At 35.9% G+C, this 70,481-nt stretch overlaps 3 protein-coding genes across 7 annotated transcripts; 1 reads left to right on the forward strand and 2 right to left on the reverse strand.

The window, feature by feature from the left end:
• Nucleotides 1-5,506: 5,506 nt before the first annotated feature.
• LOC129246978 (thrombospondin type-1 domain-containing protein 4-like) lies at nt 5,507-42,843 on the reverse strand. Of its 5 annotated transcripts, none has more exons than XM_054885768.1 (7): nt 42,768-42,843; nt 10,502-10,687; nt 10,166-10,364; nt 9,881-10,035; nt 8,717-9,817; nt 8,393-8,543; nt 5,507-7,559 (listed from the first exon to the last, which is right to left on the reverse strand). In XM_054885768.1, exons 2-7 carry the CDS (start codon nt 10,538-10,540, stop codon nt 7,393-7,395), a joined length of 1,812 nt encoding a protein of 603 aa, XP_054741743.1. In that variant the 5' UTR covers nt 10,541-10,687; nt 42,768-42,843; the 3' UTR covers nt 5,507-7,392. The 5 variants fall into 5 exon arrangements, with proteins under 5 accessions (XP_054741743.1, XP_054741740.1, XP_054741741.1 ...); XM_054885765.1 differs by having other exon boundaries at nt 42,761-42,843; XM_054885766.1 differs by having other exon boundaries at nt 42,750-42,839.
• Nucleotides 42,844-47,935: 5,092 nt separating this feature from the next.
• Nucleotides 47,936-56,287, reverse strand: LOC129247292 (A disintegrin and metalloproteinase with thrombospondin motifs 4-like). Its single transcript, XM_054886357.1, has 4 exons — nt 56,241-56,287; nt 51,569-51,952; nt 50,015-50,387; nt 47,936-47,950 (listed from the first exon to the last, which is right to left on the reverse strand). Exons 1-4 carry the CDS (start codon nt 56,285-56,287, stop codon nt 47,936-47,938), a joined length of 819 nt encoding a protein of 272 aa, XP_054742332.1.
• A 4,129-nt stretch (nt 56,288-60,416) lies between these two features.
• LOC129246979 (protein ref(2)P-like) lies at nt 60,417-63,953 on the forward strand. The gene is made up of 4 exons (XM_054885770.1): nt 60,417-61,077; nt 61,587-62,533; nt 62,599-63,412; nt 63,479-63,953. The coding sequence occupies exons 1-4, from the start codon at nt 60,894-60,896 to the stop codon at nt 63,628-63,630; spliced, it is 2,097 nt and encodes a 698-aa protein (XP_054741745.1). The 5' UTR covers nt 60,417-60,893; the 3' UTR covers nt 63,631-63,953.
• The last annotated feature ends 6,528 nt before the right edge of the window (nt 63,954-70,481 follow it).

Consider the following 70,481-nt stretch of genomic DNA (forward strand, 5'->3'; position numbering starts at 1 on the left):
AACGTAGCATTTTATAGCAGAGGACAATGCCAAAGGTTTGCCACTTAGACGCAAATGTTTATTAGAATCAGCTGTTTTAAATAAAACACAATACTAAGTTCGCGTTCTATCTCTATCTCTATTCTTTTCTATCTCTTTCTCTGATACTTTTCTCCTTACCTCCTTGATAATCTACCCTCTTCCCAGAGCTTTAAATACAATGGGCTTTTTAGCCTGAGTGTTTTATGAGCCACCAAATCTCCTGGTGCTCCTTGGCTCGACCTTTTCAAATTTCAAGTTCGACCTTTTCAAATTCAAGTTTCACAAGATTTTTTATAATTTTTTGTGCCAATATATATGCGTAATAATTTCTTTAAAAACACTTTTCTTACCCAAATTTGTTTATTGCTTCTCCGGCGATGCTGATAAATTTGTAGTTTCGTCTCATTTTACAATCAATGTTGCTGGCGAAATTTCACAGCTGTGATGTTAGTTCTAGCCTTTAGTGTTGAAATCGGTTTGAAAACCTTCCATGTTTTGTTAATCTTAGCCGAAAATAAGAATATATGTAGGTTAGGGGTTGGGGTAGTCGAGGCCCGAAAAAAGATGATTTTCAATAACTTTTTTTTGGTAGTCAGTTGCTTTATTTTACAAAAATAACAACATAGCATTAATACATCGTGTTTCGACTTGACTTTAGCAAAATTTCAAAAAAAGAATTTATAATTGCAAAAGTTATCGCTGTTTGTGTGGAGCCCATTTCTACAGAAGTCTCTTGCGGTGATCATCACAAGGCCTTGGAGATTCCTCTAAGATCAATCAGACAAGAGAAATCAGTTTTATTAACCTGTTAAGCGATTAGTTTTTCTTAGACAGCTCGATTTACTGAGCGAAGACTGTCAATGCGAAACCGGTCTTCAGCCAAATATTGGATTCACCGTGCGCGTTGGCTGAACGATTATGGTAACGATTATCAGGAAATTCAGTGTTCATGCTTACTTTATAATGTCAAAATAACAGAGATATTTTAGTTTTTTGCTTAACTTTAAATTTCATAGCAAATGCAATTTCCTTTTTCGGCATGACGCACATATACGACATTAACTAAAAAATGAACTTTTGAAATTGACGCATATATACGACATAATCACTTAACACGTTAATAGATAATCTTGTGCCTGATCGATTTTTGTTTTCAAAATTAACAATATGGCGGCCTCAGGAGATATTTTTCATATTAATTGTTAAAAAAATTAAATTTTTGAAAAACAAAAATCATTCGATCTGGCAGGAGTTTTTTATGTTTTTCAAAAGCAGTATAAATTTTATTGAAATCTACCAAGCGAATTTTAAGTTACAGTGATCACCAGTTCAAAAACATAGTTTGGAGAAAAACGCATTTGAAGTTTTGCTATCGATTTATGAAGATTTATACGAATTATTTAATTACTTACACTGCGTCATCTATTCCTGGGCCATATAACAGTTCTTTAGCCGCCATAGCAGCCTCCAAAATATAGATTAGCTGTTGCCTACGTAGCATTCTACCTTCTCGAATGTTATCGTTAGCGCGCTTAACTGCCACTTTCGTACGTGCAGCTGCTATGTAGCTACATACATAGTTGCTCTCGAACTCTCCGGAGCGCCCGAGCGCGCTTTGTTAATTGTTGAATAGCTCGAAAAGTATTTGTCGGATTCACTTGAAATTTTCACACAATATTTTTAAGATATTATACTTTAAGAAAATGAAATTTTTAAATTCTGACAACCCCTAACCTCTTAATTTTATGCAAATTTTTCAAACATATCTCAGTCATTTTCACTACTTCAAAAGTATGCTTGCTTTCTTTAAAAAGTATACTTTTAATGTTTCCGAATTAATTGTCTACGAATTTTTTCTTATATGTAAAATTGTATGATTGCACTTGACAAACCAAATAAAAGCAATTAATTTCAAAAAATTAATTACCCTAAAAGTATGCAATGATTTCGTGAGCAACATAAAATTTTCAATGCATACAGAGGATGTTAAGTGAAGTCGCAGCAAAATGTTAAATTGATTGCAAGGCGTAAAACCTAGAAGTTAAGCAGCATGAGAATCTATTATATTACATTAGTAATAATTAATAAATATAATATAGTAATTAATATGTAGCAGCGTAATAGTAAAATAGGAGTAATAGAAGATGAAGCCCAAACTAAACAAGACTGGCGGTATAAAAATGTTTTTTATGGCGTCATCTTTTTAATGAATTAGTGATTTGAAAGTAATATCCCTTGCTGGCTTCCAGTGAAAACTTGGTGACATTCGGTTTAGTGGAAGCGAAGTTATTGCGTCGAAAGTGTCAGTATGTTTGCGTCATCAGTGCAAAAATGAGTTTCGAATAAATAGCTAATATCAAATTTTATTTTAAAATCGGTAAAAAGTTTACCGAACATTTGAATTTATGAAAAAAGTTTATGGCGATGATTTTCTATCTCTCGCTACAGTTCATGAGTGGTTTACACGTTTCAGAGATGGTCGTGATGGATGTGTGTGGTCAGTAATCACCGAAAACTCCATCGAAATTGTTCGTAAATTTATCAAAAATTAACCGAAATTATCGTTGAAATTCAAGGAATCATTTTGAATATCTCCAAAACATCGATTTATCGTATTTTAACTAATAATTTGGGCTTACGAAAGGTCTGTGCACGTTTCATTCCACACAAGTTACCTGTGGACTAAAAATTTATCAGAATTCAACATTCGAAAGATTTAATTAAAGAGGTGAGAAAAGACGAGAACTTCCTTTACAGAATTGTAACTGGTGATGAAACGTTGTGTTTTCAACATGAACCTGAAACTAAGCGTCAAAGTGCCGAATGGTAGGTCCCATACGAGCCACCACCCAAAAAATCGCGTTTGGAGAAGTCAAAAATTAAGTCGATGCTCATTTTTTTTTACGATTCCAAGGGAATTGTTCACAAAGAGTTCGTGCCAACAGGCCAAACTGTCAATGCAATTTTCTATCTTGGAGTTCTTCGAATTCGCCATGAATACCGCGAAGGTAGAAGCTGACGCTTATTGCATGATAATGCACCTCTCATCGATCCACTCTTGTGACTGATTTTTTGACCAGAAATCGCATTTTGACCATTAATCACTCACCGTATTCGCCTGATATGGCTTCCTGTGACTTCTATCTATTCGGAAAATTGCATTTGGCCATGAAAAGAAAACGTTTTGTGCCCGTAGAGGAGATCCAAACATCCTGAAGGACATTCCGGTTAATGACCTGCAACACTCTTTCGAACTGATTTAGATCGCGCAAAACAGTGTATCGAGGCCAGAGGGGCCAATTTTGAAAAAATAAACTTGAAGCTGTCAGAACAAAGCTCCTGTCGTTTCTATTTTAGCTCAGTTTTGTTTATTTTGGACTTCATTTTGTATAATGATATCCTGGAATGGCGGCATCAGCGGCTCGTCAACCAAAAGCGACAATTTATGTAATTGGAAAACGACGGAATTAAAGTAGAGCTTAAAAAAGTAAGTAAAAATTACGAAGTTTTATTTATTTTTATTTAAAATCTCTCATCATTTTTCCAAAAATAAAACTTTATTTTTCTAAACCACGAGTAGCAGCTAAGATTTTCATCCACTCCAATAAATTATTATTTTATTCCATTAATAATTAAACACTTAACCCCTTCAAGCGACCTGAGCAGATAGCGCCGTAATGGTAACTAAAGTCAATTTCAGAGGTCACAGCTACTCAAAAGTGGCGTTTATTTCTTTTAGAAATGTCGTATTGCACTCAATGCGCAAAGAAAAAATAATTAATAACACGATGTAAGTGAGTATCTGTAGGCTTTGGTAAATCATTAATCTGGCATTGGCAGTTTTTGTTTTCTGTGCACTAATCCATCTTCCATAAAACAAAAATATCAATTTTTTAACTCTTGCCACTTACTCTACTAACACCAAACACCCGCGCAGACAAACGCTGACACGCGTAAGCAATTAAATAATTATTTAACGCTGCTCACCAAAGCAACAGTAGCAGAAATTGTTTATCAATAATTGCCCACAGCAAATTGCATATTAATGGCAAAAAGAATACAATTGAAAGAAATCCACACACGCGAAACGGTGCAAACGAAGCGTTGGAGTGACAACCATCGTCAGTCACTGCCACCCGCCATTGTTCAAGTAAAACAAAAAAAGAATTATTGCTTTGTGCTGCAATTTCGCGCGCCAATTTGGCAAAGTAACGGCACAATTCGAGACCACCTCGTTGCAATTGCGAATTGTTTCGTGGCTAATGGCTGGCGACTTATTACTCGCTTTGAATAGTTTATGGAAAGTGAAACGAAAATTTAAATTAACATTTTATTTTTATTATATTTTCTGTTATTTGATTTATTACAAATAAACGCGTAGAAATGCAATAAATATGTTTGGCATGGCTCTGTGCGGTTAGTAAATACAAGCATACATTGTAGTCATACATTGGCCTATATGATAGGTTAGTAGTAGTTATGCACTTAGTTTACATGACTTTGGAGGAGTTTTGATTTGTGTGCCTTATTTAAAAATAATTACTACCTTCTGATTTTAACTTTTTCGGGCAAGAGTTGTGATGTAAGATGTTGGTACAATTTTTTTTCGCTTCAAAATAATAATTTATAAATATTTTTGTTAGAATTCTTTTTTTTAATATTTAGAAATTATACTAAATTCAAAGGTCAAAATCTCCATATTGTGTTTATATATTTTTTGATCAGAAATAGTAGTACGTCTTTAATTTTGGAGTATTTGAAATGTAAAATTTTGATAATTTTTTTTGCGTAAAAATAAAATTTCTTAAATATTTCGAGTAAAACAAAAGTATGCAAAAAACAGTTTGATTAACAAGCAAATGTGTGCTACAAAAATTTTTTTATTAAACATTTAGATATTTTTTTAAATTTAAAGCAAAAATATCCATATTGTGTTTTTTTTCGGAACAGAACAGTAGTTCGTTTTCAATGAATAGGTATTTAAAAAACAAAATTTTCATAATTTTTTTTGCGAAAAAATAATATTTTTTAAGCATTTCTGGTAAAAAACTGATCCGAAAAAACAGTTTTTGTTATAAACGGTTTTTGTTAAAAAAACAAAAATGTATGCCAAAAAAAAATTTGTTGCCCAGAAATAATATTTCTTAAATAATTATCGAAAAAAATTATGAAAAAATCAGTTTATATTACAAAAAATGTGTGTTAAAAATTCTTTTTTATTGAATATGTAGATATATTATTTTTTATATGTAAAATTATCCGTGTTACAAATATTTTTGATTTTGGACTACTGTTCGTATTTCATTTTTGAGTATGTAAAAGGTAACATTTTACAAATTTGTTTTGAAATATTCCGTGAAAAAAATTATCCTGAGAAACATATTTTTTATTGAAAAATTTTTTTTTTTAATTGCTTAACATTCAAATGTAAAAATCATATCATGTTTATATATTTTATATATAAATATATATATTTTGCTTTTACTCAGAAACAGTAGCTCGTTTTTCATTTTTGGGCATTTGCAATGTAAGATTTTGATAGAAAAATGTACGTGAAAAAAAATTTCCAATTTTTTGATATTGCTAAAGGGGGAGCCTGCTTTAGAGGCTTCAAAAAATCGATTTTTTTGTTTTTGCCTAAATGTCTTCCCAAACTATCCAAGAATGTGTCCTCAAAATTTCAGAAGCAAATTCAAAATATTTTCGCAGTTACAGAAGAAATTGTGAGCAAGCGTCGAGCAGGTATACGAGCTGGTTTTTTATATACAAAAACTTTGACGCGCGATTTCTCGGTTTTTTATTTTTACGATTTTTCCTAATTGGCGGGAAAGATAGGGAAAAAGTTAAACGTCCTATCGAAATGAGATAACATTGACTGTATTCGGAATTAAATCCTCTTCTAGTTGAACCTAAAAAATCTTAAGAAAGTTATGATTAACCCACTTTTTAAACAATCTAAAGTGAATTTGTTTTTCCAGAAAAATTAATTTTTGTTTTAATTAGCGAAAAATTGTTGAATTTGTCACTTTTTGTTTAGTTTTCTTGGTTTAACTAGAAGCTATACTATACTAAAATAAAAAATTGTTTGGGTTTTTGGTTTCAGATGAAAATTGCGACCTACATCTTTCCCGCCGCACGACACAGGCACACTCGAGGCGCCTCGGCAAAATGCTTGTACCAGGCATAATATGGCATATATTTTAATGAAAAAATTTGAGAAGACTGCTGAAATATATAACAATAACATCTGAAAGTTTCGGTTTAATCGAATATTTCTTTCCTCCCCAAAAAAATCCACGAAAAAATCAATTTTTTGAAGCCTTTAAAGCAGGTTCCCCCCTTAAGTTGAAATGTAATAATATTTATTGTAGTTTTTATAACTTTTATTTTTTTTTATTTTTCTTACTCAAAAGGTTCGACTTATATTTTGGGGTGTTTTCATACAAACTTTATTCGCTCAAAACATAGTTTTGGTAAAAACAAATATTCTGAAGATTTCTAATATTTGTATTGTGTTTAAATTTTTTTTGTTTGCTTAGCAACAGTAGCTCAGTTTTAATTTTGGGGCAATATTCTTGAGCAAAAAACTACATAAGACTTATTATTTTATATATTACGAATACAATTCGAAATCAAGAGTATTAAATACAACAAGTGACATAATACAAATTTCGAAAAAAGTGTATTTCCGCCTGAATATTTATTAAAAAGTTCTGCGCTGATTTCGCTGTAGGTTACAGAAGCACCAAAAGTATCATAGTTCCCAAAGCCATTGGAAAAGCAGACTTTATTTTGGCTATTTAAATGATTCAAGGGCTTCAAGAAAAATTGCATCATCATAACTGTTTAAATTCGAATATAATAAATAATTTATGAATAAATTCTACATATTTGCCAAAACCCATAAGAAAAAAAATCCCCAATTGAGGGTTTTACAGTGATCTGAAACGGGAGCTACTCGTACTTAATGACTGCATCGCTTTCATATTATTTTTATTTTTTCCAAAAAATAAAAACTATGGTGGAAACGGCTTAACAAACCAAACGCAATTCGGTTAAATGTTTCTCTTTCATTTCGTGATGTGAATGCTGTGCTCGTATATACATAAATATGTACTGATGTTGAATAATAAAAAAAACATTCATACTTAATTATATTTCCTTTTCGGCTGCATCTTACCAACTAAACTGACTACATTAAATTCTATGCTAATGTTAGGATGTGGTTATTGCCGCAGTAGCTTCTGAATACAATTAAATGCGTAGCGCTGCTCAGTCGCAATGCCAACGCTGCTGCGGCAGCAAAACTTTCTGCAATTCTCTCCTGGCTTCTGCCACACATTTCATCGAAGTATTCCCGCTGCTGCTGGTCTAAGCGAAGCCCCTGCATGTTGCACAGCAATAGGTTTTGTAGTAGTGCAATTTGCACAATCGCTGCCGATTTATCCGCTGGCAATTACTCACATCATCTTTGCAATTCACTGATGGCTCAGCGGGCTTCAGAGTATCTCGTTCCACATCGAACAGTGTGTTGAGCTCTGTGAAAGTAAAGTAGGATGCGAGTAGATCAAAATATTAAAACAGGAATTTCAATATTTATTTGGGGAAAGAAATCCATTATTTTCTCGGCAGATGGCCGTATTGATCAATATCTCGGTCAAAGTATCGATCAAACAATTTAAAGTTTATGCTCGTTGTCAAGGTGACATTTCGCACTAAAAACATTCTAAAATGGCGAAAATGCAAGCCAAACTGAAATTGTGAATGGTGTCTATGGTGCCGATACTATAACAGCTAATTACGCCCAATTTTGCTTTCGTTCGTAATGTCGATAAAATCACAGAAAATCGCCTAAGAGCTAAAGATCGACCATAAAACCGTTTTTAACCATTTGCGCAAAAATGTTAAGCAAGAATAAGAGATTTATTTCTTTTTTTATTTTATTTTATTTTATTTTATTTTATTTTATTTTATTTTATTTTATTTTATTTTATTTTATTTTATTTTATTTTATTTTATTTTATTTTATTTTATTTTATTTTATTTTATTTTATTTTATTTTATTTTATTTTATTTTATTTTATTTTATTTTATTTTATTTTATTTTATTTTATTTTATTTTATTTTATTTTATTTTATTTTATTTTATTTTATTTTATTTTATTGGATTTTATTTTATTTTATATTATATTTTCCTTGTTTCTGTAATTTAAATACATTTTCCAAATATTATTTCATTAACTTCTTTTTTATTTTTTTACTTTTTGGTTTTGTTTTATTTTTTATTTTTAAATATTACTTCTTTTCATATTATTCTTTATATTCCCTTCAACCTTATAAATATTAGCGAGTTTAGTTATTCTAACAGTACCTTCACATTTCTGCACATTACACGTTCCATAAACCGGTTCACGTTCCAAATATTTACAATTCGTCGATTCGACCATCGCCTTTTGCTTCCAGTCAAATTCCAGGCATTTAGCATAACGTCGTTGAACACCTTCACCACAGGAACGGGAGCACTACAAAATTAAATATTTTACATAATTAAATAAATTAAAAATAACATTTCTTGGAACAAAAAAAAAGTATGTAAAAATGTCTTAAACTCAATCGCATTAATTTTAATTTTTTTCCGAACCCTCTTGCCGCTCGCCAATCGCATTCTTCTTCACCCCACTACACATGCACTCACCTCCGACCACTCCGAATAATGCCACTTGGGTCCGCAGAATGTCACCTCTTTGTGCGTGCAATTCATCACAGCACGCGGCCGCAATAGAAGATCACATTCTGCTTCATCGACCGCCACACCTTCCCTCAAACACAGCACTGCACGCCTACGTTGTAAGTTGAAACAATCTCCCGTGCAATTACTCCATTCTGAGGCAAACCACGTGCCATACTGACAAGCGGCTGCTTGTTGGCCACTGCTACAGATACGCTTCTGCTCTGGTGTAAAGCGCAAATCACACAGATCTGTGTAGGGCGGTGTACGATCGCAGTAGATCGAACGATACTCAAAGCCTGCACCGCAATCAGTGGAACATTCTTGATTCCAGTCGGACATCAACCACACACCCGCTTTGTCTAGGCGATCGTTACGTAGATGCCGGCGCAACGGTGTGGTCGAATTGTAAACGCTGCGCACCATCGTGGGTGCACCCACTAAACGCGCGAAGACACGTGGCGTCTTGTCAGGGCCACGTGCGTAAATTTTGCGTCGATTGAGCTTTGGGCAATTACAAGTCTCATTCAATTCAGGCAACTTTTCTTCTTCACACAAATATTCAGAGACTTCCTCAATCTTCCCATTGTTCTGCTCCTGCACACAATTGACAAAACGCGTGCGTATACCCTCTACCTCGCCCTCGGCACATTTGCATTCACCATAGTCGCCAGCGCGCCAATAGGCGGGGCATAGCCCGCGATTGCAATGATAGATATCCTCACTGAAAACTGGCTTCTCGACAAAAGCGCAGCGCTTAGGCGAATAATAGCGCGTCGGTGAGTCGCGTATGCAACGGAAAATGGGTGGCTGTATGCCGGGGCCGCACGAGCGATTACATTCGCCAAAGCCGAGCAGCTTCCATGAAAATTTGCGGCGTTTACGATCGCGCGCACGAGCAATTTGTGCCGAAACTGTGCCGTCGAGGTTGTTGTCGTCTACATCGTCAAGAGGTTGGCCGACCTCATTCCATTGCGACGGAAACTCCTCCTCCTCGTTTATAGAAGCTGAAGGTATCGGAAGTGTGTAGTCGTATTGGACACCTGTGTTGTGTCCACGCGCAAAGAGCTGCAGAGGAAATAACGAAATTCGATTTTATTACAGTTGTGCGAAAGGCGCAGGTTGTCTTACCAAAAGCACAACAGGTTTGCTTATCGGCCCTTTCGAGGTGATTACGCTCAATTCGCGATTGTAGTCGTAACTGTCGTCATTATACTCGAATAAACCACTCTCCGAAGCGCGATTATTGCCGTTAATGAGAAATATGTCATCCGTTGTTTTGAGTGCTGCAGGTACAAGCATAAAAAAAAATTATTAGGGGTAGATTTAAATGTATGTTGGGAACCTTTTTCAATGATAATTTTTAATTATTTTAATTTACTTCTTAATTAGTTTTTTCCACTTTCTTTCTCTTACCTAATAGATTATCACTTCGTGTCAACTGTTTGATGGTCAAATTCATCGCACCCGCTGGAATTGTATGCACGTAGTTGTAGCCATGACTCAGTTTGGCTTTGCTGAACACTTCGGAGACTATCTCACATAACACCGAACCGCATTTAGTTTGAGCATCTTTGGTGGTGGTCGGTCTTATGACGCCACTTTCGTGCACGGCCTGCAAAGAGGCAAAATAGTTCACACTCACAACAAAGTCAAGTAATAGATTTGTACATATGTATGGAATATATATACATGGAATAGACTTCAATTAAGTTTAAAAAACCTAGCAGTGAAAATAATTTTTTAACTTACCAAATTAAGTATTGAAAAAATTATCCAGAACTTCCACATTTTGTATTGTTAAACTTTCATCATACGAAGTTTTAATATTTTACTCTTCCTTGTGATCTTATGACTTGGATATTCATACATACATACATATATGTGCTTATATAATTTGCTTGTATTTGTGTTTTTCAGAATTTTTTATTTTAATCTCTGTTTTAAGTGGAATAATTATTACTCTTTTAAATAAAAAAAAAATAAAAATATTTCTAATTTTATATTTAAGTTATTTCTTTAAAGTTTGCTATTCATCAAACTTTAGCGACATTTGTCCATATCCATTTTTAATTACAAAGAGTTTATTTAATTTTAGTATAGTCGTAGTTGTGTAGGCCACAGTAATCAATTATACAGGACAAGTGCCAGTGGACCATATCGCAACCCTGTGCAATGGTCTGTGAAAATGCCCGTCAGCGTAACCCCATAACTTTGTGCCAGCTAACCTCCCTTAGCTCTTCACTCCTAAGCTTAACCTTGATTGTAAGTGTTGTCCCATAGCAAGGAAGGACTCGGATCCTATTAGTAACGAAGCCACAACGAAGCCTCTTTTGCCAATGCGTCCGCTACTTCGTTCCCAAGTATACCCCTGTGTCCTGGAACCCAAATTAGCCGAATGCGATTGTGTGTTCCTAAAAAATTCAGTTTCTCGATACACTCAAGAACTAGTGAGGAATCAACCTAGCAGGATGGCAATTCCTTGAACGCCACCTAACTCTCGCTCAGAATGGCAATTCGCTCATCCTTTATAAATTGATTCCTGGCCATAGACAGACGGCATACACCTCCTCTTGGAAGATGGTTGAAAAACTATCCTACGGCACAGAAAGCTTCGTGGTGAGGCAATATATTCCAGCGCCTCCGCCTTCTGTTGGTCTTCGAGCCCTTTTTATACCAGTGCAGGGTCAACTCTTGCAGCTTCCTTCAAATGCAGATGTACTCCGGTTAAACTTGTCCTCTAGTTCAATTTTGAACTAACTCTCAAATTTAACGACTTTAGTGATATCATCCTTGGGTAACTGGGCGTGGGAGCTGCAATCTCAGCAATTCCATGTGCTTAGATGACATCACTTTTCCTTTACCGAAACCTTCAACAGAATAAGCTTGGCTGATTGCTGAATAACTATGCGAAGCGGTGTCAACTCGAGCATCACCTCCTTCTGACTCTGAAGCCAACTTCCTTGGCACGGAGCCCGTTCTGCCACTCCCTTCTGCAGTCATCAAAGCCACGGTTAGCAAACGGGTTACTCTGACCCACAAGCGAGCTTGGCAGGCTGCAGATAAACAAAACTGATGTTACCGGTCATGTCCGATCGACTGTCGCAAACCCTTCTTTCATTAAACAGCGAGGACTGTAGCAGGCTGGTTGCACTGATGACAAGCCACTTTCTATGGGCAAGGACATAGAAAAGATAGGCTTCTCAGACAGTGCACTCCGCCCAGCATGTGGAGAGGAGGATGAGACGGTGGACCACTTTCTGTGCGTCTGCTAAGCCTTCGCTCGAATCAGGTTTGAGGCCTTTGGCACTGATGTGTTAAGAAGCGACCACCTTGGCTCCTTGGCACCACAAGATCTACTCAGATTTCTTCGGGGGTCGAGTAGACTTAAAGAAAATTAAAAAGGTAATTCAAATGCAGTACAATGGATTCAATTGTGTCTGAGTGCTGTACTTGCCAGTCTGTCCCGACAAAAAAAAAAAAACAAATACCGCCTCCATCGTAGCTGTGGGGCAGGTCCGCATCACCCTAAGCACTGAAGCTTGTTCAGTGCTGCCCGCACCGTCGAGAGAGCGGCTCTCCATACCCAAACAATCGCTCCATATGTTATCATTGGCCTTATTGTCATGACAATTGCTTATCATGGCAGAAATGCACTCGGAGGTCTACCATTGCCACCACCACCATTAGAAGAAACTTTTTCTATCATTTGGTGTTTCATACACGGATAAAGGGTGTAAACGCCAATTATATATATATGTTTATATATACATCCATCTCAAGATTTTTGGGCTACACCCACAGAGGATTTTCTTGCTAAACGTTTGCAGATCGTGAGAGCTTTTGCTGCTTTGGACATCATTTGTTGTTACTTGACTAGGCTAAAAAAATTATATAACATTTTTTTATTTATGCTCTTGATTTCAGCCATTGGATTATAACTCCACATTTTCAATATTCGTATACTCTTGTAGTAGTTCGAATTTTTTTTTTTTTTTTGTACTTATTTGTGCAGTTATTTATTTTCTAGGCGAATAAGTATTCAAATTCTATAAACAAGTGGGCGAAAGAATGCTTTAGAATTTCTTTCTTCCCCTAAGGCTGAAAAAATGACTAATGACAAAAATGACGAATTCTAAAACTACCAAATCCTTTATGCAGTGTTTATTGGAATATGTGATTCATTGGCTGAGGCTAGAAAGTATTAGTCAACGAATGCGACTGCAGCGATTTAAAGTCGCCATGATTGCATTATTCAATACTTCCGAGTTACATAGGTATTAGCTTATAAATACCAAAAAGCGCTTAACTAACCACCCAACTGGGGCTATCTTAAGGGGTTAGGTGGGTTACAGAGGTTCAAAAAAAGGGTATTTTTACTATTTTTTTTTTAATATATACAATCATATATTTTATTTAAACAATTCAGCATATCAAAGATACATATTTAAACAGTATTTTGTGAAATTTTTATTTAAAAATTCCGAAAACTCAGCCGTTGGTACCTCATCTCCCTTAACGTCTCACAAAAAATGCTCTTGCCGTGGACAGCATAACTCATTATTGGTTCATTTAAAATCAAAAAACCAAAAATATTTCGTTAGTACATAGATAAATCTCGTTACTGGACGAAGGAAAAAAAAAATTTAATTTGAATTTTTGACAGACTTTGAACAAAAAAACACATTTTTTGGACAAATTTTCGTCATGTGTTGGCTCGAAAAAATTAGTTGTAATAAAAATAAAAAAAAATCCTTCGTTCAATAACTTGATAATGTTATTCCAAAGATGTGTGTAAAATTTGAATAAAATCGCTTCATAACTTTTCGAGAAATCGTGTCCACCGACTTAAAAAATCGAGTTTTGAGATAAACGCGTATACCTGCGAAACGCTGCACTGACATGGCCTGATGGGCGGAAATTCTGAAGGGTCTATCTCGTAGAATTTTACTCGGATCAATGTGAAATTTTAGGAGAATATTTTAAACATATTATACTATTTAATAAGACAAAAAAAAAAATCGATTTTTTTAAATTTTCAAACCCACCTAACCCCTTAATCAGCTAAAATACGCTGAAGTACTGAAATTTAGTGGTAAAACCCTAAAGTGATTTCTTAATAAATTTACGTGCCACTGTCTCATATTTCAAACAGAATATTTTCATTAGTACTGGTTTCAGAATCAAATGAAAAATAATTGCGAAAGTACAAAAAACGCTAAGAATATGGTTTTTCTAAAAAAAAAATTTGCAATTAGTCAATTAGTAGAATCAAAAATAGATACCAATTTCTTTCCGCCAAGCGCAAAAGTTCAATTGACTTATCAAAACTAACCTAAATAGAATAATTATTCTTCTCGTGGAGGCATTGGCCTAGTAAATACGATTATTTACGCAAGTAAGCAAATGTATATGTGTGTGTGTGTGTGTGCATATGTTGGAAACTAATTACACTAACCAATTTATTGGAAATGAATTAACTATTCGCAAAAAACCATGCAAGAATTTACTTGCCTACCTAACAACAATTGGCAATGGCAATAGTGGTTGCCACGGCGGCGCAGCCACTTCCCCAATTCTTTGCCAAGTCCACAAAGACCGTGTGTGGTCCCGACACATGCATGCGCCAAACACCAAAGTACTTATGCTTTGTGGCTATGCTTTTAGGCTTTTCATCGATCACATCGGAATATATGAATATGTATTTGAATTGCTTTTGCTTATAAAAGAATGCCCGGCATATTGTCCAGTGACGTTGCTGAGCGCCAATGTACGCCAAATCGCATAAATCTTAATTGAAACATTTTCGCTTTTTAGCGCCGGTTAGCATTGCGAGGCGTACACAGCGGCGTGTCACTGCTGCCTGGTCGCAGACAACCGACAATTTATAAATTTCTACACATCCACCTAGAAAATGAAATTGAGTTTTCAACTTTTATAGATATGGCATACAGTTATTTATGTTAACAATTCAATTAAATTTTTCCCTACTGCCAATGCTTTTGGCCTTTTCAGCGCACACTTAAGTATGAGTAAGCAAAAACAAAGATGTAAAAAAAACATAGATATTAAAACAAAAAAGTAACAACAGCTTCCTAAGCCTATATTTGGTAGCATCTATAGCTGAATTTGGGCACTTGAGCCTGAAAGTTTTTCTTCCGCCAGTGCACATATTTGTGTTTGTATGTCGAGTTTTGTGTGTGTAATACAACAGTTTGTGTGCACTTGAATGGCGGCGCATCGACAAATCACCAACCAACCACTTGTGACCCCATTATACCCCACTCGACACCACTTCCCAAGCCGGCCTATCGTCTGACCCAATTATCACTTGCTAATTAGCCTAGAAATGAACTCAGCAACGAAAATTCACTCAGATCAATTGGGCAATTTTTGTGATTCTTTCTTTGTATCTTTGATATTGGCTCATGAGTGCGCAGTCAATGGAGACGAAAGGAATTTTAATTTATGGTGTTAGAATGCTTAAGTATCATTTAAGTATTGACGCTGAATATTGGCATTATTGGTCGTAAACTGTACAAATTTGTATGTCAAAGTAGATAGAATCTATTCATTGGATATTTAGCAGCAGCTGTTGGGGGAGTGCGTTGTGAAATTCATTGACATGCAGCGCCCAATGAGTGAATGGGGTTATTAAAAAGACATTAGCACAGAAAGTTTGAAGAGCGAATGTCGAATATGCTGCACAATTTAAGTTGAGAAATTTCAAAAATGTTTGCAATCACATGTTTTTTTTTTAATTTTTAGAAAAACTTTAAATAAATTTTAATTTTTCGCGTAAACCAAAAAAACTTCAAAATGATAAAATATTAGGAAAATTATGCACATTTAAACTCAAATTAAATTGCATAAGCCTGTCGATGGAAAAAAGTCAAGCACGGTAGAAAAGCTGAGTTATTTTTCAATGTTAGAAAATGCGCAGTAATGTGGCAGGACAGTTATTAACTACGGGAGTGCATCAAATATATATAATTGGCATGTACACCCTTTTTGGGTGTTTGGACGAGCTCCTCCTCCTATTTGTGGCGTGCGTCTTGATGTTGTTCCACAAATGGAGGGACCTACAGTTTCAAGCCGATGAACGGCAAATATTTTTTTTATGAGGAGTTTTTTTATGGCAGAAATACACTCGGAGATTTGCCATTGCTTGCCGAGGGGCGACCGCTATTAGAAACATGTTTTTCTTCATTTTGGCATTTCACGAAGACTCGAACCTACGTTCTCTCTGAATTCCGAATGGTATTCACGCACCAACCCATTCGGCTACGGCGGCCGCCAAGTGAGTGCGAGGGAGTGCATCAATGAGCCCATAAAAATTTAGAATAGATGATGTTACCAGCTCAAATCCAAGCTTTACAAGAAACTCTCTCAAAAGAGCGGACTTTTAACCTTCTAAGTGACCTGGTGTGACAGCCAATGTAACGGGTGGTTTTTAAGAGCTTGAGAGCTTAAGACGATAATACAAAACAGAACCTTTTTTTATTATAATAATAGATAATTTCATAGCAATGAGAGCAATCAGCAAAAATGCGTCGCAAACGATGATCATTTGACTTCCATTCTTGCACGAGTTGTATTTTATATGCACGTAAAATGTTTCTCGTGGTCGAAGGATAAAGCCAACAAGTTGAGAACTACGACGAATTGACATTTCAGCATCTTCTTCAACACTTCGATGTATGAACTTCGCGAACTGATTTTTTTTTTTTTTGCTAAGAAAATTACCAAAGTGCAGAAGATTCATGATGACTTGCCAAACCTTACTGAACGGAAATGTCAACACAGTTTGCCATTCTCAGTTGTCAAAACATAGTTATCGATACAGATAGTTCTGAGGGTTGCTCGGTTGGTTGGTAGAGGTGGTGTCTCAGTGTCACATCCCACACTCAATTAACACAAAAGGTGCCATTTTGGAACACCACTAGTAGAACCACTGCCGTTAGTTAGTCAAATCAAGATGTATTTATTGTATAAAAAAATTATGGCTGATTACTTTTGTTTCCGGTACCCTGTTGCAGCAACGTACTCAGCACTTAAACAGCAGACAGGCTAGCAAAACCAAGCACTTCAATTCCACTTACACTAACACGGAAGGGACTAAGTATGCCGCTCAATATCAAACACGTGATGATAATTACACATAAAGACCTCTACATTTTCAAGCCTAAATAAAACAATAAACAAACGTTTGACCACTGGACTACATATAAATGAATCCAAGTTTGTCCAGCTGTGTTATTACCTAATTATAGGATTAGATGTGTATAAGTGCTATGCAACCCAACTGGTTCCTGTCACTTAATTATTTAATGAGCTCTACTCACTCATATAATATCTGCCCATACTTGAAAACTGTCTTAACCCTTTCGCGATATTGTTGCCATATGGCAACAGTAAACTTTAAAAGGCTGTCAACACTCTCTTGTAAAAAATATCAACTTTTTTGTTACATATTTTTAAAAATTGAAGTTTAATGGTTAAGCAGAAATAAAATAAATAATAACCGCCCATTATATATCGGTAATACAACATTTTTAAAGAAAGCCTTCTGGCATATAGCACTTCACTCCGAAATTTGTATTTTGCATTTTTAGATTTTTGAGGCATTTTGGGCAAATGTTTTCAACAATTTTTGAATAAAGTATATAGAAAAATGTTCAATCTGTCATTTGGCATATAAATATTTTTTCGCTCGCAGCTTTAAAAGCTGTGCTAATTTTTAAAACTAGGCTTGTTGCCATATTGCAACAAATTTCTTTTTAGTTGGCAATGGTAATCTCTACTTTTGCGCCCACCTAAATATAGATGAAAGTGATCTTCTTGACAATCTCCGAAGGTGAATGCAAGTCGCTGATACGCTTTATCAAGATGATTTGACTATAAATTTGCCTATGCCATCTATTTTCTTTCCTGCAATTTCTACTAAGTTGTTCACTGAGAACTCCCCAGGCATTCTATGTCGTAGACCACCCAGATAGTGGAAGACTGTCTCTCTAGAATCCTCTTAATTGCAGCTTCTACATCTATCGCTATACAGTCACTCCATCCTCCTAGCATGGTCTCCGACAGGCCAATAGACGGCTATATTTGACATATGAAGATGACATTGAAGATGTCTGTTCTTGGCTTTCTTAACATCTCGCCAGTTCTAGACTTGTTGTACTCTGACCACGTTTCCTTCGCTATTTTGCAGGTATTGGTGTTGGTCCATGTGTCAGCAGCCTGCCTCTGGAATTGCAAGAAAATTTCCCTTTTGTAGACGCTCTCTAGGCGCACTCTAGAGGAAAGTTTTAAGCTGACTCCGAATGGCAAATATTTTTTATGAGGCGCTTTGTCATGGCAGAAATACACTCGGAGGTTTGCCATTACCTGCCGAAGAGCGACCGCTATTACAAAAAAATCTTTCTCATTATGGCGTTTCACGAAGATTCGACGCTATGTTCTCCGAATTGCGCATGGTACGGCAGCTGCAATATTCTTTTGCTAAATTTCGTCTAGACTGCCTTAAATAACGATAGCATAGGGACGTATTGACAATTTTTGTTTCTCCTTTAGTTTCAATAACTCCTTTATGAAGATATAATTAATTCTACTACAGAAATAAAATAAATCCAATCTAACTAAGCGTAAATTAAGAAATCAACAAAGTTTCATAAAAATGTCACACTTTTTATTCAGAATTTTTAAAATGTTTTATGATATGCAGTTTTAGGACCTATTTACAGTCTGTTACATAACAGCGTGATCATTGTTAAATAATAGCAACAATTGATTTTTCGAAAATTCGCAAGTTTATTGATAATTTGGTCGTCAATACTCAATGCAAATACCTCAGTAGCAAGTCCAATCTTCTGCATTGTCAATTATGGCCTGGCACCGTCGGGGCATACTTTCCACTAGTTTTTCTGCATATTCTACCGGAAAAGACCTCAAAATTATCTGATTTTGTTAATCTAAATTGCATGGCTGGCGTCTGCGAAGCGGCATTTTCATCAGAACCCACACATTTTCTATGGGATTTGCATCCGGTGACTGAGATGGCCAATCTAAAGTGACAACTCCGTTTTGCATCTTCCACTCGCTACACGCTCGACTCCGATGTTTCGGATCGTTGTCCTGGGTCCAGCATTCATTTTTCTTGATATACCGTTGCTTAGCAGATGGTAACAAAGCCTTTTGATATATTTTATTCATTTTTTCGGCATTTAAATTCTCGGTAAATAAGAACAAAGTCCCGAAACCTTTGTTTGAGAATCACCCCTAAACATGGACCTTGACAGTCCGTTGAAGCATCCTACTGGTGGAGGTTGTCCAGCCGTGTTTGATGTTCGAAAATGCCCAGAAGGAGGACTCATCAGAAAAAATTACGTTGCTCCAATCGCGGTCCAAGTTTTCCTTAGCCCATTCCACTCATTTTTCAATGGGTTTTGCACTCAACGGCGATATTTCAGTTTATTGGCAAGCAAGTGCCTGCGAATCATTCCGTAAGATATGTCAACACCTTTTGCTTTCAATTTCACAGCAGACTTTACGTGGAGTCAAAGTTAAATATTCCGAGAACGATGCGAGAATCTTTTTTTCGTCTTTTTTTGAGACTTTGCTTGCACTTCCGCGATCAGGAAAATCATCAACGTTACCGACCTTTTTATAGCGATTTATTCACTTGCTAACGAACTGCTTCGACTTGCCCATACATTTCGCAGCAGCAGTTTGCTTTAATTTAGGTCCTTTTTCATGCAAACATAGAAAAATTGCCTCAAAGCGAGAGGCGTAAACAGCAGTCATTTCGAAAAACCACTCAATTGAAGACTAAATTTGACAGACAGCTGACTTTTTACAAAAAGCATTAAGGACTGAGGTGCCCTCTATGTCATAGAAAAAGAAACAGGACGCTCTGCTTTTTTATCTACGTGTAACAGTGACCACGCTCTTATGTAACACCTGTAAGTATAGAATAAGTGCAAGTCTGAAGTGTCTCAAAAATTTAGTTGATTGTTGAGATTTTTTTTTCTAACCTTATCATTCTTGCCAAATTAACCGTATAGAAAAAATGCAAAAGTTCTCTATCCATTTGCTCTTCTCTAGTTGTACTTTAGTGGTTCGATCCCCCCATACCCTACATGGAGTATAACATAATTAATATAATAATAAAATGATTAAATCAAAATCTCTGAAATTATCTTTCGTTTTTGGAACTTTTTTTCAATCAGAAAAAATGACGTTTTGAATTTGTCGTTTTCTATGTTTTTATATATTCGTAGACTTAATTACACAAATAAATAAATAAATATAAGATGTGATACTCTGTGTTTGAGTGAACATCTCCTGCATTAGATATAATTTTATGATCTTCATAGCCGAAAACCCGTTAGAATTGGATTTTCTCATTTTTTTTTTTACTCCAAAGAACCCCTAACGGGTATTTTTATTAAAAATGAAATGTAAATTCAGATTCTCCGTACCCGAAAAGCTTTGGAGATACCTTTTGGTGGTAAAAATATTCGCATTCAAATCAAATTTAACGAATAAATCGCCTAAAATTACCAACCAACTTTGGAAAAATTTGGTTTCATCTATTCCACGGTAAAACCCCGCAAATAATCTCTAGCGTAAATAAATTTGATTATTTCAACAGCCAATTAAAACAAATGCAAGCGCATTTGGGCCGGAAAAAGTTGGCTGCTAAAAATCTGCAGCCTTCCTATTCTTCTTATTGATTGACGCGATAACCGCTTACGCGATTTTGGCCGTGGTTAACAAAGCGCGTTTTTCTTTCCTAACCAGTGCCACTTGAAATCTGCAAGCCCAATAGCAAAGTTTCATTCATATACAGATAACGTCGACGCCAACGGTGATGCATTCAGACCTCCCTTCGTTTGCTGCAAAGGGTGGCAAAAGGAACTAAAAACCAAACTAAAGCGTGAGCCCCTCTTTCATACAAATGTGGCCACACCCTGACAACTCTTTAAAGTGGCATGGTACTATCACTTACTAATTTAGTAACCATTTTCACTTGATCTGAAACTGATTTATCCCACCCTTTTCAAACAAATTTGTCCTCAAATAAATTTTATTTGTATGTTCGAATGCATCCATCAATGAGTGCATAAATTTCCAAGAAAAGCAAGCAATTACAAATTTCACGCTAAATTACTAGCAATTAAGAAACAAATTAATAGAATAGATGTCTCATAAAAAAATTCTCACATCGTAAAAAGCAGTTCGTCAATAAATTTCAACGCCCACACAATTAATCGAAAAAAAGCCACAAAAAATTAAACAAAACGAAATTTTTACAAAAAAGTAATGTTACAAAATATTTAAGAGGTTATAAAGTGATAAGTTGCAAATACGCATTATCATCACCAACAACAACAATAGCATAATTAGTCCAGCGGGCAATAGCAACAAAAGAATTTCAGCCGATGAAGACATCAAAAGCTTTACTGATGCTCCAAAGCACGAGCAACAACATCAGAAAGTGCAGGCCGCATGCCGTGTTGTTGCTGTCATCAGCTGTAATTCACGATCATCAATGACATCTTCTCGGTGATGGCTGTGGCTGTGTGTGCGCTTGTGCTTTTGTAATTGCTATTGAAATTATACAAATATCAACAACCCTGTGAGAAAGCGAAAAGCGACAGCACAGGCAGCGAAGAGCTTTCACCCTAATCTTCTACTCAAATTGCGCCTATTTCATGTTTCTTTGTCTTGCTTTAAGTTAATCCGATTAAGGAATGTATAGGGTTGATTGTTGAACATTTGGTAGCTAACTTTTTGGCGCTCTTCACTTTCGCATTTTCTTTATGTAAGCGCAAATTGGTACGGTGGCTTTTCTCCCTAGGTGGAAAGGCATGCGTGTCTAGGCTGCTGCCAAAATTTTTAGAGAAGTCAGCGGGGTACGCATGCACGCACGGTCAGCGAAATCGCGAATTATCCACTTGAACGTCAAAAACACGCAATGAAAGCCCTAAACAGAAAGTCATCGTGTAATGCACGAAGCTTTTCGAAGACTTCTTTAAAAGAGAATCACATTAGTGACCCAGAGTGAAAAGTTACCCTAAAAAATGCTTAACATTTTTTTATATTGAAGAAACACCAAAACGCTCCGCAAAAAAATTTTCAAAAGTCAATGCGATTTTTAAGTGACTTCAAACTTACACTTAATTATACTAAAATTTAATGGGATATTAAACTGCATACTCGAAATTTCTTTTAAAATTCTGATTAAAATATGTGAATTTTAAATGGAAATTTATTGTTTTTTTTTTTTAATTTGCACACAGTTTAAAGCTCAAATTTATATGGTTTTTGGACGAAAACGAATTACATTTTCACACTAAAATTATTATATAGGGTTTATAATAAGAGGTGTTATTTTGATATTCAAAGAAAAATTCTATTTTTTAATATAAATGAGCGGATGATAATTTCATTATAAAGAGGAAGGTATGCCGTTAATAGTGGAAAATAACATCAAGCAAATTACCACCACGCTTACAGGACAATATTCTTTTCATGAAATTTTCCATAACCGAATTGCAAAGTGGCTGCCCTATGCTCTCGATAGCCTCACGAATTCCATCTTTGAGGTCTTGAATCGGCCCTGGGCTGTTGGCGTAGACCTTCTCTTTCACGTGGCCCTAAAGAAAAAAGTCACAAGGTGTTAAATCACAAGATCTCGGTGGCCAATTGTGATCACCTCTTCGGAAACTTTTCCCGTAAAAGATCAATGGTTTTATTGCTTGTGTAAGCGCCGTAGCGCCGTCTTGCCGAAAATAAATGTTGTCCAGATCAATACCATCCAATTCCGGCCATAAAAAATTGTTAATCATCTCTCGATAGCGCAATCCATTCACCAATAACACCTATTATTGGAAAACTCTTTAGTTAAATGAGAAACAAATAATCCATTAAAATTTGTCAATAAGTCTCTGTGCTATCTTTATTTAACGCAGTGTAGTTAGAGTTGTGGACTCTATCTCTGTTCACATAATTTATGTTCACTGAACTTTCATTCAAACTTTTTTCAGAATAAATTGAATTTTTACGTGAAAAAATGTTCATCGCTTAAAGGAGTGTTATGTGAATAATCAAAAAATCAATTTCAGCATTCACCAGCACAAGTATCAATAAAGATATGAATGGCGCCTTTATAGTTACTTTTTTTATAGGCAAGCATTTAATCAGCCATTTGCGTCCACATGCGTGAAGGGGGGCTATGACATCCTTCCATTCGACTTCTGTTGGCGAAAAACTAAAGTATGCTGTATAGGCAGCATGGCCACTGTGACGCCGAAGGTAAAGAGGTGGCCGACATACTAGCAGCAGAAGTATTTCGCAAAGATCTTTCTGAAATCAGAGTCATTCCCTAATGGTCGTATTTAAGATTTATAATTAGTGCATTGGTACCTAAACTCAGAGCAAAATAAATACTGGAAAACAATAGGCACTCTCAAACTGGCAAAGCCATTTGGTTTTCCAAGTAGTTAGGGTTTTTCATTCGGACAAATCGCTTCATTTGCCTTGAGAGTGATGGGATGTCCAAGCACATTTTAGGCAAATGTCTGGCCACGGCCAGACAGAGATTGAAATATTTCAAAATTAATAAAGGCAAACCCCAAGCGTTATGAATTCGTTTATCAAGCGCCTTTAAGCATTCATTTGGAAGGCTGTAGCTATCTTGGGCTGCCAGGATTAAGTCACATTATTGGAATATAATAGAAACTTAGGATGCAGCGCTCCTTTGCTCTATTTCGAGCACCAGCTATAGTACATACTCGTAACTATAATATAAAAATAATAGCCTTGCATTATTCAAAGCTTTACATTTAGCACCTCGCTCCTTTGCGCATATTTCCTGCCGGCTGTGTATCTTATTTTGATCACACCATCACTTCTCATTGAAATGTCGCAGAAAATAAAGTTTGACACGAATCGGTAGTCTCGCACATTTCGGTCGTGGACAAATTTACTGCGAACGCTACAGTGACCGCGTACATATGTTAGTGCGCGCTTGCTTATGTTGTGTTGACAGCGCTGACTAGTAGACGTGCATAGTCACCTTTCGTTGAGGCAATTTGTAAGACGATCATGTCAAAATAATGAAAACAAAAAGAAAAAACATGGTGTCTACTTCAAGTAAATTCATACATACTTACATAAGTGTGTGTATGCATAAGGCTTGCTCTACTTTGTGCCAATTGCTGATAACTCAATCAATAACAGACATTGAAATGGTATATTGCCGAAAAACTAAGATTTCGCCATTTCGACCACTTACACTTAGGCCGCCGTGAAAATATTTAGCCATCTTGCTGGTCAACGATCACCAGCCAGCTGTCGGACGAATTTTGATTGATTTCATTCGGGTGAGTGTCTATATTGAATGATCGTCAGGAAGCATTTCACCGCCCAAATAAACTCAAGCGATCTTCATACAATAGTGCACCGGCATTTACGTACATTTGTATGTATGGTCCACTTATCGGCCACCTATTTTGTGGTAAGAGTAAAAGTCAATTTGGCTGCAGGCCAACAGACGGAAAGATTTTCTTCTATCTGCTAGTAGCAACATACTTACACGTACATATTATATATGCATGCGTACATTCACTGAAAGGTGGCATGAACTATGCGAGATACTGAATTCCTTTGATTGCTCACCAGTTGGACATGGCTAATAGTGAGGAATCCTAATTGAAAGTAAATGAAAGCGAATAATAGCATATTTCGCTGGTGGCCGGAAATCCATATGGGCAATTTATTTTATTTTAGTTTTCAATTACAAATGCTAGCATTAAGGCCTGTACGTACGTATTTTTGTACTCGTCTAATTGAAGGGAAATTTCTAAGTAATTTTCTCGAGAAGCTCAAGTGCAACCTATTAGGCTATGGTGCTCTATCCAAACTCACTGTTGGGAACGCATTTCCAATGCAAAATGCGGATCTTCAATAATGCAATAAAAGGGCAAAAGTAAAATATTATCATATGAACTGCATTGGGCGTGAGAGACGGCCATAGGAAAGTATTAAATTATTAAATTGTAAATTAGTGGCCACGACTGTAATGATGGCATATCATCAAAGGCTTAGAAATTGGGCATAGCACTCACAATCCCAATAGCTTGGTCACATTCTCTATATAAAATAAATAAATAAAATATTATAAAATAATGTAATAAATAAATAAAAAAATTTAAAAAAACGCAGAATTGGCTAGATGAAGAATTTGTTTCTTTTAAACGTTGTATCTTTTTTTCTGAATATTATTAATCTGAATATTAATTAATTGTATATTTAAATTAAATAGAGTTCGCACTTTAAATAAAGCTTGCATTAAATAATTATAGCGCAAAGACTTCTGAAAAATTTGGACAAGTTATTTGCTTCTCCTACAATCAAAAAATATTTTTTTATAAAAATATACTTCTTTCTCCTACAAAACTATATAAATCCAATTTTTAATCTTTGTGCAAATTAAAAACAAAGATTATAATACTAATTTACATCAAAATTTCGCTTTCTTTAATAAGAACGTTTAGAAACATTTCGTTTATGCAGTTTTATAACTTATTAAATTTTGGGCAAGTTACAAATCGCGCTGATTTTAAACAACTTTTATTTTTGCGGGCGGTCTTATGCACTTTTACAACATAACGAATGCTCAAAATTCGTTGGGATTTGAGGATGGCAACCGAACGATGACTGAGTAACTCTTGTGTTAACTGCTTCACGAAGTTCATCAGGGTCTGCAATATCAGCAGGCGTAGCAAAGAAATGAGGACCTAAATTTTAGCCCCACGAGAGCAGGACAGCTAAGCAGAAGTTGCTGAGATGATTCCACCTCATCATCTATATAGCTGACACCAAAAGGATTCAAAGTAATGCCGAAACTCACAGTATGCATACCCCACGAGCAGTGTCCTGTAAAGAGAACCACGAAATTCGAGGGCTGAGATTTTTTTAATCTCACAAGATCCCTCGAGCGCCTCCGATCCACACGTGCTTAGAATGATTTCGCGATCTTACAAGTTAGTGCACTTGCCCACACTCTTGCTCGCTGAGTTGACGCGAAGCCCACCCTGCTAGGAGCAGACCACAGATAGTCAAGGGGATCCCAGTCCTCTCCTTTTGCAAGGAAACTACCTCACAAGTCCCTTGTCTAACCAGCTCATCCGTCTCGCAGTTTCCTGCATTATCTAGGCCAGATGGCAACTGTAAGTGCAGTATTATACAGCTGACGAAAAATCAACATCAACATCAAGGTCTCAACTAAGCAGTAAAGAGAAGTGGTAGTAAAAAATCAAAAGTCAAACTTGGAGATAAAAAAAAATGAATGCAAAATGCAGATATTTTCGTGTGAACTGAGAACTCCAAACGTGCACAAAGAGGCCCAAATGTACGATCACGTTCAGGATCTCCCCAAGAAGTACAAGAAATTTGGATCTTATTACTGCAAATCCCACACTAAATGTCAAGCGAGTTGCAGATCAATATAAAATATCTTTCACACAACAAAATTAATTCATCAAATCTCTAACATTTTTGAAAATACTATAACGCGACATTTTTTTACGAATTTTTGAAATGATGGATTTTTTTTTCTTCAAGCCTAACTTCATTGCCTGGCTGGCAAGAACAAGCCTTAAGGAACATTACAAGGCAAGACCCAGTTCAAGCAGTTATAGCTCCTAAAATAGTAAATGGATATACAGTTAAAAATTTGATGATTTTCTCAATGTTTTTTTTTTATTTATTTACTTTGGTCGCTCGTTTAAGCGTGGTCTAGATAATTTTTTGGTTTTCGAATGAACTTAATTTCATAAGAATACCTTCTGCTCAAATATGAACGGTACTGATTTAATAAAACACAAACGGTTAATTATTGTTCAATTTTTATTTTATTTCCTTCAAAGTAATCACCATTGGAGGCGATACACATATGCCAACGTTTTTTCCAATCATCATAGCATTTCTGGAAGGCCGATTTCGGTATGGATTTCAGTTCCTTCTTCGAATTCTCTTTTATGACTTCAATTGTCTCAAAATGTTTTCCACGGAGCGGCAACTTGAGCTTGGGAAACAGGAAAAAGTCACATGGAGCCATATCAGGCGAATACCCAAGTCTCGTCACCAGTTATGATGTGCCGGATGTCCGTATCAGTTATGGCGAGCATTTCCTTAGCGACAGTTTTGCGTTGTTCTTTTTGAAGAAAATTCAACAATTTTGAAAAAAGACGCGCGGACACTCGTCTCATGCCCAAGACATCATGAATAATAGTATGAACGGATCCATTTGATATGCTCAGCTCACTAGCTATCTCTCTTCCGGTCACACGGCGATTTTCAAGCACAGTTTCCTTTACTTTTCCGATGTTTTCGTCGTTTACTGATGTTGCTGGACGACGTTCATGAGGCAAGTTTTCAACCGATGTACGGCCCTCTGTGAACGATTTGTACTACTGGAAAACACGTGCACGCGATGGAGCAGAGTCCCCATAGGTTGTCTGCAACATTTTTAAAGCGTCTGAAGCCGAAATTTTGTTGGAATAACAAAATTTCAAACAAATTCTTTGTTCAACTTGAATTTCCATTGTTAAATTCGAAAAACACTCTCGAGCTTGACTTGTTTACAGTAGCACAGAAAACGAACTATGTGACATATCACGCTGAAATTTGCCATGTAAGCTTATAACAGTCCTACCATCCAACAAAAAATGTAATATATTTTTGCCATATGTCATCTGCGGACCGTTTTATTGATAAAATCTCGTTCATATTTGAGCAGAAGTTAAGTATTTTACACCAAAGGAGTCTTTTTAGACACACCTTCCTAGTGAAAAAAGATAAAGATAAAAATGGCTGTCATTCCTATGGCATTTGAGTTGGTTCCCGACTTTTTCGTCTCTTTAGTTATGAAATTATTCCCAGAACGTGGACTGAAACCTTTGTGTCGGTAGGAAAACACCCTGTATACATATACATAACTGGCGCGTACATCCTTTGTTGAATCTCTGGCCTCCAATTAGTGGTAAGCGTATTATGTTGCCAAGCAAATGGAGCCACCTACTCGTACAGTTGTATACCGCCTCCAAACTGTAGAACGTTTTTTTATTAAGAGCTTTTTCATAGCAGAGGTTCAGAAGATTGCTATTACCTACCGAGAGGCGACCGTTATTCAAAAACAAAATTTTCTATTATTCTGGTGTTTCGTGCTGATGATTTCGAGCCCGGGCGCTACTGCATGGTAGTCACGCACAAGCCCATTCTGCTACAGCGGCCGCCTAAGCCCATTCCTAGAAGATGCTCATCTGGGCATTACTATCCGGGTTGGACCATTGCCTCCTCTACAATACGCCTGCATTCTTCTCGACAGCCCGCTTTCGCTCTATGTTGTGAGATTCTCATCTTTCGTATATGGTCTTCTACGACTTGCAACCATCGTCTTCTTGGCCGGCCTCTCCTTCTTGCTCCTTCAGGATTTGCAAGAAATACTTTTTTGGTCGCTCTTTCGCTGCTCATTCTTAGGACGTATCCATACGACCGTAAGTTTGGTGACTTTATAAACCGCGTTACATTTCGTCCCGCGATTAAAACACTGGGCTCGTGATTTACGATATGTACCGTCATTTGATCGTATTGGGCCGAATATTTTTCTGAGAATTTTTCTTTCAAATCGCATCAGTAAATTCACGTCATTAACTTCAAGGAGTCATGTGTCAAAGCCATAGGTCAGAACCGATCTTATTATAGTTTTTTTCAATTTCCAAACTCGTAGCAGGACGATCGGCACACACGCGGAAAAGCTAGGGTTACCATTTAACCCCCATTGCAGAAGCTGTGGTGACCTTTCAGAGAAGAAGACTGTTAAGCACTTTCTCTGTAAATGTCCGGGCTTGGCAGCTAGACGATTAAGATCTCTCGGTGCTGCTTCCTTCTACAGCCTGGAGCAGTGCGCCAACCTCAATCCCACCAATCTTCTCCATTATATCAACAGCTCTGGCTGGCTGTAGATATCTGCCTGCTGGAGGTCTCATAATGGTATCAAAACGACGCTTTAGTGCTGCTTGAGGATCGCCCGACCGGCACTTCAACCATTTCACCTACCTCACCTACCTATAGTTTTGTAATCTGGAGTTTTTTTCCTTTGATAAGTTTGATATGCCCCAAGGATGCTCTGTTAGCTGCCTGATTCCAGGCTTGTATTGATAAGGGCGGATCCTTATTTATGCTGAGTACTACGTCTAAGTATTTGAGCTCAAAAAAGCTCAAAAACATAACTTCCGGTTCTGATGTGACTATTATGAAAGGATCGTGTCACATACTTCGTCTTTTCTTCATTTATATTGAGGCCCGCTGGTCTTGTAGCTTGCACTAAGCGCATGAAAACGTTCTGAAGAGTCTCCCTATTTCTCGCAAGAATCACAATGTCGTCAGCGTATGTGCATACTTATGCCATCTTGATCCATTTCGTTTATTGCTGAATGCAGTGTTAAAATAAATAAATAAATAATTGCAGCAAATACCAGGGAGAATACCATCTTATCGATGAAACATGTGACTAGAACAGTTTTGTTGTTAAGTTTTCAACATTGATTACGAAATCAGTCTAATTAGCTCTGCAAGATTTTGAAAATTCTACATTAACATAAAAATGTAAAAAACTGAAATTAATGATGATCAGATAGAAAATAAATCAAATGATGAATAAAAAAAAGGAAGTTCTGAGGCATAATAATTGATTAGTCTCGTTCAGTTTTGCTTTGATTTAAAAATTGCATCTTCCCATGTACATGCACACATACATACATACAAGTAAATGTACATGCATACCCCAAGCACAACATCAACAAGATCGGTGAAAAAACTTTATTGCATTTTTTCTTAATTTTTTCTTTTGTGACAAATGTTTTATTTCGTCGCAATATGAACAAATTATAAATTTCCAAATAAAATTTGTCCTGACATTGTTAGCTAATAGGCCTTCAAAATTCGAATAAACAAAACATAAATTTTAAAATTTTATGACAATGAAAATTCTGTTTTACCCACATTGCTCCAAATACAACAAAGGTACATACATCGACACATGGAAAAGAGAAGACAATAAACGCAGTGCTTGTTAGTGAAAATTCTAAAGACTCTTGTCGTTAATGGTCATAAAGTTCAATGTGTCGCCCATAAAAAAGACTCTGCTTAGTATGTTTCGTGAATAAAATTAGCAAAAGTATTTACATACATATATATATATTTTCATACACTATAGGTATATGTTAATACTACGAAAGGTGTGCATAAAAAATTTACACAGCCCATTGCAAAACTTTAATTTTTCACGAACCTCGGCAGAGAAATAATTTACACGAATTCGCAGAGCGTTCTTCGCTATCTTTTCGGGCTTATTGGGCAAATTCTAAGAATAATGTAATTGAATAGACTCAACAGGTCCAGCATAAAGGAACAGCCTTCACGGAGAAAATAATGAATTTATTTTTCCAAAAACTAATATTTGGTATTGATTCAAGCACAAGTAACAGAAGAGTGTACGACCTGCAAACCAGTTCACAGCATAATGGATGCAGATGAGATTTGTAATTATCCGAGTAAGTTCCTCGATTAGATTCACAGGGATGTCCCCACACATTTTTTCACTCGAAATTGGTGTCCACCTAGGATGTGCAATGGAACCAGGATTGCCGTAAACAAATTGATTTTTTCGATAATCTGAAAACATAGTATCTTAAAAATATACTGCGAAATTGTCATGCCGAAATTCTCAATATTATATGTAGCTCCTACAGCCCACTAACTAGGTAGAGAGCGGTCCGCGCGCTCCTGTACCCAATTTTTAAACTCAATTATCTCGAAACGCCTTTTTTAAAAACTGCTCGTTATCGACCGATTTGTTTTAAGTTTGGTGAGGCCTTTTTGTACATTACCATCGGAAGGATAAACCTAAAATTTCAGATATTTCGCGTTGATAAATTACTTTTTGGGCGTTAAAAATGTCAATAAAATAGACCTAAATTCTGACTTTTTTTCAAAGGCTCATTTTATAATTAATTTTATACTTGGTTTTTAATATTATAGGTTCATCCTTTCCGTTAATATGTTATAAAAAAAACCAATCTAATTTTTTTGTTTCAGATCGATAGATTAAGAGTAATAAATAGAGCAGTTTGGGACCTCGCGCCGACAAGAAATGATCCTGAGCCGCCATTTTGGAAAACAAAAATGAAAAAAAAAATTTTTTGTCCTCTCTAAAGGTTAAATAAAATTATGTTAAAGCTTCAAAAAAATATAATTATTTTATCACTTATGTTTAAAAAATGACCCATTTTGAAGCTTCTACATATGTACATGGGGCTCCCCCCTTAAATGAATTACCATTTGATTTCAAACGACTGCAGTTTCCCCTTCGCAAGAAGACATATAGTACTGTTTTTTAAACTGATTTGCAGTATAGTCTCCATACGAAATTTTTTTCAATGATGTGAAGTAGGAAATACTGAGTGAAAAATCGCAAATTCAAAACTTTTTCAAGCAGCCATTTTTAACTGCCAGGACTTGATTTTGATTTTATTGTTGGTATTTATTATTTGGCATAGCTTTCACGACACAAAGGAAAAAAATGAGGCCCCGAACTAATATTTACAATAAAAAAATATTTACGCGCGTAGAAGCCTGAAAATAAAAACAAATTTTTTTTTAATAATCTTTAAAATCGAATATCTCGAAAACGGTTGATTTTTTGACATCATGTCATGTAACCGATTGCATCAAAAATTACCTAAGTACATTGTAATGTCCTTAAGTATATAGGCCGATTTTGCCGCTAATCCTGAGGAAGTACATATGTATATGTACTAATTATATTTCAAATAGTTAAAAAATAATAAAAAAGCAATAAAAATACATCATACAAGTCCACTATATTTTAACGATTGCAATATTTTATTTCGCTAATTTTTGTCGCAGCCTAAATTTTTATAGGATAAACACACATTCCACACAGTAGATGACAACTAATTTATTTTAATTTTTTTATTTTTAACTTTTTTTTAATAAATAGCCAATTTTTCCCAAAACTACTTACTAGCTGAAATGCCAGCTATTCACTGACAAATGACAATTTTACAAGCAAAACAAAACACATTCACAAAACTTAATTTAAATTGGCCGCTTTACTCACAACAAAAGTGCCAAATTTCTCAAAAATTCATACGGCGGGCCAGCTGGGAAGCCATTACGCGCCTAATGCAGCGCTGGCACTTTGACAATGACTTCTGCCTGTTGTGGGTTGTTGAAGAATTTCAATAGAATTTTATGAATTAATATTCGCAGATTACTTTTTAATTTATTTTACGCAAAATATGTAGCTCTTAACAAAAAAAATTAAAGTTATTGCTTTCAAGGTTTTCGGATATGTAACATTTGGTGGTTTGGCTTTGATGAGATTAAAAAACGTTTAAGCATGGGATTTGTTTATGTCAAGTGGGCTAAGTATTTGTGTACATTTTAAATTTGAGCTCGCTAGAAGTGTACATACACAGATTAAAAAAAAAATTAGTATTGCAGTCCAGATATTCTATGCGTACAAACAAACATATCAGTGCAACTCGCCTTGATAATAAGACACTTTTGTTCGTAATTTCTGAAATCTATTTGTGTAACAATTTACAAGAATAAATCAAGAACATTTGCCATTTTAACACCCAGCTCAATTATTTTTACATTATTATTACAAATACATTAACTTAAAAGTGGTTTAAGTAACATAGATTAGAACCACTGCGCATTAGAATTTGGCGCGGTGTCGGATGCCTGTTGTAAGAGGCGACTGAAATCAACACCTCAGCCTGTTCGTTATGAACACTAAAACGCTAATAGGCTGAAGCTTATTGACGGTGGTAAGACTGTTGTCGTTATACTAAAATTTATTAAGGAATTCTTGATTAGCGCGATAACCGCTTTTCCGCAGTTTAACAAAGCGCGCCTGTCATTTCTTTCTCGTACTAACTAGCGCCAGTTGAACACACCAGGTGAAGCCAAGTCAAGCCAAATCCTTCTTCACCTAATCTTTTCAACGCAGAGGAGGTCTTCCTCTTCCTCTGCTGCCACCAGCTGCTAACAGATCAGAGCTGGAGCGTTTGTATGCATTCGAACGGCATGCCCCAGAAAACAAAGCGGCTAGATCTGTATTTATAGATAAAGCAATGCTAAAATAGCTGGAGCGGGAGATTCTTCCCTACGTATAGGTCGAAAGAAGGTCCGTTGTGGCCGCAAGGAGAGAGGAGACGACTCATATCGACTGTGACGGACTCTATCGTATTATATGCGGCGCCGATATGGGCTGAGGCTAAACATAGCCATATGCGCGAGGTAGTTCGCGCCCACAGACGCGGCGCACTACGTACTGCATGCGCTTATAGAACGATATCAGACGACGCTATATGCGTTATTGCTAAAAAGATACCAGTGGATATTCATGCGATGGAGCTGTATCATCTCTATGGAGTAAAAGGAGTGAAACCGACGATAGCAGAAAAGGCGGTAGAAAGAAAGCGATCGATGGTCGAATGGCAAAGAAGATGGGATGAGTCAACCAAAGGCCGGTGGACTTACAAACTCATACCGAACCTTGAAGGGTGGATGAATAGGAAGCATGGCGATATTGACTACTACCTAACTCAGATACTCACCGGACACGGCAGCTTCCTTGAATATCTACACCGTTTGCAGCTGGCCGACAGCCCTTTTTGCCCGAGTTGCTCGAATACAGTCGAGAGCGCAGATAATGTGGCCTTTCACTGCAGACGTTTCAGTGAAGAACGAACAATGCTGGCGAAGGCATTCGAACACCCGCCATCCCACGCAAGATTCGTCCTGGATATGTGCTCGATCATCAGTAAATGGGACGCCGCAAAACGTTCGCGGCTACAGTCGTGTCAGTAGACATAAACGCGGCTCCACCTTAAACAAATGCTAATGCTAAGCATGCCCCACATATTATTGATGTGCCGGCACCTTTGATGATGTTTCAGACATTTTGATTTACACCTCCTGACAAAAAAAAAAAACAAAAGAAAGAAGGTCCGTTGTGTTATTGTAGAACCCAATAAATGATGGTGGCCGCCGTAGGCCAAGGAATTTATTCGTGATTGCCATTCAGAAGTGCACAGATTCGAGACCCCAGCACTTCCTAATAGCGGTCGCTTTTCGGCAGATATCCGAGAACATCTATGCTGTGAGAAAGCTCCTCACAAAAAACAATTTGATGTTCGGAGGTTGTGAAATGCTGTAGGTCCCTCTATGTGGAAAACATCAAGACGCACACCACAAATAAAGGTAGGAGCTCGGCCTAATACCCAAAAACGGTGTAAGCGCTAATTATTTATAGAACGCCTTCATCAATATGTCGGTGCATTCGAAAAGCGTTATCAAGGAAGATGTACGCCCACTATGCGTGCAGATTATTCAGGAAGAGATTCCTCTGTATCCAGTGCAAAGGAAAGCCAAATGCGCTAAAGAAACTTCGCCGTTTCCATCAAAACATCAGTTAAGGTAAGTTCGAAATGAGTGTTTTAGTTTTCAACAAAACTGTGATTTTTAAATTGGCTTTTTTTCTGGGAACTGAGATGAGTTAGAAAATTTATATTTACGCATTCCTATTACATACATACATATGTCAAAATCAGCTAACAAAAATCATATAGCGCGGCCTCTCGCACTATATGCCCAAAGCCGGCGCCCTAGCAGCTAATAATCACATAGCGTCGCCTGAAATAAAATCAAAAGTTGGAGGTTTGTTAAATAGTGTTACCTTTGAAAAGATGTTGAGTGGTGTGCGCCTTGTTTCATTGCAATAAATAAAGAAAGCATCAATTTACTCACACAGCGAACTCAAACACCGATATTTTTAATTTGCTATTTTTTATTTTACGTTTCTCTAGCATATCGATGATGCGCTTCCGGGATGTTCTTCCCTATGAATCCAATTTGGGAACAGAAATGAGTAAATATTTTGGCATAGCCAGCAATTAAATATCAAATTTATTTAACCTAACAATTATACAAATAGACTGCCAAATTCATGCTCATAGAAGTGGAAGAAACTGGTTTAGGCCAAACTTCTCCTCCAATTTGTGATATTCGTCTTGATGTGGTTCTACAAACGGATGGCGTTCGAATTTACAGCAGAAATATGTACACTCAGAAATTTGCCATTTCCCGCCGAGGGGTGATCACTCTTAAAAAAAACTGTTTAGTATTTTGTGCGTGGTAAATATCGAAGCAGGGACCTCCTACCGGTATGTCGCGCGCAAACACATTAAGCTACGGATATCTATCTCATTGATAATCTACACATTTTCCCTTCTACATCCTCACAATCGAATTAAGTTACCTCCTCAATAAGTGGAGGTTCATGAAAAAAGAGCAACAGTTTTGCTAATTACATTTCCATGTTAACCAAATCGTGGCAAATTTCTAGCTTTATAGTTTGCATATTAAATTTATTACGCACATTCATGCGTGTTTATTCAAATTTTCAGACAGATGCGTTGATAGATAATTTTTTCCTAAGCAGACCAATACAAAGTAAATAAATTAGGAAAGCACTGGAATGCCACACTCACCTCAATAAGCAGCACAAGCAACTTTTCAATATTACTTAAACATCAGATTTAAAGAAACAAATAAAGTAACAAAATAGCGGCAAAAATAAATAAATATTTTAGATAAATTGTAAAAGTTACTCGAAATATATGTTGAATGCGCGCGCGTATGTTTGCATGTAGGAATGTTTGAATATCTGCACTCGCATGTAGCTCTGCCGCGGCTCAGAGTGTTTAGCCATTTGTCTAATGTTTTTTGGCTATTTGCTATAAGTTTTGGTGCACCAAGCGTATTTATGTTACGTCAACATATAATTTAGCAACAGATAATAACCAAATAACTACAAATAGCCGATGTACGAAAATGCCGACATACAGATTTACTCGAATGCTGACTTATTGTAACGAAAAGAAAGGAAATGCCGCTGGCCAAGTGGAAGGTGAGAAATAAACCTTTGAAAACAAAAATTATTCGGTGTTTATTTTCATTTCAGTTTGATCTCCTTTCTATTGTGCGTGGCGAATTACTTATTTGTATTTGTTGCGAAAGACGCAAACAATATTTTGTGCAAAGGAAAATTTCGGTAGTGTAACTAAGCAAAGGTTAAGTAAGCGATGAAAATATTTATACTAACTTAGTCGATATGGTCATGACCTTTTTTGTAGGAATAATAAAAGGTGTGCCATCAGCTGGGTTCCTTTTAAATACTTATGTTTATGTACCCTATGATCAGAAGGTATCGGAAATGTGTGAATAAAACAAAACAGAGTTAAATTTCAGGAAAATTTATTTTATCTCCTTCAAAATATGACCCGTCTGAAGCAGCACACATGTACCAACGTTTAACCCAGTCCTCTATGCAGCCTTGGTAGACCGACAAGGGGATGGCCTTCAGCTCCTTCGTCGCATTCTCTTTGATCTCGTCTATCGACTGAAATCTCCTTCCATTATGTGGTAACTTCAACTTGGGAAACAAAAATAAGTCGGACGGGGCCATATCAGGTGAATACGGTGCTTGCACGATGGTATTTAGTTACGTGTTTGGTCAAATAATCCGACACAATTTGGGCTCGATGCGATGGAGCGTTATCATCATGCAATATCCAAGAATTGTTTGCCCACATTTGCGGCCGTTTGCGACGTACAGCATCTCTCAAACGCTTCAAAACGGATAAATAATATTCTTTATTGACGGTCTGGCCGGATAGATGGTAATCATGGTGCACTACGCCTTCGGTTCGTTTAAATTAAACATTCCCGGTACTTTCTGATCATAGGATATTTCAATAGTTTTGAGCCTACTTAGGTTGCAATTTACGTTTTGCGATATGGCAGCATCAGTGCCCATAAGTCAAATCTGTTTTTGTTATTCGATGATGAAATTTTTTAATGGTAATCGTACGATTGCTTTTTATATGGTTTTCTACCAAAAGAGTAGTTAGAGGGATTTTTTTTTTTTGTTCTGAAAATATCAGAATTGACATCTGCTTGAATATATAAAATTTCGCAAGTTCATTAACCTAGTTTTCGCAACATTGACCACCCACTGATCATCTTGTTTGGAGGGTGAGAATAGCACAGTGCACATTTGAGTCGGATTTATTGAGAATAGATGAGCTACATCCATTGGAGAAATTAGTTCCACTCCACATGTCTCCTCCCTCTAGAAGTTAAGTGCAATGGGAAATATTTCAGATCTAATTACCTTAATTATGCCTCTCTAGCAAGAGGAGTCGAAGAGCTTAATCGGCTTCCTAGATGTCTTGATCTTGATTTTGCGATTCCAATGCCGCTATATAGTTCACTTATTGTGTCTTATTACTTGTCAAATAAACTATCTTTTAATTTTAGTTCTTAAGTTTTTTTTTACATAACCCTGTAAGTCTAGTCAGTAAGGCTGTTCTTCTTCATCTTCTGAATTGGTTTAACAAAACGCCAGTCGTTTCTTTCTCGTGCTAACCGGCGCCAGTTGGACCCACCCAGCGAAGTCAAGTGCTTCTCTAACTGAACTTTCCAACGCAAAGCAGGCCTTCCTCTTCCTCTAGTAAGGTTGTTACCATTGACTTAAATGAAAAAATAAATAAATAAATATTGCCCAAGTGCTTGGAAAAAATTTCCGCCCATACACAATTCTATTCCAATCCAAGCTGATTTTCGCAGTTTACGCGGAAACTACGGGAAATAGAAATATATCGTGAACATTTTCGTAAAATTTTTATGATATTCGGCTTCGAAATTTAGTGATAAACCACCTTCATGAGCCTACGCGTTTCACTAGTGCCGAATGTATTTTGCCGGAAAACACCGATGTTATGCCGTGAGATTGAGAGAAGCTTGGATAGTAAGTAGTTTATTTGGCCGTGAAAAAAATTTGTTCGCATTCACATCGCTCGAAAAACGCCTCGCGCCGATTTATTCAAAGCGAGCATTGATTGGGGCGTGATTACCATCTGGGAGTGCGTAGGTTCGAATCTCCGGGAATGGAGCAATCAATTGATATAAAAAGTTTCTTATAATAGCGGTCACCCTTCTAATAATGGCAGGCAACAGCAAACACAAAAGAGTATTTCTGCCATGAAAAAGCTCCTCATAAAAATTCATCTAGCGCTCAGAGTCTTCTGTAGGTCCCTCCATTTGTGGAAGAACAACAAGACGTACACCACAAAAAAGAGGAGGAGGTCGGTCAAACATCCAGTAAAAGGGTGCCAATTATATATACTTAATCTTGCCATAAATTCTGTGACAAATTTTACAATGCATAAGACGAGAACAAATTCGCAGAAAAAAGTTCGGTTAGAAAGCAGAAAATCATGTTCAGCCTTCATGTTCATGAAAGCCTTCCGTCGCTCAACTGGTCATCTTTTGACAACGCGCTTGAGAAATACAAACATGACATTAGTATCGACAGATTCAAGCAGCTTCTTCGGTGACACGCGGACAACAGCAATGAACATATTCTTTGCACAGATGAAAAAACTTTTACTCTTGAAAAGTTTTTAATAAGAAAAACGACAGAATCTACGCTAAAACTTCTAAAGAGACAAAAACTGTTGTGCCAAGGGTTCTGCGTGACCATCATCCAGCCTCCGTAATGGTTTGGTGGGGAGTGTCTTGCAAAGGCGTGACATCCCTTCATTTCTGCGAAAAACGGGTTGTACCAGGAGGATCTCTTAGAAGGCGTGGGGAAGCAGTTGAGCAGTAATCTCTTCAATGGAAAGCGTTGGGTCTTCCACCAAGATTCCGCTTCAGCCCATAAGGCAAAAAGCAACCAGCAGTGGCTAAAAAACAATATTGCTAAGTTAATAGCCGCAGAAGATTGGCCGTTTGCAAGTCCAGATCTGAAACTATTGGACTACAGTTTGTGGTTAGAATTAGAGAACACGGCCTGTCGAAAACCTCACAGAAATTTGGAGAGTCTCAAACAATCTTTGGTTCGAGCAACGACGACAATATCCATGGAAACCGTACATTAAGCAACAGCTGAATGGCTTACTCGCTTGAAGGCTTCTGAAAAAGCAAATATTTACATGATTGAATAAAACTAATTTCATTAAAATAGTATTACAATTTCATATCTATAACGGACTTAACTTGTAACAGACCTAATGGCAGGACTAAGTATATTGTATGTAATTTATCAAGGAATGAAGAAAAAAAATTTCATTTATTGCAAAATATAAAAAAATCTAAGAAATATCCTCACGTTTTATATTTTTTGTAAGCCGTGCCCACATTTTATCACCCTGTTGCTGACACGCATTGAGTTATTTTGAGTTGCTCTGCTGATGACATAAATTATTTAAAATTATTATTTTATTGTTTCCTAATTTTTATTAATTTCCTAATTGTTCTCATCTGTGAATTTCCCCATAATGAAAATTTTAAAGTTTAGTGAAATTTTAACACTGAAGAGACAAACGGATCTGTTTGTATTTCAATACTAGCATTTAGAATGATTGAGCCAAAGCCTCTGCAGTTCATGGATACACCTATAATATTCTTTGCAGGTAATGAAATTTCTGCTATTAAAAAGCTTCTCAAAAATATTAGTGCTCGCACCGCTCCGTGCGTAGTAGGAGCGTCACAATGGGTCCGTTGCATCCGTTGCAACAACGAATTTGACTGGCAGCAAAATAGATGATAGAACCATGAGAATCGACCCCACGAGAGCTCCACGAAAAATAATCGACGCTTAAACATTTGCAACGAAAGCAAGAGGCAGACCAAGATCAAGATGGATTTACGAACTGGACGGCGACATGGGGAAACTCAAGGTCAACAACTGGAAGGAATCAACCAAGGATCTGGGCAAATAGAGATATTTTGTGCCGCAGGCCAAAGCTCACACAGAGCTGTAGCTCCAAATGATAATGATGAAAATGGATTATGTGTATGTGAGTCGAAGGCGCCACATACGGGTCGCACGCCATGCCAGAATGCACAAGAACTGGAAACTTTCTGCTTTTGCCGTTCGGCGGAAAAAACAACTGTTTAAAAAAAAACGGCACATTTTTATCGATGGCGTTTTTTATTACCTCAAATTAAATGCAGAAAATAAATTATCTTTTCGACTAAAGTTGAAAGAGTAAAAAAAGACTAGGATTAACCAATTGTCCTGAAAAATTAATGTGCCTCGGGATTTAGATTTTATGGCCGCACCCACCATCTACGACTACCATAAATTCTATTAAACCCTCGCTTCAATAAGCATTATTGGCCTATAAGTCACCAGGTTGCCGTTCTAATTGTTAGAAGAACTTGGCTGAGCCTTAAAATCTTTTGCAGGCTGGCGAATTCGCGAGTGTAGAATTTTCATGGATATAGCCAGTGGAATTATCGTTATGCTATTGGGAGGTTGAATTAGTTTTAAAGGTGACACACAGATGGCGCTATTTATCACTTTATCGCGTTGGCAATACTGAATATATATTCATGACAAAGCCTCATCCCTAGGCTTTGTTTATCAGTATCTGTCATTTCGCTGAAGTATAAACAACGCAGTATTTTCGTGCTCCGAGTATGTCAACTTTCGTGCCGTCGAAACACAATTTGCGGGAAGCTTTGCTTTTCTGCTTCAATTTGAAAAAAAAAATACAGCCCAAGCCCGTGAATTGCTGCAGGAGGCCTACCCAGACCATACTCCGTCGATTTCAACATGTGAGTACTGGTTTCGACGATTCAAAAGTGGTGATTTTCACACCGAAGACAAGGAGCGTCTTGGCCAGCCCAAAAAGTTCGAGGACGCGGAATTGGGGGAATTGGTAAACGAGGACTCGTGCCAAACCCAAGAAGAGCTTGCTGAATCATTGGGCGTTGATAAATCAACCATTTGCAAGCGTCTAAAAGCGATGGGAATGATCCAAAAGCAAGGACATTGGGTCCCGTACGAGTTGAAGCTGCGCGACGTCGAACGGCGATTTTTTACGTGCGAATTGCTGATCGAGCGACAAAATCGGAAGGGTTTTTTGCATCGGGCGGTGACTGGCGGCGAAAAATGGATCCACTACGATAACCCAAAACGCAAAAAATCATGGGGTTTGCCCGGCCACGCATCAACGTCGACAGCCAAGCAGAATATTCACGGCAAGAAAATCATGCTCTGCATTTGGTGGGATCAGGTCGGCGTCGTATATTTTGAGCTGCTCCAACCGGGCGAAACAATCACGGGGGATCGTTACCGACTGCAATTGATGCGTTTAAACCGGGCATTGAAAGAAAAACGGCCGGAAACGGTAAAAAGGCACGACAAGGTTATTTTGCAACATGACAACGCTCGGCCGCATGTTGCTCAACCTGTCAAAAAATACCTTGGAACGCTTGGCTGGGAAGTGTTACCCCACCCGCCGTATAGTCCAGACATAGCTCCCTCCGATTATCATTTGTTCCGGCATATGAGTCTCGATTTGGCGGACCAGCGGTTCTCCTCGTACGAGGCTACCAAAATATGGGTTGAGTCATGGAAAGCCAAGCAGCGGCCAGAATTTTGGAGAAACGGCATCCGCAAATTGCCCGAAAGATGGGCGAAAGTTGTAGCTAGCGATGGCCAATACTTCGAATAAAATATTTTGTACCGTTTTTTCACAATAAAGCCCCAAATCTTCGAAAAAAACCTTTAAAACTAATTCAACCTCCCAATATATATTGTACATACAATACATATATACATACACTTTTGCTTACATAGCTAAATCACATTATCTTTTTACAAAATTCTTAATATTTTTCATTTTAAATTTTTTTCCTAAATTTTTGATAAAAATATAATTGATTGCATGTGTAACAAATATCTCATATCATAGATAAAGGTTTTCAATTTTTTTAGAGAAAAAATTTTACAAATTTCGAAAAATTGTCATCAAAATCTTAAATTTTTTAATCAGAGTCTTTAAAAAATTCTGGCTGTGCAGTTTAAAATCCCGTTAAATTTCAGTATAGCGAAGTGTGAGTTTGGAGCCGCCCATAAACCGCGTTGATTTTTTACAATTTTTTTGTTTTGCAAATGATGTTGAGGATTTTCTGCATATAAATGTGCCTTGCCATATATCCATAACTTTCATACTTTTCCTCAATATTTTTATTTATATATGTACATGCATAGATGCACAAAACAAATGCTAAGCCGGCACTTGCCTTACCTCACATTTCGCATTGAATGCAAAATAATTAAATGAAGGATGGGGTTTGGTAGAACTACCTATCAATGCCCTTATATCACATGCATATGTATGTATGTATATGTCCAAAGCTGTCCGGAAAGTATTTAACACATTCTGCTTAGCAGTTGAATGCACTCGATGCGTTTAAGTGCACGCAAATGGATAGCAGCTACTTAGCAAATGTGGTAAATAGCCCAAGATCAAACTTCGTAGTATGCATACAAATATGATATTACATATGTATGTATGTATTTATAAATGTAGAGATGTAATTGACGCAATTAAGTTGTGGTTAAATAGACGCATGCGCCAAGAGTACCTTTAGTTTGGTACAGGCGAAGGAAGTCAACTTTTTTTGTTGAAATTTTTGCATGAATTTGGCAAATTTATTTTAAGATATTTATTTAAAATAGTTAAACGTATTTTTCCATTTTTTTTATTCATATATACATATGTACATATATGTATATTTTTTTTTTTTTTTAATTTCACAGCTTTTATATTCTTTATTAAATTTGCAAAGTTTTTTTTATTTATAAAAATTTGTAATCACTCAATCTCATTTTCACCGAACCGGAAGAGACTTTGTCTTTCAATATCGGCTTTGATAAGATTTATAATTTCTAAATTCCTCATTCGCACACAAAGTTAATTGTTTGCTTTTCACAGCATAAACTCAATTAATAACTCATTAGTTCACCCACTAATCACTGACCACTGACCGCTGAACACTGTTACACAGAATACCGGAACACACCGCACGCAGCTGACAACTTGTTGTTGAGCGGTTGACAAAACATCAGCGAATGAGTTGTACTGCGAGAAAAATTTATGATTTCGAATTTTTAAAAAACAAAACAAAAAAAACGAAAATTGAAACTAACAGCGAAAAAATCACACACACAATGTACGTCGTGATACATATGATAAATGCAAAAACAATAACAACAATAATGCGCAAGCAGCGCTAACCAAATCATAACAAAAATACATAAAAGTAATAAAAGCAACAATAATAATAGCAAAATAGCTGAAAAAATCTTCGTGAAGCCCCAATCGCACGCTTACAGAGCAAAGCAATGCAGGCAGCATCCTATAGTTGAGGCCAAATAACAACTAGCAAAGACACTAGCAGATCTCAACTACGCCACAATGGCCAAGTAACAACAACCAATCACATACATACAGACAAATCCATATGCATGTATGTGTATATGTATGTACAGACAGGCCAACACAATTATTGGCGTCCGCTACACATGAGTGAAAAATTGAAAAGCAACACTCAGCGCAATGAAAATCGTATGTATGTATGTGTGAGTATACAAAAAAAACACAAACGAAAAACTAATGAGAAAAAGCGCCAAGTGAACTTGAAGTACTATTGGCAGTTTGGCAGAGAGGGTGGTGAGGTCAAGTGCGTGAAAAGGCAACAATAATGAAAAATATATTGAAAAGACATAAAAAATGATAAAAGGCGGAATTCCAAACACAGATGCCCTGAGAGTCGTCATAAACAACAAAAATAAACAACAAAAGCCAATAACAACAACAAACACAATAACGGCATTAAATACAGCCTAGAAATTAATGCTAATAAAAGCAAATAAGGGAACCAGTGAGTAAAATTTGTATTAGTACTTGTGGAAAAAGCGACAGTCACAATGGAGGCATGTAATTCCCACCTATGATTGCAAGCGACACGCAGATGTTCATACAAGCAAACGCAAACGAAAACCAAGCGTTAAAAATAAAAAAAGTTATGGGATGTTGTGTTTTCACGCCACGCTTTTTGCAAGTTCGACTAAAATGAAAAAAATACAACATAATTCGTCCACTTTTGGCAAATTAGATGCAAGTGTGAGAAGATCGCGCCAAATCTTCTCTACTCTCATATGCTGGCTTGAAGCTGTAGAGAGAGTAATTAACGGGGATTGGTAACTGGGCCTAAGGACGTCAAGTTCAGACAATTAATAGTTTTTTTGATTTTGTTTACTTATTTAACAACATTATGGTGTAAAAAATAGTTATTGCGCTTTTTACTAGCCCTTTCTTGTAACTTTTCATTTGTCATATGTGACCTCTGGAGTCAACACATTGAAATATTATATTAGCGGACTGAAGAGGTTCATACAGCATTTGATTAATTTATTTGTAGGTGTTAAGTAGAGTAAGATCGGGTATTGTGAGCTATTCGGGTAATGTGGTCAACATCTGCATTTTTCATAATAACGAACATGCACTAGAAAGATTGCTTATGAACTTTAAAATTCATATAACGGATGTTTTACGCTGCTCACCTTTTGAATTGGACTCTTCACTGATGAGCAGTTGATCAAAATATTTTGTGAAGTGCAGTCGATTTGTTTTTCAGTGGCGTGTAATATTAATGGTATTTTTTAGCAAGTGATTATTTTTAGAGTGTGAAAGTTCAGATAGAATTATTAAACTATTCTGCATTTTTTAATGCGGCAAGAAACTCTTTTGAAATTATTTAAACAAAAGTTTGTAATACTTTTTTCTTGTAAGTGATACAGTGGCTAATGTGGGCTAGTCAGCGTCGGATATTGGTTACTAGTAGCCCACATTACTCCCTTAGTATTTTCCTAATTCTCGTTAATTTTCCCAGTTATACGCATTTAAATAAATAAATAATTGGCGCGTACACTTCTGTTAGGTGTTTGGCCGAGCTCCTCCTCCTATTTGTGGTGTGCGTCTTGATGTTGTTCCACAAATGGAGGGACCTACAGTTTCAAGCCGACTCCGAACGGCAGATATTTTTATGAGGAGCTTTTTCATGGCAGAAATACACTCGGAGGTTTGCCGTTGCCTGCCGAGGGGCGACCGCTATTAGAAAAATGTTTTTATTAATTTTCCTTTCACCGAGATTCGAACCAACGACCTCTCTGTGAATTCCGAATGGTAATCACGCACCAACCCATTCGGCTACGGCGGCCGCCAGTTATACGCATTTAGACATGCAAAAAATGGAAAAATAAGGAAATGGGACCCCGGTATGATGAAAAAAGCCATTGTAGCTGTTAAGAATGAGGATATGGGCACACTTTTTGCATCAAAGACTTTTGGTGTGCAGCGTTTTACATTGCAAAGAATGACAGGAGTAATGCATGCCCTAGCCTGCTTTTAAAAACCCCATTTGGACGTTAGCCAATACTGAACGAAGCCACAGAAAAATACCTTGTAAAATATACATTAGAAATGGAATCAAGACTTTGCGGCCTCACAAGATACGATATTCGTTCCCTGGCGTTTCAATTGACGGAATTGCCAAAGTGCCAAATAATTTTTCGGTCCTCAAGCAATTTGCAGGGAAAGGTTGGCTGCATGGATTCCTGCGCAGCACAAAAAAATGAGCTTAGTTTTCGCTCTCCAACGGCAACGTCTTTTAATAGAGCAATGGGTTTCTCAAAAGAAAATGTAAAAATGTTTTGCGATTTACTTGAGCAAGAGTATGAGAAACACAAATTTCCACCATCTGCTATACAGAATGGGTATTTATATTTACCTAAGATTAATAATTTTTTTTTCAAATAGTCAACCAAGAAGGTCATTAATTAAAATTAAAAAAATGTATTTATAAATTTTCATATATATTATAAAAATTTATTGACTTATAATTAACTCTTGCAATTGTTTTTGGTGATTTTATATAGTGGCCCACTTTACCCGAATACCCTGAGCCACATTACCCATCATTTTTCTTTTCATCAACTTTTCAGGTAGTTTCAGTTTTTCTAATATTATCAGACGAAAACGATTATATTAGGGTATATTTTGCAATAGAATGTAAAAATAATTCAATATCAATTCAAATCAAAAATTCAATTCAAAAGAAAAAAAGATCGCTTTTTCATGACGATTATTTGGCAGAATTTAATAACAAGGTAAAATGGTGCCCACAATACCCGACTTTCCTTTATATAGTAAAGGGCCTTTCAAAAGACGCGCCTGGCTGTTGTTTTAAAATAAAACATGCACAAATTTAAATTCTTTCAGGATTATTCAAAATACGGCGCTTAAAAATTACACGTGAAAATGACGTCATTTAAATGTACGCAATGAGCACGTCTACAGGTAAAATCCGCCAAACTGACGATTCATAACGATTAACGCTACTTATTAATAGCAAAAAAAACAAGAGTTCAACCAGGTGAAATTAACCCAGACGGCGGATAAGAGGTCATGCGAAATTATCCTCTGTAATCCTCTGTATCTATCTGTAATCTAATCTGTAATCAACATAAAGAAGGAATATCATCCGTAATTTATTTCATTAAAAATATTATATGCTATTAAGTTTTTTATAAGAGTAATTTTCAGCCCTAATCATGCCTAAAAATGAATCATATTTTTGTGTAATAAATCTGAAGCCATTAAAAAATATTAACTCATGCTAAAAACCACTCGCAGCCTCACACCTTAAGCGACGCGTTCGCACGTGACAATGAGATCAAAGTTCAAAACTGTAAAGAGTTAATCATAACAACTTAAACTAAAGAGTTGTTGCAGAAATGAAAAAGTATGTATATTATATGTATGTATGTATGTATTTCACCACCTTCACAGCTTCTAAAGGGAGAAGAAAAAACAACCGAAAGGCGATCTTGTTAAATGCCTTAAATAGCAGCTAGTTGCCGGTTGAAGCACGAGATCTGCATCATCAAACAAATGAGCGGCAAAGCAGCTGGCTGCCAATTCGCCAAAATGCTACCAAATAGAAACAAAAACCTTTTCATAACAAAAACAACAAGAAATTTTACATGCTTTCAGACGCAACGGCGGCTGCACAGTTTTGTAGCCCCAAGAATGGCCACTGGCCGTAGCAGCCACGGCGTGATCAACGGCCAATTGCTTATCAGAGCCATCATGTCCACACAACGAACACGGTAATGCACATTTTAACAAATTAGAGATAATCGTTGCGCAAATGAGCTAAGCCGATCGTGATAACTTTGTGACCATGCGCAACGGTCAAAGCCGTCAAAAGCCACAATGACTGTGTGTCGCTTGAGACACTCTCATAATGATGACCATGATGATGCACTCGCGCAGTGCATTAACAGCGCACACGAACATGAACGACCAACCAGCTGATCAACAATTCAATCAAATTTAATCAAGTGTGTAATTTTTCCATGCAACTTTTACACTTTAATCTACTAACGTAGAAGAATTGAGCGATCATCAAAGCCATCAAAGCGATCGAAGCTCAGCCGTTTGACCATTGCGACTTATGTAACAATAAGGCACGACTTTTATTATATGAGTATTAGCTGATAAAAGGCTGCATTATTACGTGTAATAATCATTTAAGTATTGATTACAGTGCGAGTGTAATCTATGTGATTTCATTCTTATCAAGAAAACTCATCAACTATAGAATAACAGCCGTGCAGGCAGGTCAAGCAATGGAAAAGTTCAATTTTTGCTGTAACGATCAGTGCTTGTAAGAACACTATAAAGTTAAGGAAGTAGATAGAGAAGAAAAAAGCTGCATATTAAATTAGAAATTGTTAAAAAAATCATTTAAGTGAAGAAAACTTATTGAATGGGGCATTTAGATACCATTATTTGTAGTGAATTTCCATTAGTATACTGTAAAAACTAAGAACAAGGGTTTGTGATCGTTATAAGTTAAAAAATATTAATCAACATTATTATACGATTTTTTTTGAATATAATTAAAAACTATTTACTGATTTGTTCCTTTTTGACTAAAATTAATAATTATTTTTGGTATTTATTTTTGCTATTTTTTTTATGAATAATTATTTCGTCCTGATTTTAGTATTTTTAATTAAGAAAAATTATTATTTTGTGATTTTTATTATTTCGCTCAGGAATAATGATGATCGTATCGCGCATTAATTCAATAGTACCAAATCTAAAAAAACACGAATTATAGAAAATTAAACGCTTCAGATAAAAATGTGCCGTTATTCTATTTGTTATGACGCGTTATCAGACTGCAATATAAGACTGTTAACCGGCGCTCAGCGACTTTGAAAGAATCAACACAGCTGTCACAAGGCTGATAGATTTACAAGGTTTGCTTGTTGTTGTTGTAGCAGCATAAACATATATGGGGAATGCTACTGAAGTGACAGTCCCTGGCCGGATATCAATCCGGGTCGTTCCGGTAACGTAGAACCGACTATCGGGAGAACGAGGATTGCTCTTTAACTATGGGGGAAAACATTTTTTTTTGAGGCTAGCACGTCACGGGGGTCTCGTCAGCCGAATTCTCAAACGTGCTTAAGTAGGGAAAGTCGTCCTAGATACTTAATGATATTATTATTTAGGTAATTTTTGATTAATTTGATTATAGGATGTGATTTCGAAAACTTAACTGTTTTCGAGATACTCGATTTTAAAAATTATTAAAAAAATAACCAAAAATTTCCACTTGTTTTTAAACATTAGTTTAAGGGACCCTTTTCTTTCTATTTTTAGTTGCATGTTATGTCGATAAAATTTTAGACGAGCCCTGACAGTTAAAATAAATAGCTGCTTGATAAAGCCATAAATTAACGAAAAAATTCTATGGCAACTATTCTGAAAATTATTTTAATTATGCATTTTAATTTATGCATTTCTAGACATCCAAAAGGGTATAATACCTAAATCAAAAAAATGACCCACAAGCGGATTGCGGGCTCTATTAGTGGAGGATAAAATTTCCTAAGAAGAAAAAAATTTGTAAAAATACGTGACTAGTGCAAAAACCTTTACAATTTGAATTTTTTTTATTCATCATAATTCATTCCCGACATGACAGCTTCTATTCCAGAAACAAATTTTCATTATTTTCCTTAAATTGATGTTGAGTATTATTCTTGAGTGAAAAAAATCAAATTTAAAAACTATTTTAAATTTTGATTGTAAAACTCGATAAACAAAAATTATTATAGATTACAGTAAGGCGTCTTTATGATCCTGCAAGCATGCAAAATGCTTAGAGATCGCTGTTGTGAGGGAGATATTAATATTTTTTCCGATATTCAAGCTGCGATCAAGGCCCTGTAGTCGGCGTACTGTAGCTCTCTTCTGGTGAACTCCTGTAAGGAGGAACTCAAACATCTTGATTGAGCAGGAATCATTTCCCTTATCTGGGTTCCTGATCACAGAAATATAGAGGGAAATGAAATTGCCAATGAACTTGCCAGAAAGAGGTCGACAGAAACGGTTTCAGTTGTCCCCTTCTCAGACAACGGTGTCCCCTTGACCGTTGTTAAAGGAATACTATACAGTTTCTTTCTAAAAAAGCGCAAGACAGATGGAGGTCTGTCTCATCGTGTGCTATTTCGAAAACACTATGGCCTCAATACGACATAAACAGAACGCTTAAGGTGAATGGAATCCCCCGCCATTCAATTTCTAAACTCATTGCGATGTTCACTGGTCACCGGGTGATCGGTACTCATGCGGAGAAGCTTGGAATTCCGTACAACCCCTATTGCAGAAGCTGTGGGGATCATGCAGAGAAAGAGACTGTTGAACACTTTCTCTGCAAATGTCCGGCTCTGGCGGCTAGGCGCTTGAGATTCCATAGCGTGCCCTTTGAGGATGGCTTGAAGAAATGCACCTGCCTAGATTTCTTTTTTCACCTTTACTACATCAACAGCTGTGGATTGCTGTATAAGGTTTTCTCTTCTCAAAACTTTTCTTTGCACAGGTAGTGGTCCACATTATGGTATCAAAACGGCACGTAAGTGCTACTTGTAGTGTACCTGGGATACTCTTGCCATCTAACCTACCTACAGTAGGGCGCATGCAAAAGGAATATGTGAATACTATACAGTTGAAACAGTTTTACAAAATTTACAATTTGTTGATTTTTTTTAAATAAAAAAATTAAGAAACATGTTTTTCTTTTAAGTAATGATTTCTCTCCGTGCTTGCTAAAGACATGCTAAATAAGAATTTCTTAACACTTCACGCTACTCACCCGGCAAATACCCTCCACACATACCGCTCTCCGTCGATAATAGTGCGTATAATAAACTGCCGGTCTGCCACAAGTTGTGCCATCAGTGACCGATTGATTCATGCTCACGAACATACCCGAACCGCTTGGCCGACAAAAGAGCTCACATTCGTTGTGTTCCTTTTCATAACCAAGCCAATTGTAGAACTTTCCTCTATATGGTATCCTATTGAAGGAGGCACATTGTTCATCGCGCTGTCTCTTCTTATTTGCTTTGCATTTCTCGTCCTTGCAGTGGCGATAACGTTTTATTATACCAAAACAACCGATGCGACTATTGGGCTCTGGATAAAACTCACGATCAATTGGAGCGTCATCGAGAGAAGTCAGTTTACTAAAGGTGGGGAAGTAACAAATAGCATTAGTATTGGTAAGTAAATAAGTGCTCAATATTCTTGAAGAAGTAAAAAGTTATTTTTCCTAAATAATTCTAAAACTTAAGGATTGTAATGGGCAAAGAATTCGCTAACAGAAACAAGTTGTGTAAATGCTTGAGGTCTAGTGTTCGGGTCTGCAATTAGGGAAGCATTTCAACTAATTTTATTACTAATTTAAATAATTACGAGTTGTTCTCGATTAGCTCCCCTCTGCCTACTGATGGATTCTTTGAGCTATTGTTTCCCTAGGTTAGGTTAGGTTAGGCAGTGATGGTTGCCCAGGGAGTAGGGCCCACTTGGACGAAAGAAGTTTGGTGTGGGAAAAAGGGGAGAAAGAGAGAGAGATGGGCATGTTGAGTGCTTGTGGACTACGAACGGTGACTAGTCTGCGGTTGTGTTAACCTCTTTATTCTGCTGATGAAGTTCATCAGATTTTTGTTATCAACACCTGCTATATCAGCAGGCGCAGAAAAGAAGTGAGAACCAAGATAATTGAATCTTAGTCCCGCGAAAGCTGGGCAGCTAAGGAGCAGGTGCTGAGATGATTCCACCTCATCCTCCATACAGCTGACACAAAAAGGACTCGAAGTAATTCCGAGCCTCACGGCATGTATACCTCGCGGACAGTGCCCCGTGAGGATGCCCACGAAATTTGAGAGATGAGATTTTGTCATCTCCAGAATATCCCTCGAACGCCTCCTATCCAAACGTGGCCAGACGTTGCCCTAAGAAATATCCCATCACAATGATAGTTCAATAATTTAGTTAAGTGGGATCGAAAGCGATCTCTAAGTATACACTGTTTCAAAATGAAGTACTCTGCAAGTACTATCGGCGGAGTTTAACAGTCAATTGTTTTTAAGCCGTATACTTTCTCGTAAATATAGCAGAAGAATGAATGGATAAAATAAATAATATCTTCCCCACCCCATAAATGCGCCTCCAAATGTGAAATTAGTTTTAGGAAGTTGGGTCATAAACCTTGAATTTTATGTTAACCTAAATCAAGGGAAGGCGAGGGCACTGAGCTTAATAGAAGAAGAAGAAATATGTTGTATTCGCATCACAATGGGCTTTATTTGATTTTCAGCTTAAGTTTGACGCTGTGTCGTCATTTACAATTTCATACGCCACTTACCGCTCAATACATTTTCTTCGACGAATTTGCACACAAGAATTACTGCACTTGGTCCACTTTTCCCAGCGATCCCAGACATAAGTTGTGCCCACTCGCTTTATAATGCTGATATGTTTTTGACGCGAATGTTTTGCTCTTTCTCCCACCGCATCATTGTCGTTGTCATCGTCATCATATTCATCATTATCTTCGTCATAATCATTATCATTCATTTCAGTGGAACTTTCTCTTAAGCTTTCCAATTTGTCGCTAGTACTAGGAGTATTGATAATTTCGACAGCATTGGCGGTTGTCGACTCATAAATATTTAGGGTAGTCGAAAGCTCGGCAGCATGAGAAAAGTTCGTGAATGCCAATGAAAGCACTAAAAGCTGTAGCTTTAAACTAATAGTAAGGGAGAAATATTTGAGTATCGTTCCTTTCGCACGTAGTATTTTAATGGATATATAGTTTAAATGATTAAATAATTTGAATAATATAAAATAAAATTAATGGTTATTCCGACATAAAATATTTTTTTGCAACGCGATAATACGTCCCTAATCATGAATATTCAAGGTAATTCACGCGATCTGTCAATGGTATAAAGGGTCTTTAGTGTGGCCATTGTTGATTTCTAAAGAAGCAACTATGCAATATTTTAGTATTTTCAAACTTCGTATTCATATCTGCCCCAAAAAAAAGATGAAATCGGCACGTTGAAAGGCATGCCCCGTTTGAATAAACTGTGAGTAACTTTATAGAAATCCATTTTAAAAATCCAGTTCATGTGGACATTACTTATTGGTTATCAGAGGTAATAAAAGAGCTGGTGAAGGTATCCGGGTTATACTATTAAAAAGTCTAGTGCTTCTAATTAATGCAGGGGGAGATATATACCCTTGCCGCAAACAGGAGGCTCAATTAAGTAAGTTCAACTATCGAACTTGCCACTTTTTGAACTTACATAGCTTAATTAGCAGGGGAATTCAAAATATGCTTTTTGTACCTATTTTCTAGTTTAATAAAACTGTTATTGGAGCGCAACTAAATTCCCGCTGTTTGTCAATAGATGTCGCCAGCAATGTGTGCTAGTGAATTCTAACATAACCTTAACGTCATAAGCCAAGCTTAGACGTATGGTGAACAAAAAATGTCTGATTTTGTGCCGAATAATCGTCATTTGCGGGAAGTGTTGATTTTCCTCTTTCATTCAAAAAAAAAAAAAACGGCATCTGAAACGCATCGAGAACTACAAAAAGTTAATGGAGTTGCTGCTTTAAGTGAAACAATGCGCCGGGATTAGTTCCGTCGCTTCAAAGACGACGATTTTAATGTTGACGACCGTCCGCGTGAAGGAAGGCCAACAACCTTCGAAGGCGCTGAATTGGAGGCATTGCTAATGAGGATCCATGTCAAACGGAAGAAGAGCTTGCTTCAGTATTAGAAGTTACCTGCCAATCCATTTCCAAGCGATTGCGTGCTTTGGGAATGATTCAGAAAGATGGAAAAAAGTAATAGCCAGCGATGGGCAATACTTTCATTGATTCCCTTGTAACCATTTTTTCAGAATGAAGTAGTATTTTCATCAAAAACACAGCGAGAACTTAGTTGCGCACCAATATAAAAAAATGTCTAAAAGATTATAACTCAACAACCGTGAAGCAATAATGCACTTTTCCAACTATAAAACACACGTTTTTATAGAATTAAAAACTCGTATATGCGAGGGTTGCTATTTATATTTCTAGCCTAATAATGGAAAAGGAACGATGGTGGCTGAAAACGGTTTTATTGTTTTTCAAAATATTCTACATGATGCATTTCTTATGTGAGCTTCGAATTTATTTGAACCAATTTCCGAATCACTTTATTGTCCAGTCGTGTTTATATGCCTTTTTTATTTTGTGGCAAGACGGTCTTGCTCAGCGTTGATATTTCATGCCACAACAACTGATTTCAGACGGCCTGCCTAGAATACGTCGGCGAGCGAACAGCGAGCACGAGAAAATTCATTGAACCAATTTTTTACGGTTTTAAAGGATGGTGCTTGCTCGCCGTAGAATGATTTTAGTTATGCTATTCACTGGCTTGCCAACTTATGCCATTTATTTAGAAACAGGTGGTCACATTTACACGCTTGCATTGCACTTAAATTATATCCAAAAAACAATTTTTGCATATAAGGCCTTGAGGCTCTCACGCCTGCTAGCAAAAATAGTTTTAAAAAGAAATGTTTTCTGGGCTAAGGCTTCAAATAGGATTGTCTAATAATATGAAATGGGACGAAACGGTGTTAGAAAAAAGCAAGTGGGTAGAAAAAAAGCGAACTAAATATTTCTGAGTTTTATTAACACTACTAACAGGCAGACAATGTGGAATGGAGCACCAAACCGTACGGACAGTTTACAAAGAAGTAGACTATAGTGTAGGTCAAAGTTATTTTATCGTTGGCATAGAACAATTTTAAATTTCATGGATTTTTACAGCCAGAAGTAAATACATTATGCTTAATAGCCTTTACAATAAAAACTGCTCTTTATGTAACTTAACCCTTTCGCGATATTGTTGCCATATGGCAACAGTAAACTTTAAAAGGCCGTCAACACTCTCTTGTAAAAAATATCAACTTTTTTGTTACAGATTTTCAAAAATTGAAGTTTAGCGGTTAAACAGAAATAAAATAAATAATAACCGCCCATTATATATCGGTAATACAACATTTTTAAAGAAAGCCTTCTGGCATATAGCACTTGTATTTTGCATTTTTAGATTTTTGAGGCATTTTGGGCAAATGTTTTTAACAATTTTTGAATAAAGTATATTGAAAAATGTTCAATATGTCATTTGGCATATAAATATTTTTTCGCTCGCAGCTTTAAAAGCTGTGCTAATTTTTAAAACTAAGCTTGTTGCCATATGGCAACAAATTTCTCGTAAGGTGTTAACGTGCATTGGATTGCAGAAGAAGTTTATTTGCGATTGAAACCAATACAAAACATTTGTTGCCATATGGCAACATTAAAAAAAAGCACTTAACAATAAAAATAAAAAAAAAATTTATTTGTATTGTTATTGGTCCTAAAATAAATACTCAGACAAAAATTTGGATTTTTTGGATGGCGCAATAAAAAGATGTAGCGAAAGGGTTAAATGAGAAGGAAACAATCCAACATTTTCTTGGAGGATGCCCAATATTAAAACATCACGGCTGTATTTTCATTGAAGGGACCGTCCTTAGTAATACCGAAAAAGTTCATGTTCTAAATGAAGTAAATGATTTTCAATGGAAAAAATTAAGCATTTTTATATACTGGTGCTTTAAAGTACAGACAATTTATTATATAGTAGATTAATATTTTTTTAACTAAATACAAATCTGCCTCATTTTTTCGCCAAACGATTTTTAAAGTCATTGCCCTATATTCATTTAAATTAATATTATAAATAGTTTTGTAAATTTTTTTCTGAAAAATAAATGAATATATTTTTCTATCTATCTAAATATTTAAAGATTTTAGTTCATCGGTGCAAATTTGTCTTGTTAATGCACGTCGAAGATTCTAAAAAGTAATCGCACGAAAATGTTCAACGTTTAATTCGATTTTTTGCCGAGTTGATTTTTAAAGCCACTGTAAAGAACACTAAGATGGCTCTCACAGCAAAACATTTTCAGTGCGATAACGGTAAAATATATCAATCTTTTAAATAGAAGTGCCAGTCCAGAAATATAAAAACAACCCTTCGATCTTATAAATAAATAGCTAAAATAAAAGAACATGCACACACATTCTACTAATTCCTATTAATTACAATATGATAACTATTTATTACATGCTCTATTCGTTTTTTACTTAAAAGGCAATAAATCCATTATGTGCAATTCACACATTCTAAAATCAAAACAATAAATTAAATTAACTAGTCGCTAAAAACAAAAACAAAAAAAAACACAAAAATCCGACAAAGCCCTTTTATAGAGGCAATAAATGCTTTTATTTTCATTTTTATTCAATTAACTTTTGTTGCAATCACCTAAATCCAATCATTTGCCCGTTTCGCGGAAATTTCTGACAACTTTTTGTGTTATAATTCCACCAATCCATGACAACATTCTGACCGCTCCCAAATTCACTTTCGCATATTGAATTTTTTTCATCCACATTATTCTTGAATTTATTTACGAAAAAGAGTTCATTGTTCACTTTGTCAGAGGAAGGCAATCCACCACCTCCTCACTCCCTCATTCACTTGTTGATAGTCGTTAACAATTTTCTTTTATCTCTTTAAACGTTTAATTAGTATTGTTAGTTTTAGATAAATTTCGCTAATTCGAAAGCAATAAACCGCAACCGTCTCTTTTAAATTGGCTTATGAACTTTTTGGGTACTTATTTTAGTTTTTCACCGTTGCCAATTCGCTAGCTTTCTAAATTTAGAAAATGATTTATAACTTTAGTATTGTTCATATTAAGTACATCATTGCAGGCCAGTTGATTTACCTTATTGAATAAAATAAAATAAAATGAAACCGAATGTATGTTTCTTCCCACTTATGTATGTAACTCCTATTCGAATAATATATTTTGCTTTAATTAATAAAAGATTTCGATATGTATGTGCGTGCATACCTACATACACTCATATATGAAGCAAGTTAGGTAACGCCCACAGTAATCAAATGCAAAACAAACCTTAATAATTTTATTCGCAACATTTCTTTGCCAAATTGATAAGACATTTTAGCTCCGAATTTAGAAAACTTATATACTCAATCGTTTGTTTTTAAACTTAAAATACATCCGACTTCATAGTATAAAATTTTTCGCTCCCAATTTTTTAACAGAAACGTCTTCGCTATTGAATACCTTGAAACCAACTGGCACTCGAGTTAAACAAATTTAAATCGTTTGCATACTAAACTAGAGGCTTTTTATCTTAACATTGTGCCTTTCTGAATAAGGGAGATTCCATAGCACTTTAAATATACATATGTACATATTTATATACTTATACATACTTCAATACAAACATGGAACTGTATGCTTTTAAAAAACATATCATAAAGACTGTTTAATGATCGGCAGTGATAACTGCATCGACTATTTATATTTTCATAATGCCGTAAATGTGAACACATTTGCGTGTGTGTGTGTTTGTTCGTGTGCGCTCAGTGTAAGGAAGAATGACACCTGCGTGAGGAATTAACTGCATTCCGTTTTCCTGCTTAAGTAATGAAAAAAACTCAAAAGCCTTTTCGAAATGCTTCGTACTTTAGGTGTTTGAATAGGCTACATAAAATAGGCTTATATTTAGATCTCTATTTCATTTAATTTTTTTGTTAATATATTTTCTAATTTAATTTTAAATTAGTTTACTAATTTTTTGTTTTATTTTATTTTATTTCAATTAATTTTTATTATATAATATTTAATGTAACGTTCAACTTGCTTTTAATTCGTTTTATTCTTATTTTTTAAGCTCCTCTCCATACTCAAAAAGAGGTCGTATAATAAGTTAAAAGTGCTATGATACTTCCGAAAATTGCTTTTAAGGAACTCCTGCCAAAATGTTTACTCAAACTTTAATCTATTAACAAGAACCAGACAAAGTTTGTTGGGGCTTTCCAATTTCCAATGAAATTTAAATTTGGTATAAAACAAAATTTGGTGCTTTTAAAATTGGTAATATCAAGATCTATAGACTGAAGCAAAGCATTCCATAAACTGAAATTCCTATATTCGAAGCATTATCTAATTCTACATTTTCTTGAATTGCTGTAAAAATGTACATAAATGTTTAATGTAAGTTAGGGTTATATTGTATATATCCCCTATAGTAATAATAATAATAATGACAATTATTTTCACAATAAATAAAACAATATTTATATTATATATCATGAAACTCTGAACTTCTTAAGGGGGTATTCTAGTGTAGAAATTCGAAAAAATATTTTTTTTTATAATCTCCCAGCTTAACCTTTCAAGAATATGTCCTTAAAAGAATTTGTTAAAATTTTAATTATTTCCAGAGATATAGCTATTTTAGTGTCACGACTTTTAAACTGGCTCAGCTGAAACGCCGCAGGGCGTAATTCCACCCAAAACTTTAAACGCGTTTTTCGCGAAACTATGTATATAGTTATTTCAAAATGTTTACCTTGATTTCTCAGGTTCTACTTAACCGATTTACTTGAAATTTGGTGTGAGCCTTCTCAATATGTATATCTATTGTACCTATATATATATATAATTGACGCGTACACCCTTTTTGGGTGTTTGGCATAGCTCATCCTCTTATTTGTGGAGTCCGTCTTGATGTTGTTCCACAAATGGAGGGCATACAGTTTTAAGCCGACTCCGAACGGCAGATATTTTTTATGAGGAGCTTTTTCATGGCAGAAATACACTCGGAGGTTTGCCATTGCCTGCCGAGGGGGGACCGCTGCACATACCGGTATTTTAATAATCTAGGCGGCCAAAACTATTTTAACGTTTTTTATAGTCTTAAATACTTTTATTCATCATCATTTAGACAATGGACTTTTTTTATTGAACTATTATATTATTAACCCTTAAATGACCGTAGTATCTTTAAAGATACAACCATTTTGTACTAGAATAAATAGAAAATGAATTTTTTTTGGGTATTTCTAGGTTAAATTATATAAAATAGACATCATTATAATGTTTTAATTATTTATTATCAAATGCCAAGTTAGTTTTTGTTTAAACTGTGACTGCTGTGAGCCGTCGCATCCCCATTTACAAATAAGTTTCAGGGACAATCTTTCTTGTTCTTTAAGGGCTGAAAGAACTACTTCCAAATAAGTAAATGTAAAATCAACCAAGGGCTGTAAATCACATTCGGCACTAGTGCATGTAATTCTGATAGATTCAGTAGGCGGATACAATTATTTTTTTCTTTTTGAATAAGTGTGTAGCAGGAAAAATTTTTTGTATATGTGTTCCTTATAACTTCGTACTGAGCACTTGTTAGATCAGCATCAATCATCATTTTCAATGCTTGCATTGGTGATAAAGAGTGCATTTCTTTTTTCCTAGTGTTTGAAAATGCCTTTTTGTATTTTGTTGCACGTATCGGAGAGTTTTGAATGTCTTTTAATACTTTAGAAGCATCTCTCTTTCCACTTTTGATTAACTCTACTGAAGCAGCATGCATAATCAAGTTTTTGTCCTTTACTGTAGATCTGAGTTCTGCAGTTTTGCGTCTTTTAGATCTTTCACCTGAGTCACTGAAATGTTTCTGAGGACGGCCACATCGTTTCGGTATTGCTGCAACAGTTAATTCAAAACCTCCTTCCAACCAAGACTTGTACTTTGATAGGAAAACATCTTCCTTTTTATGTACTTGTAGCCACTTTTTCTTGATTTGTGATTTAAAATGTGAAAAATTGTGCTTAAGAGCTGATATCTGTTCGTCAGAGTATTTTTCACTTGAGAAAAGCTCCTGTTGTAAAGAGTTTAATTTTTCGTCAAAATTTGGTAAATTCTGAGCTTGCATGCGATCGAATATGTATTTTCAAGTACCAATTCGAACCCCTGAAGTGTCTTGAGAACCTTAAACAAACTAAAAAATAACAAGTATAAAAAACGCTTTTAAAAAAACTGTTCCATGAAACTTTTGAAATTCCACAATTAATTAATTTGCGGTTTTCTGCGGCTAATTCTACTTTATTCTACATCTCAAAGCATATGTACACAAACTGAAAAAAAATTCAAGCTTGGACGGACTTGGAAGTATAACTTTCAGCTTAACAAATAAAAAAAATATGTGTAAAAAATGCACTATTTCTCCTTGTACGGAATTCAATAAATTACCGTATTAATGAACAAAATCTATAAAATATTTATTAAATTTGGAAAAAACATACCTGAAGCTTCAATTTCCATCACTAAAACGAGACATATAACTTTAAATAAGTTAACTTTACTTTTTTGAAGATTTGTTGCTTGCCGAACGCCGAGCGAGATATGTGTAGAGTGATAAGCAATGAACTTTTGACTGCCAATACGGCGGTAGCGCACGCGACGAAAAAGCGCGAGAGGGGGTGGAGTGAATACTCTATTGTGTTATCTTTCTATTTTATTCATTATTAAAATCAATTAATGCATTTTCAAAATTGACTTTTGGCCACCTAGATTATCAAAATACCGGTATGTGCGCTGTTAGAAAAATAGTACTTACATATTATAAACAAAATAAAATTTTTTACTATTTTTTAAAAATTCCGAAAAGTAACAAAAAGTAGTATATATGTATAAAAAATATCTTATTAAAAATGTATGGTAAAAATATTTTTAATTTTTTATTTATAGTACCCGAAAAAAACACCTCAAATTCATGCCTCTACACTTGAATACCCCCTTAAACAAACATTTTCTTAAGCTGACCGTTGTTCATAAACTTGAGTTTATGGTATAATTTGAATTTAATATTTCGTATTTAATTTCACTTTTAACTTCTGTGAACTGATTTGTACCAGGGAACGCTTGTTAACTAGAGAAGGGACAGAACCCGGCTACGAAATACACCTCTGAAATTTTCTGTTAATGCTCACCGCTATTTAATTGCAAAATATAGAAAACAAAATGGTTGCAGCAGAGAATTGAAGGTGGAGAGTAATAAGTATGAAAAAATGTCTGTTCACATTTGATGATACAGGTGTTTTTTTGAATTTGTCAATAAGATTTGTGATAAGTGTATAATCAACGTTCTCTAGCTTAAACAATGCAAATACATCTCTGTTTTCTGCAGCCATTCACAATTAATATTGCCTATTCAGGTTCAATCGTTGTTTTTCTTTAACCTCTGATTCATAACATCGTCAGAGTTCGTTTAAATATATATGTGTATATTTTCTGTTGATATACAATACATATGTATAATTTCACAATAATTACCTTTCTGTCTCACCAAATGAAGTTGCATATTTAGAGCTTTTTCTTGGATCAAAATAGCTACTTAAAAGAGAACCTGCTCAATTACTTCGCAGTGAATTGCAGAATTTGAAAGAACATTCACGAAAATATACCAAGCAGCAAGCAAAACAAAAAAATTTGAACGTTGGTAGTAGAACACAAATAATAATAACATCTCCACAAAATTCCACTAAATAAATGATTATAATTTGCTTAAAATTGCGCATAAGGCATTAAACGAAACCCGTCCCGAAGTATATTTTCAGCCAAGGAAGTATTGAAAGTCGTAGATTAGGAAACAAGTAAAGTGTGTTATAAAAACCAAAACCAAGGACCTTTAAACGAACGAAAGTGTGGCATAACAGTTTATTTCACAGAAGTTTAAATTAAAAAATATTAAAAATGGAGCGTCAATCCCATTTAGATGCAAATTTTTTGAAAATTACATTTATTGATGGCGATCACAAGTTGCACTGTTACATTAAGATGCCATCGCCAATTTATGAGGTATTGAAACGGGAAATCCACATGAGTCTCTTCGATCAGCGCAAGGTGCCGCAGTGTGAATTAAAATACTACTGGTTTGGTAAGATATCAATAAGTACCTACAAGTTTTTCGTGTAGATCTCCAAAGTGCACATACGAATATAAGTTTTTCATTTTGTATGTATTAATTTGTGGAACGACATTATGTCGAACACCACAAATAGGAGAAGGATCTCGGCCAAACACCTAATACGGGTGTAAGTGCCCATTATATAATATGTATAAATATGTATTCTACAGGTGCAAAAGTCTTTTCGGATTTCCATGAATGTATAAGTAGTGCTGATATATCAAATAATGAAACAAAATATTGAAATGGATTTTTAAAAATAAATAAAAAATGTTCTCGACCAGTTTTGCGTAAATAATTATAAATAGAAAAGGGAAATCTTGCAAACCCTTATAGCTATTTAATTGCTTAATAATTGATAAATTCCGTTAATTAAATGACGATGATTCACTAATATATCCAATAAATCCAATAAATATATACCTAAAATTCATAATTCGCTTTACACATACCTTTTATTTCATCTCTCTTTTACATAGATGAAGATTTTGATGAAATCGATGTTGTCAATCAGTGTGATTACGACGTGTTCCGTTCGAGACCTTTAGCGAAAGCGCATCTTTATGTCGCACCAATAAAACAATCACCAAAAGTTGAAGAAAAGGAAGCCAAGAAAGAAACGGGCCCAGCAGACTTTGTCATACACGAACTTATAGAATGTGACAGTTGTGGATTGAACCCAATTGTCGGTTTTCGGTATAAATGCATTCAGTGCCCTAACTTTGATTTGTGCCAACGCTGCGAAGCTCAGCATAAGCACCCAGATCACATGATGGTTAGAATGCCTTCAGAAAACTCGCCTCACAAAATTGATGTACGATTAAGTAGCCCTTGCGAACGAGGCAGCGGTCGGCGTTCAAAGCGTGAAAGGAAAGGCTCTAACAGTGGTGGTTGCCCTTTCTTCGAACACTCCACTCCAACATCAGCAGCTGGAAACGGAACCGAGGCTAGGGCTAATGCTTATGCTGAGGCAAATATTGGTACAGGAGGTGGAAAGCATCATCACCATCACGAACGCAAGCATCACCGTCGTCAGATGCGTAATGGCTTTTTGTCGCATATGTATGAAATGATGTCAGACTTTGCCGAGGGTGGCGCGACTTACAGGCGAATGGGTGATGACATACCTAGCACCTCAACACCCAGTGCTCCACCAAAGTCAGAGGATTCGGCTAAAGTAAATAAAGATAATGGAGCAAAAGAAGCAAATGAAGCAGTTAATGCCGCTTGTGAGTCAGCAACAAAAGCAGCTGAGGTTGCAAATGAAATTGCTGCCAAGGTAACTGAGCAGGCAGAAATTACAGCAGCAGTTGCAGAGCAAGTAGCCGCACAAGTTACAAATGATTTATTTAATACCGAATCATCTACTTCAAAGACAGAGGGTCAGAATGCTGCTACAGGAGCAGAGAAACAGGCTTCTGGAAGTGTAAGTTTTTCGCCGAATCGGCTCTAAGCAATGCTTCTATTTATTTTTATTACTTTGCTTTCTAGGCTAACACTGGTGCCTCAACTCCTACATCCGACGATGTCAACAGGAAATCATATGAAAACACTTCAGTCCCTGTCACTCCGACTCTCGAAGACCTTACCCAATTTCTCGATCCCAAATTCATGAAAGCGGGCATTCAGATGCTTAACAACTTCAGCAGTATGTTCGCAAAAATGATCGACCCAATAGATGGAGCTGATGATAGCTTTGTTCCAAGTTATGTTAATTCTGGTGATCAAGCACGTAAAGCCTCTACAGCCTCAGCTGCAAGTTCAAGTGGATCAACATCAACATCAACATCAAAGTCTGCAGCACAGCAGGCACCTAAAGTTGAGGAGAAAAATCAAAACGAGAAATCGGAAAATAAGGAAGCCGTAGCAACCATAGCGGACACCACCACAAAGTCTACCGCAATTCTCGAGGAAAAAGCCGCAGAAGACCCACAAACTCCAGAACGTCGACGATCACAGAGCGAAGATAATGACTGGCAAATGATTGATAGGCAAGCTGCTGAATCTACTGTAAATTTAATTGATATTTCAGCGGCTAGTTCAACCGACTCGATTGAAAAAATTGAGTCACCCGGGGCAGTAGCAATAACAGCAGCTCCAGCTTCAAATTCTGACATAACTTTTCAAAAACTTAGCATGGATTTGAAAAATCATGTAGAAAGTGAAAAGCAAAATGAGCAGATGGCAAAGAAAACTGAACTCGCTGATGTTTCTGGTGCACAGCCCAAGCCAATGGCCAGCAATAGCACATCTTCGGCCGCCAATAGCACTGGCGCTACACCCATAACTATAGCATACCATCAAGGTAAGTTTGGAATGTAGAAGTAGAGAAATTTACAATAGTAATTGTCAATTTATCGTTTAAAAACAGATGCTAGAATCAATGGAGCTATATACGCCATGATGGCAATGGGCTTTAGCAATGAGGGTGGATGGTTAACCCAATTACTTGAATCTGTCAATGGTAATATTTCGGCTGCATTGGATTTGATGTCGCCGGCACAAGGCCAAAGCAACAAATAAATTAGCAAAGGCTGTAAACTGAGCAGCTTAGTAGTTTACGATTATTTTTTCTTAGTAGTGTTTAAGTAATTTAATATCTAAACTGCGAAATTGTATACACTCGTTTTCGTCATTGAACCTATAAATCTGCACCAGTAGAAACCATTGGAATCTACAACTTCCGTTTTAGTAATGAACTATCACAGAAGTTATTGTTTATTTTTTGGCAACAGAAAAATGTTTTACGTGCACTGAGATATTTTCAGCAGCTTTGAATATATATACATACATATTTGGTTTCATATATTTTACAAACACATGTATACTTCATGTAGTTTTCGTATATTCATATTCATAAATGGTCTATAATATTTAATTAGAGGAATCATCAATATATATATTTATATATACAAAGTGTATGTTAGCGAAATACACTCTAATGGAATCATTATTATATTCGAAATAAAAAAAAATAAAAAATAAAAACCGAAGACTTGTGTTTTTGTTCGCTAGCTTCCTAGTTTTGGTTCTTTCTTCCTTACATTTTTCTAGCCTCCTTTAAAAAAATTGTGATGTTTATAATTATGTAAAATACAACGGTTTTTAAATAAGTTTCATCACTCAGTTCTATCACCTGGTCGCATCGTCGGCGATTGCAATTATTGTTGGTGTTGATAATTGTTCGAGTGTTATTTGTGTGGGACATTTCATCGCTTTATTTAAATTTTTTTTCAAGTTTGTTTGTCTCCTTCGAGCAGTCAAGTCTCTCTCTCGCAACTGCAGTGTTGCCCAGTTTTGGATATAAAAAAGCACTAAAATGCCCATTTAAAGAAAATAAACTACCAAGAGCTTATTGAATTACTTAAAGAATTTGGTGTGCGTGAAAAATTGTCTGTACTGCGTGCGTTTTTTTAATGTGTTCGGGGACGTGCAATAGACTGTATGGGGAAAACAGAGTTTTAAAAATACATCCTTGTACTTAAAACTTATGTTAAGAGAATTCAAAAAAGTTTAAGGCAAGGCCGAAAAACATTTTTGACGTGATAACGTCTTATAATTCGATTTAACAGGCTGCACGCACGAAAAAATGTGTCGTTACCTTGCTCGTTAGTGTTACCTTGCTCATTTGTCGTTACCTTGCTCATTGCATTGAATGAATTGCAAGCGAAAGCACGGAACGAACGACAAAGCAAACAAAGCAAACGAACGGCACCATTCGACATCTTGCTCTCTCCTACTTAAGTGAGCGTATATGTGTATGTATATGCGCATATGTACATATATAAATTCACGTATTTGTATTTGCATATGCCTTCTTATTGATTATTATTAATTTGATTCACTTGAAGATTTTAAAATAACACCAAGTTTGTTAATAATACCTGTTGTTTTAATGTTATTATTATTTTTTGACGTGATAACGTCTTATAATTCTATGTAGCCAGCTGCACGCACCAAAAAATGCGTCGTTATCTTGCTCATGCGTCGTTACCTTGCTTGAACAGCATGTTATGTTATGTTATGATATGTTATGTTATGTTATGATATGTTATGTTATGTTATGTTATGTTATGTTATGTTATGTTATGTTATGTTATGTTATGTTATGTTATGTTATGTTATGTTATGTTATGTTATGTTATGTTATGTTTATGTTATGTTATGTTATGTTATGTTATGTTATGTTATGTTATGTTATGTTATGTTATGTTATGTTATGTTATGTTATGTTATGTTATGTTACGTTAAAGTATATTATGTTATGTTAATGTTAACTCATTCTCTATATCCATACAAAATATCTATCAAACAAATAAAATTAAAATTTTCTTTTGAAAAAGTTAAAGTATATTATGTTATGTTAATGTTAACTCATTCTCTATATCCATACAAAATATCTATCAAACAAATAAAATTAAAATTTTCTTTTGAAAAATGCAAGCATTCAATTAGTATTTTCTTATGACGTTATCACGTTAAACTATCGTCAGTAAACCGACTTTACAGACAACCTCTTTTTTCTATATTTGAGGTTATGTAACAAGATGAGGTGCTTCTTTTCAAAGATGTCGTTATAGTTTCTTCAGTATTATCTGTGTTTTTTTTCACTATGAATACACCTCTATAAGCTTGGCATTAACACGCCAACGTATTTATTCATTTAATTTTCGACACAGTGTTGCCATATTGTTATCATTACAGAATTTTTTATTGCGGAATATTAATTTATTGCAAAGTGTGTTGAAGTAGCGTTTATGACAAAAAACAAAAAAATATGGTTGAAAATATTTTGGCTTGCCCCAGTAATTAGTAAAGCGCGCCCAATTTTCTTTTCTACCATCTTCATTGTTCAATTTTCCCATTTTTAAATAATAGCTCAACTACTATGCTAAAATAATGTAATTTTCCATTTGCTATTTATATTTATTTATTGCTATTTATATTTATTGATTTTAAAATATTCTCCCTTTGCATTTATGTGAACCAATTTTCGAAGCACTTAGTCCAATTGCGTTTATATAATATCTCTTTTTTATTTTGTGTGCGATCTTGCAAAATCTGATTCGTGCTCGTAATATTAATGCCCAAGAATGCCTCTATCTCAAGTTAGGTGACACGACGATCGACCCCGAATACGTTAATGAGCAAACAGCGAGGAGGAGAAAATTTATTGCGCTAGCTTTTTGCGGTCTAAAGGATGGTGCTTGCTCGCCGTATAATGATTTTAGTTCATTGAGTTCATTTAGTTCTAGTCTTGTTTATCCACGTCGAAAGTTGTGAAAAGTAATCGCACGGAAATGTTCACCGTTCAATTCTACTTTTTGTCATGATCAATTCTTAAAGCCACTGTAATTAACACTAAGAATAGGTCATCTGTAGGCTGAAACACAAAGGGAACTGGTACGGCCGCTGTCCGGTATTGGAAAACAGAGAAGACATGGACTTCGATTCAATGATTCTCTCCATGCCCCTTGACTCCATTCCTTCAGAAGTCATACTTGAAAAGAGATGCAGTGTAGTGCTGCCAGAGGCTCAGTTGTGGTCAAACTCAGAAAATGAGCCCGGCAAACACTGTTTTCGCATTTTTACGGATGGCTCCAGGACTGAGCATGGCTCCGGCTCTAGGGTCTACGTGGAATCCAGCGGGACAAAACTGTCCTTTTCTCTTGGAATGCATGCATCTGTGTTTCAAGCGGAGGTGTATGCGGTTCAAGAAGCGATGAACTTTGTTGTGGAAAACCGATGGAGAGGCAGATCTATATGTGTCTGCAGCGACAGCCAAGCTGCGCTTATGGTCTTAGACAGCCCCCAAACCACATCAGGGGTAATCAAGTCCTGTAAATCCTGGCTGAACTATGTCGGTAGACATAATAGCCTGATGCTAACATGGGTCCCGGGACACGTGGGTATCGCGGGTAACGAGACCTCAGATTCCTTAGTGAAGATGGGCTCTGAGGCCAATTTCTTTGGACCACGGTTAGCAAATGGGTAACTACCACCCACAAGCGAGCTTGTCAGGCTGAGAGAGGCTGCAGATGGACTAAACTGATGTTACTTATCATGTCCGATCGACTGTCGCAAACCCTTCTGTCATTAAGCGGAGGGGAGTGCAGACGGCTGGTTGGACTGATGACGAGCCACTTTCTGTGGGCGAAGCACATGAAAAGCTTGGGCAATTCAGACAGTGTACTCTGCCCAGCTTGTGAAGAGGAGGATGAGACGGCGGACCACTTCCTGTGTGTCCGCCCCGCCTTCGCTCGAATCAGGTTTGAGGTCTTTGGCACTGATGTGTTAAGAAGCGACCATCTTGGCTCCTTGGCACCACAAGATTTACTCAGATTTCTTCGGAGATCGGGTAGATTTAAAAAAAATTAAAAGGGAATCCAAGTGTAGTACAATGGACTTAATTCATGTCTGAGTGCTGCACTTGCTAGTTGTCCCGACAAAAAAAAAAACTAAAAAAAAACACTAATAATGCTCACACAGCAAAAGATTTTCAGTACATTTATGGTAAAATAAGTCAAACCCTTTGGCCAAGTTTAACAAAGCACGCCAGTCATTTCTTTCTCGTGCTAACCGGCACCAGTTGGACACTCCAAGTGAAGCCTGATCTTTTCAACGCAAAGGAAGCCTTCCTCTGCTACCACCAGTTGGTATCGGAACGAATTCTTTCAGAGCCGGAGCGTTTGTATATGCATTAGATCTTATAAATAAACTAGCAAGCCCGGCCCACTTCGCTGGGCACACTAAAATAGAATAGATATGGTTTAGAACAGAAAATATATGGTTTTCATATTATTTATTTCTTTATTCTTTATTCAAGCGCTTTGGCAGAAACAATATTTTTTGTTTTTCTATTTGTTTTTGAGTAAATATAAAATATAAATATAAATATAAAATATAAATTGAAAATCAGGAAAAAAGAAGATTGTTTTTAAATTTCAAATCAACGCATATGAATAAACAATCGTCTGTTTTCCTGATCATCCATGAATTTTTCGTTTCAATTCATATGTTTTATTAAGCATTGGAGCTTTTTTAACCATTATCCATTTATATTTTTCAAAAAAAAAAACGAAAAAAATTGTTTTTTCCACGAACACATAATTTCATTCGGATTTCACATTAAATTCTCAAATTTCGTAAGAAATTATTCACTGTTCCAAAATCCACTCCAAAAAAATGCACAAACAATTTTTACATGTTGCACTTACGTTTTTTCCTTATGGCATCCAACTCAGAAAGAAATATTGACACATTGTAACTCACACTGTCAATTTGACAGTTCAGTTCCGCCCCAAGCGTTAAAAAAGTAAGCGACATTATGGCTGGTTCAAAAAAGTTGACTTTATTTTATAAGATTTTTTTCAGTTAGTGTCCGAAAAATCCAAATATCTTACGGAACCCTATTTTTTGCCAAAATAAAATATAATCCATGTTACTCGTGGATGATGTAGCTTTCGAATGGTGAAAGAATTTTTAAAATCGGTCCAGTAGTTTTTGAGCCTATTCATTACAACCAAACAAACAAAGTTTTCCTCTTTATAATATTAGTGTAGATAAGTGAAATAAAATAAAAGCACGTGCACACGCGTTCTTACTATGGTAACTATTATGTTAACTATTTATTATTTATTTAAAAGGCAATAAATCCATTATGTGTAATTCACACATTCTAAAATCAAAGCAATAAATTAAATTAACTAGTGCCAAAAACCAAAAGCAAAAAACGCAAAAATCTGACAAAGCCCTTTTATGGAAGCAGTACATTTTTAATTTCCCTTTTTATTTCATTTCGCCCGTTTCGCGGAAATTTCTGACAACTGTTTGTGTTATAATTCCTCCAATCCATGACAACATTCTGCCCGCTCCCAAATTCACTTTCGCATATTGAATTTTTTTCATCCACATTATATGTATTGTATTTATTTACAAAAAAGAGTTCATTGTTCTCTTTGTCAGAGGAAGGCAGTCCAACACCTCCTCACGCCCTCATTCACTTTTTGTTAGTCGTTAACAATTTTCTTTTATCTCTTTAAACGTTTAATTAGTATTGTTAGTTTTAGATAAATTTCGCTGATTCGAAAGCAATAAACCGCAACCGTCGCTTTTAAATTTGCTTATGAACTTTTTGGGCACTTATTTTAGTTTTTCACCGTTGGCAATTCGCTAGTTTTCTAAATTTAGAAAATGATTTTATTAATTTATTTATTCAATTAATAGTCTAAAAAATACAGTATTTCTTACAAACTATGAAAACAGATTAATGCTAAATAAATAAAGTAAGTAAAGTAAAATTAAACTTATAATTAACTAGTTTCAATTGTAATGAGTGAAAGAAAAAGACAACATTTCTTATAATTTACAAAGGAATATTATTAGATAATACTAACAATTTAGTTCAACAATTCATTTAGTACCAATTTGAAGTGATTCTTTGTGGAAGAAAAATTCAGGCCAGTGTGATTTGAGAACGAATTAAATTCTCCCCGAGTTCTAGAAATCGGAGCATTGGAAGCATAATTAATTCTTACCATCCTTAACCAGAAAAAATTATGATTCCGTAAACTTCGCTGAGGAATATTCAAATTGATTTTCTCGAGTACCAATGGCGAGTCATTGACCCCATTTATCAAATCGAAAAGGAAAGTAATGGAGAGAATAGTCGAGTGACTTTAGATTAATGACAAGCACCGACTTTTGTAGGATGGAATTCGATCAGTGAAATTTAAAGAACGAAAATCATAACGCACAAAAGCTTTCTGATCACGTTCAATCCCATGATTCAATTATTAAAGGTTTGCTTACTAGTGACATTCGATTTTTGACACTCCCTTACAAAAGGTTGTATTTAAGAAGGTGAATAAAGTGGAACAAATTAAATTCTTTTTGGTAAAAATGGTAGCAAAAAAGTATTTTCTTACTTAAATGGAAACAAACTGCGAACGGTTTAAAAAATAAATTTTAATTAATATTTGAATGTAAAAAATGGTACAAATAGAAGTTATTAGCGGAAATTGTCAAGTCTAATATTAAAACAAGAAATTATTTCACCTAATCCAAGATTTTATTTTTTGAATTATTTGTTAAATTTAAAACCGATCGCGAAGTTGCGCAGCTTCGCCAATATGCAACTATTTTGTTAAAAAGAAATAAATAATTGGCACGTACAATTCTGCTAGGTGTTTGGCCGAGATCCTCTTCCTATTTGCAGCGCGCGTCTTGTTGTTGTTCCACAAATGGAAGGACCTACAGTTTTGAGCCGATTCCGGCAGATAGTTTTTTATAAGAAGGTTTTTCATGGTGGTAATGTGTTTTGCTAAGCCTCCACGTTCCGTCAATGGCAACTTTTTTATAATGAAGTATGCAAT

Source organism: Anastrepha obliqua, chromosome 5, assembly GCF_027943255.1.
Source record: "Anastrepha obliqua isolate idAnaObli1 chromosome 5, idAnaObli1_1.0, whole genome shotgun sequence".
NCBI lineage: Eukaryota > Metazoa > Arthropoda > Insecta > Diptera > Tephritidae > Anastrepha > Anastrepha obliqua.

What these genes read in the sequence shown, in the direction of transcription:
- LOC129247292 (XM_054886357.1), bottom strand. Translation starts at nt 56,287, where the DNA reads ATGTCTTATCAATTTGGCAAAGAAATGTTGCGAATAAAATTATTAAG. An exon ending in TTGCGAATAAAATTATTAAG is followed by an intron (nt 51,953 to 56,240) that starts GTTTGTTTTGCA and finishes CCTTACTATTAG; the next exon opens with TTTAAAGCTACAGCTTTTAG. An exon ending in CGAAGAAAATGTATTGAGCG is followed by an intron (nt 50,388 to 51,568) that starts GTAAGTGGCGTA and finishes CCCCACCTTTAG; the next exon opens with TAAACTGACTTCTCTCGATG.
- LOC129246979 (XM_054885770.1), top strand. Translation starts at nt 60,894, where the DNA reads ATGGAGCGTCAATCCCATTTAGATGCAAATTTTTTGAAAATTACATTT. An exon ending in ATTAAAATACTACTGGTTTG is followed by an intron (nt 61,078 to 61,586) that starts GTAAGATATCAA and finishes TCTTTTACATAG; the next exon opens with ATGAAGATTTTGATGAAATC. An exon ending in AGAAACAGGCTTCTGGAAGT is followed by an intron (nt 62,534 to 62,598) that starts GTAAGTTTTTCG and finishes TTTGCTTTCTAG; the next exon opens with GCTAACACTGGTGCCTCAAC.
- LOC129246978 (XM_054885768.1), bottom strand. Translation starts at nt 10,540, where the DNA reads ATGTGGAAGTTCTGGATAATTTTTTCAATACTTAATTTG. An exon ending in GCAAACCTGTTGTGCTTTTG is followed by an intron (nt 9,818 to 9,880) that starts GTAAGACAACCT and finishes TTTCCTCTGCAG; the next exon opens with CTCTTTGCGCGTGGACACAA. An exon ending in ATTATTCGGAGTGGTCGGAG is followed by an intron (nt 8,544 to 8,716) that starts GTGAGTGCATGT and finishes TTAATTTTGTAG; the next exon opens with TGCTCCCGTTCCTGTGGTGA.